Source organism: Pezoporus flaviventris, unplaced genomic scaffold, assembly GCF_033815535.1.
Source record: "Pezoporus flaviventris isolate CSIRO_AGI_PZ_B2104156 unplaced genomic scaffold, CSIRO_AGI_Pfla_v1 ptg000041l, whole genome shotgun sequence".
Taxonomy (NCBI): domain Eukaryota; kingdom Metazoa; phylum Chordata; class Aves; order Psittaciformes; family Psittacidae; genus Pezoporus; species Pezoporus flaviventris.
Window position 1 is genome coordinate 5,497,785 of NW_026892589.1, and position 65,545 is coordinate 5,563,329.

The following is a 65,545-nucleotide window of genomic DNA, read 5'->3' on the forward strand; positions in this document are numbered from 1 at the left end:
CTGACCATGTGAATGGCAGATTGTTCACAGAGTTCTTACTAGGCAAAAGACATTTGGGTTATTGTTTCTGTCTTGGAGCTGGCAATTAAAATGCTTGTACGGGGGTGCCTTGGGTGACATGGTTTAGTCTTGGGTGGCATGGTTTAGTGTGAGGTGTCCATGCCCATGGCAGCGGGGTTGGAACTGGATGATCTTAAGGTCCTTTCTAACCTGAACGATTCTATGATTCTATGAACGTATGACCAAGACAGGACAGCACAGCAGCAAATAGTCTCAAACCCGCTCAGCCTTTGGAAAATCATGGCAGTTTTTTCCCTTCTGCAGACATTTGCCTGTGCCATCATCCACTTAGGAATTCCACTGTCAAAATTATATACATATAAAAAAACCCCAACCATTTCCCATTTAAAATTTAACTCAGTTGTAGACAATATTTTGTGAATAACACATCCATAAAAACATACGATTTAGCTCAGGAAGAACTGATAGGGTGGGAATAATCATGTGCCTATTTCTAATAGTTTGGAGCATGGAAAGAGAGGACGTTTAGTCAGGGCTCGTCTTTATAGAGAATACTATCACAAGACGAAATTTCCTGCTCATGGCAGCTGCAGTATGTCATGGAATTCTCTTTTCAGACAGGGAATTTAAAGATCTCCGTAGGCTCTGGACTAAATCAGTAATACCTAGAACTGAAACATTAGGGAAAAACATCACCAGAACACATCAGGTTTTATAGAGCTTCCCAGCAGAAACGTCACTAGCCAAGACATGGTGGTACTGGAGGGAAAACGAGTTATTTGATTAGTGAGAGAAGCACTTCCTGGATTATTTACTCATTTTGTCCTGTTCTCTACAGGAAGAGTTCTTAGGCAAGGGTTTCAGGGTAAGCTTCAAGGGCAGCAACTACTTATGAATGGAAATACGCGGAGATACAGATTCCGCCAGTTACTGCATCCTTTACAATTTGCTATTTTCAACTGAAAAAAAATAGGAATGGTTGGAGCCTCTCAGTTTTAGCTCATAAATTGTACTGCAGCACAAAAGGGTTCTGTATTTGCCAAGAAACAGAGCCCCAAAGCTTCAAAACAACTCTCTGTCCTTTTATTGCGAGGCATCGGTTGCTCAATGCCACAAAGCCTCTTATTCGCTAAGCTGCACAGGGTGACTTAGTTGGTAAACTTCCATCCAAAACAGTCTCAGAAGACCATGTCTAGATTTACTCCCCCTCTGCATTTTCTGGCAGAAATGTGGATTGCTATTGCAGCATTACCACAGACAAAACCAATCTGCTTCCTATTATATTATCTTCCAAGCAATCACTGTGAATTCATTCTCTCATTGTATTCCCTACATAATAGCAAGAGTATTTTAGTTAGGCAATTAAAGAAAGGCTGTAGCCACCATCAGCTTTTTCAGGTGGCTTGGTCTTTAGTGCATGGATCTCCCAGAACAGCCCCTATCATGTGTACGGGCAGATCAAGCAGCAAAGAAACCCGGGCTTCCAGAAATGGGGAGCAGTGGCATAACCAGAGCTTTGGGAGGATTCACAGTTGTAGATGAGGAAACTTCTTACAGGAGCTTAAAGGCAAATGGAAGGGTGGGGGGTGTGCATGGAGAGCCAAGCAAGAGGCCTCAACAGTGAGAAACTGAAAAAAAAAATTAAAAAAATAAAAAAATAAAAAAATAAAATGTATTCAATGTGTTTTTTCACTTTGTGACCTCCTGTAGTTTTGCGCTGTGTGTGCTGGGAAGAAAGGTGAGGACCAAACATGCCTGCAGTGCTTGCCACTTGAGAAGGAGCTGTTGAAATCACATGAAAACAATGATCCCCATCCTATGCAGTTCCCCAGTGTAGGCTGGCTCAGTTTTTGTCAGGAAATACCATTTGTGTCACTACCACCTCTGAATAGAGTGACGCTGAAATAAAACCCAGATGCGCACATTAAGTGACCTCAGCCTACTGGATGAATTTAATGTTTCAGGTCTTAAGCCTTCCCCAGCTTCCATGCACAGAGATACAAGAAAGGTCTGGTGGGGGGAGAAACAGTCTGCAGTTTCTGTGTTAGAAGTACAATGCTCTTTCCAGTTACATGTAGAACTGGGGGTCAGAGAAGAAATTAAAACAAAAGGGGCATGAAAAAGGGTAAGATAGGTTAATTCACTTCAATATCTTCATCAACACAGGTGCCAGATGCTCCTTCAGCTGCGGATGAATTTGAATGTTGCTCAGTTCTTGGATACTGAAGATCATCTCATGGGCTTGAAGGAAAAGCTCTTTCCCCACAGCATCCTCCACCCGCCTGCGCCACTCCATCAGCCGAGGTCTGTCTTCAAAGACATCACAACCAACTCCCACAGGCTGCAGAAATGGGGAGAGAGCAACAGTGAAGCCCTGGGCTGTCACTTAATCAAGACCACAGGCATCAAAAGTGTGCCTGCAGGTACAGGTAGGGGAAAAAAATCCAGAGGAGCCTGTAGCAGAGCACTAGGAAGGAGGGAATTCCTTGGCTGGGTGTGTCTATGTGGAGGACAGAGGAGCTAGCCTCTGTTTTAAAGGGCATTTACAATTCCTGAGTTCCAGAACAGCAGTTACGAGCAGCAGAGATGCCTACCACTTGTTGTGAGTGATTTTCAGCTATAGCAGTGGTGGGCTGACAGTCCCAGGGCCAGCTGCACAGTTCGCCTGTATTATAGAGCAAGACCCCATCACAAAACACTAAGTATTTAACTGAACTTAGCTGACATCATCTACCTCTACCTCACTTCTGCTTTCTGCCTGTGCCACCCTCTGAAACACAAAGCTGTAGAGAAGCAGAACTGTCTTTGGGACTTTGTTCAGTCTTTGGGACACAGAAGGAATCAGACCCTGCTGCTCTGGCAGAGAGCACCCACTTTATAACAGACTTGATTGCCTGTGTCTGAGAATCAGTTTTGCATCTTCCAAACTTCGCATGGGCAAGTACCATCTGAAGTAGAATATGGCTAGATCATTTTCTTATTTCATCAGACCTGTTTGCTGTTGTTTCTCACCTCCTCTGTAGGGTGAAAATCAGGATAAAGGATGAAGAAGTATTGTTAGGGGAGAGAAACAGAGGAGATCTGTTGTTACCAGCTTTTTTTTTTCTCTCTCTCTTTTTTTAAACTAGTTTTCTGAACGCACTCCCATGTTCTCCTCATTGTCTTAGCTGTGTTGAGGTACACCATCACTCCTCTGTCCGCATGCTGCATCCCTCCCTGCCTGGAAGCATCTGTTTTCCCTTGCGCTGGGCCTTCCTTACCACACTCCAGCACTCACCTGCATCAGCTCCACCACGGCCACAAGATCAGCCAGAGAGATCTCATTCCCGATGATAAATGCCTTGTCCTGCAGAAACCTCTCCTCAAATTGCTTCAGGGAAGTGGAAAGCCCCTCCATAACCTCCTGGAGTTTCTCAGAGGGCAGTGGCTGCCCTGTGAAGAGGGGAATCAGCACCTGAGGAGAAAAGGGCTTGAAGAGTACAGCCAGCCATTTTCTGATGGATCTGGTGGTGGCCACTTAAGTTACACCCCATGAACTCACCATGGTCAGTGATCTGCAGGATGGGATGATGTTAGAGCTTCATGGACTGCTGCACGTGTGAGTAGCTCATGGACAGAAAGCACACAAGCAGTCCTGAGCAGCTGATCTGCTGTGACCGTAACCTCAGCTAACGGGCAGCAATACGCAGAACAAAACCAGTTTTGTTCCTGGCAGTTGTGCCCTCCCACCCCACCCGGATGGGTGACAGCAGAGCAACAGCTCCAGGGAAGACACATCTCCACCATAGCCAGCTCTGCTGTGACCTGTGATTCAGCAAGCTGCCTGCACCCCAGCCCACCCTGTATCCACCCTGTTGTGTGGCCGGGTGCTGGAGGCAGGGTGATGGGAAGGAGGGCACGGTGGTGGCTGCGGTGGGGAGCGTAGGAAGCACTGGAGTGCATCAGCACTGGCTGGCGATGCAGGAAATAGCTTCCCCTGCGTGACAGCAGCCAGCGAGGCTGGGAATGGGTAAGCACCATTTCTACACCAGCCCTTCTGTGGCCTCCCAGGCATCGTTCTTTAAACCACTCCCAAGTTTTTCCAGAGCAGTTATGGAAAGGGTGGTCATTGTCTCCACAGGTTTGCTAGCACTAGGGGTGGTTGCCTTGCCATGAGATTTTCCACCCTTCGCAGAGGTGCACACACCATCGGAGCCTGCAGTGTGTAACAGCAATGTGCCCCCACCTACCACATCTAAAGAAACATAGCTTATTTAGAGAAGAAGAATGAATACAGATTTCCACTGGTGGGAGTGGACTCTATTTCTACTTACTGCTGGTATTTTCAACAACTCAAGTTGGGATTGCTTAATCCAAGCCAGGATTTTTGCCAAATACATGTGCAATCTATTTCACCAGAAAATTCATGGCCAGCTCTCTTCCTGAGTGATTCCAATTAGGCACGATGGGATCTCCAGATATAATCACTTGAAACAGCATCTTCTTCCTTTTCTGTACCTCAGAGCAGTCCATCTTCTCCCATGTCTACCTAATATGCCTTCTGTTACATGGTGGCTTTGTATGTTTCATTATTCTGAGGATCTTTTCTGTATCTGGGTTATCTAATCAGCAACAGCAGCTTGTTGGATTTATGTCTGTTTCCTAATAACAGCCTGCAAAGACTGGAAGAAACTGCTTCTTGTATGAATCTGACTCATATTTGAATTGCTTCTCTGTGCTCTCTAGCCAAAAATTCAAGTGTCAATAAATCAAGAGGCTGGTCCTGATACACTTTGTTAGGCACAAACAAGGGCAAACTTCACACAGGAAGAGTGAAGTTCTTACCTGCTTACTGACAACCCTGCTTTCACCTGAAATTCCATGCCACAGCTGCACTGGACGGGCTGTATTTGCACCCGGGTCTCTCCAAGGATATCTGCAGTAACTGTCTGGTGAGGTGGCTGGAAATAAGTGCCCAGCAACATGAGCTGACACCGAGTGATTTTCTGCCTCAGGGTGATTCTTCTAACTTTGCCTAAGTGTGGATTCATCTGGCCACACCGAATAAAGAGGTGTTGCCGTTCTCTCTGTGTCTCTGTTCTATTTCTATCTCAGAGCAGTACCCAAGTGTGCTGGAAGAAGAAGGCTCCTTCTGGATTTCCACCCAGATGGGGCTGCAGGGACTTCTATGAAGAACGCAACCCTGGCTGCTTCCAGCAGCTGAGCACATGCTCGCCAAAGAAGCAAAACTTCTGCCTATGTGCACGCTCTGCACAGCTGTGCAGGGAGGGAGAGGCCCTTGGAGGCAATATCCAATCTGTTACACATTTGTTCACAAATCCAGGCGATGGAAGTCTGTTGGGCTTTGAGACCTTCTGTACCAGACCTGTCACAGAACGGCTGAAGCTGCTTTTGCCAGATCCTGATGTTGAGCAATTGGGCACAGCTCCCTCTCTGACAGCCCCTCTCAGCTAGGAATGGCCTAGGTTTGCTATTTCAGCATAATGAACTCTCTCCGAATTGGGACTGTCCTAATGCTCAGTATTCTGCCAGGAAAGCGTGGCTTTACTCACATTTTAACATTCCCTCTCTTTACCTTGATCCACATGGTCTTGGGAGCGCTAGCCCGGATGTTAGCGTGATGCCATGAGAGGTATTCGTCTACCTGGGCTCGTTTCTGTATGTCTGATGGGTACCAGTGGTCAGGTGTGTTGTACTTTCGACTCAGATACAGCAGAATGGCGGTGCTGCTCAGACAGTAACAAGAGACAAGAAAGGGGCAGGGAGTTACAACGCAGAATGCTTTCACCTAAGCTCCCTCTCCCGCCCCTTCTGAACTTGCTTCTTCCACTAAAAAGCATTCAGATCAGGGTTTCTGATGGGGTCTAGGGACCACAGATAAGCATCTAATTCACATGGTTATCAGGCAGCACTTTGTTCCCATGAATGCCCTTAATCACCTTAACTCACCACCTTAGTTCCCATGAAAACTTTAACCTGCTGGAAAATCACAGCCCTGGTCCATGGTGCAGAGTACTGCCAGGTAGTACTGGGGTGAGCAAACAATAAACCTCGATAATCACCCATCCCCACTGCCGATCCCACTTGTTCTCCGACTGTTCTGACCCATCTCTGTGAGACCTGTGCGTGTTTATATGCCTGTGTATGAAATGAAACTCTCTAATGGGTTATGATGCCTTTTCATCAGATCTGTCTCTAGCCTGCAGCTTCCAGTGAAATCAGTGGAAGTCCCAGCAAGGAAAGCCTACAGGACCCTTGCTTGTGTATCCAGATGTTTGTGCTTTCCTCCATTGGCAGGAGAAATCACACGGAAAAACACTCCGGTCCCCTGCAGCAATATGTAGGCTGTTACTACAAGAGGGATGCCACAGAAAATCTTGTGCTGACAAAATGGAAGATGCAGATCCTGCTGCTATGCTGATACTGCTGCAGTTCCATTTCAGTATTATGATACCACTAGGCAGTCTCCATATGAACCTTACAATGTAAACCCTAGGTTTTGTCTCTGTAGGTGTTTACTTGGCCATTGTGACTAATGCAGATAAACAGGATTTTTCCTAGGGTAAAAGGCATTTTTATAAGCTGTAAACATTTCCCAGGCATGTTTATAATCCCATTTTGACAGTGTAAGACCAAGAAGTGATTTGTTTGCAGCTGGTTTGTTTGCCTTCTGAAACATAACTCAAATGGGGAGTGGAAACAGAGCAAATGAGGTTATCCTATTGAAAATAACCAACGTGTTCATCAGTTCTGGGATCCTTAATCATTCAGCAGGAATAATGTCTCCTAAATGCTGCACAGGTTACTGGTAACCAAAGAGGTCTAAGGACTGAGTTCTTACCATTCTGCTAGGGTAAAGTCTCCATCCTTTAGTGCTGGTACCTTCTTCAAGAGGCTGACTTTGCCAGCTCCTTCACTATTTGATGGCCCTATGAGCACAAAGTCAGAGGTTAGAAGCGTATCTGCTAGTGAATGATAAAGGAAATGCGTGCAGCCAACTCTCAGCCAGTGAACTGTGTGAAGTTTTCCGATATGGAAAACTTAAGTTTTCTGATATGGTCAAATTTCACAATTAAAAGGTAATGCGATTGGGCAGTCAGTGTAAAAGCTGTCTGCAGAGGGCAGTCGGCTCAGGCCAGGCACGTGGCATGGAGTAGTTCACATTCCCGTACAGGAATGCTATTGCTTGACTCAGTCATACTTACAAAGCTTCCTGAAAAATATCACTCCCTGAGAGGCATTAAGATACCAGAATGAAGGTACTGACGTGGAAAACACTATTGCAGATAACCGGGAACAGCTGACTTGAACAGTACCCTACAGCTTTAGAGACAGGGAGGAGAAAGACAGAAGTTAGGATGGAGACTGCTGAGCACCTACAAAACACGTAGTTTTTGCCAAGGAAGCCAGGTCTGGAAAAGCTGGGTTTGCATGCAGAGCATCCTAACAAGGGCAGATGATTGCTGCTCCTGTTCCTATTCACACAGGCAGCACCAAGACAAAGTAATTTTCCTGTAGTTTGTGATTGACTCCAGCTGTGATGGAGTCTGGATGGAGAGTGACTGAAAAACCCTTGTGCCCACAGAGATCACTGCAGTGGCTCATTAATCAGACAATTCAGCACAGGAGCAAAATCTTCCTGTTTGTTTGCCTCTAAAGAGCAGAGGGAATTGAGTATCTGCAAAGAAAGCAAATGCTGTCAGCAGAGCTGATCCCTCAGCAGACACGGTTAGGGATATTCCCAGAGTTTTTGCTGGGATGGGGAAAAACATGAATACAACTCGTGAAGTAACTCTGCCACAGTGGACACTGGCTAGGGGCAGGGAAGCTCAGACACCTCTGCCCTGCATTACTCCTGGCTCTGTGTTACTCCTCTCTCTGCAGGTCAACCTGCCTCCATCAGGAAAACACAGGAGGAAGACACCATCCAGCCCCTTGGAGGCATTAACAGCTGACTGCCTTGTCAGGTTTTCAGCTTCCTGCTGTAGACACTGGACTTGACAGTCAGCAGTTAAATGCCAGGGAATTGTACGAAAGTCCAGGAACACCTAAGAAAAGGTGTGAGGAGTTTGTTTGTTTTGCTTGTTTGAAGCGCTCCCTAGAAGGAGACATCACATCTACAGTGCAAATCCTGAAGGAATCAGCCTGGGCAGCAGGAGGGCTTCTACAAAAATCTTTGTTCAGAATGAAACTAAGGGCCATCAACTGACAGGCAGTGATCTGCAGCCCCAAGAACACTCTGCCCCCATTCAGGAGGCGGCATCAGCATCTGCTTTACTGGACAAACGTGCAGCAGAGAATAGTCTCCATAAAACAAAACCAGCCTTTGGACTATCAAGTTTATTTGCAGCCAGCTTTGGGAAGGGGTGGAAGAAAGGAAGGTCGCTGCATTGCAAATTACAGACTACTTTCCCAATATTGATTTCACATAATGAGACAACTCAAGCCCAGCCAACGTTACCACCCTGTCCTCCTTTCTAGCTGACTACCCTCTACTTGTTTCTTCTTTGGGAAATGCCTTTTATCATTCCAGTGTAAGTGGCTTCATTGGAGACCCAGGTTCACATCCGTCTGCTGCCTGAAGGGATTCAAGCCCATGTGCCCCATCTCACTGGGAAATGTTTCTGGCTACCTGCAGTGATGGTGGCCTCCATCCAGCTTAGCTGGGTAAGAGGTTCCATGTGCGCAGCAGAGCCAGGCAGAGCTGGCAGGAGAGGTGGGAAGAAATGGTTTCTTAAGAATAGGAGCCAGACAGAAAGTTCAAGTTAAGCCTAATAACTGAGAAACTCAAATATCAAAACCAGATATATAAAACAACCCCCCAGAATCAAGCCAGTAGGCAAAGAAGGACAAGGTGCCTTGCACCCGTGGTTTACATGATAAAAACAGTGAGGCAGATTCATGTAATTCTACTATCAAGCAAGGAGCTGCTCTGGGAGGGTGCTTGGCCCTGTGCTTGGACCTCTGCTTTTAGCAGGCCAGTGGCCATCACACACCCAGCCCTGGTGAGGTCTGCAAGTTCAAGCGGTCCTTCGAAACAGGCAGCAGAATGTGGCAGGTCACTGATGCCCACAGCTAATGAGCAGTCAGCTCTCAGACCCTGCTGGCTGGTTGTTCTGCTGTGTTTATTACCCAAGGTAGCCAAGAGACACGGATGAGATGTAAGCAGTGGGTGAAGGCAGCCTGAATCAGATTTCAGTCTGGTTTCATCGTGCAGCAGTCCTAGCAATAATACTGAACATATCAGTCCCCTGATGGGCCTCATGTCGTTACAGCAGGTTGGGCAGTAGGTCAGTGTCTGTTAGACTGGACCACAGCCCAGCAATGGCACCTTGTTTGCTTTGTCTCATACAGGGTCTTTGCATAGAGACATAAAAGACCTGTGCGTGACTGAGCTGCAAACTGATAAAAGCCTTGGTTTGAACAATAACTCCAGGTTGCTTCATTTGACCGACTGAGACCAATTTGTATTTGCCATTTAACAGAGTTTAAGCTTTTACCTCTCTTCCAGCATCCAGAGCCAGCCCTTTTGTTTAGTTGTATGAAGTGACTGACCAGTGTTTGTCATTCCTGTGATGTTGACCCCACTTAGGATGCTCTTTAACATCACTTGGATCTGGTGTAATTTCCTGATGTCCCTCAAGGAGATACACATATATATATATATATATATATATATATATATATATATATACACACTGTGTGTATTGCTGGGCTTTGAGGAGCAACTTTAATAAGCATACACTGTCAGAAAGCAGGGCAGGCTGCACACAAGAGGAATTCTTAAGTGTAAGTCATAGTGCAGGGAAGGAGATGGGTAAAAAAGAGCAATGGACAAGGTTTTACAAAAGTAGAAAGGGAAAAAAGGTACAACCAAAACAAGCTATTTGCCAATCATGTCCTTGGCTAATCATCTCCTCCGCCAGGGTTTTCCAAGTACTATGCTTTGCCTTGGGCAAAAGAGTAGCAATTGACAAGGAAAGTGCAGTGGGTAAGTGTGCAATAGTCACACAGTTGGACAAGTCCGAACAGCTGAGTGTTCCTCTCGAGGACACCATTCCCAGAGCACTCCTCCTTGGCTGCCACTGTGACTAATTTGCTAGAAATGGCTGGAGGAACATTCCTTGGGGATCCACAAAAATAGACGCAGCACAGCCATGAGGCTGCTCTGGGAATGAGCTGCGTGCTCAGACCCTTCAATTCAAGCCCCTCCGGAGAGCGTGTGTTTAGAACCCCTCAGCTAACCTGAGGAGCCGGACCGTGCCTCCCTCCCAGCCGGCCTAGCAGAGCTCCCAGCTCTGACTGAGTCTGGACCGGCTTGGTCTGTTTCACCCTCCCCAGGCAAGATAGGTCCCTGTCTTGAGAGGCCACCAGGGTGAGACCGCAGAGTTATCCCCTGAGCTCTGCACATCTGCATCCCTCTCATTCGTGGCTGATCTCTGGCTTCCACGAGCTCCAGCACTTTGCTGCCTCCCAGGGCTCCAGCGCTTCCTCCTTTGGCTCAGACCGAGCCTCCCAAACCAGGCTGACATCTCCTCAGCAGGGACAGGGCCCCCGCATCGCTGCTTATCGGGACCCGACCGAGCCGAACCGAGCTTCCCCATGGAGCAGTCCCAGGCTCCACATCTCCTCAGCTCCCCGAGGAGCCGCAGCAGGGGCCGAGATGCTTTTCAAGAGCTTCTGCTCCTCACCCGGAGGGGCGACGGGGCCGTGGGGGCAAAACATAACACACACCCCCCCCACACACACACACACACCGGCGGTCTGCGCGATCCGGGACCGCAGCGATGGGCGCTTCTGACCGAGGGGTGGGAGCCCAGAGCCCCGGGGCTCAGCCCGGACGATCGCGCCCGGCGATCGCGGTACGGCGCCGGCTGCCGGCTCTCCCCCCGGGCCGGCAACAGGACGGACCCCCAGGCGGAGCCCGGTTCTTCCCTCCCTCCACTCCCCGCACCTGCATGGGGCTGCTCCGCGCCGCTCCCCGCCGCCGGCTTCTTCCCCAGCACCGAGTCTGCCAAGAGCCAAGAGAGGGGCCCTGAGCTGCGGCCCCCGGCGCGCTGCAGCCAGCCCCGGCCCCGTGCCCGGCCCACCTTTGAAGAGCTCCACCTGCTTGAACTCGAAGGGGATGTTGTTGCTGCGGGCGAAGATGTAGATGGAGCGGCAGGGCTGCGAGAGCAGGTCCAGGTACAGCTCCAGCCCCATCCTGCCGCCCGGCCCGGCCCGGCCCGCGGGGAAGCGGCAGCGGCTCTGTCACCGCCGCCCGGGGCCGCCCCGCATGGGCAGGCGGGGGGAGGCGCCCTCGGGGGCTGCGGCCGGGGGGCCGCGGGTGCGAGGCTGCAGGGTGAGAGGCTGGAGGGGGCCAGGAGAGTGCTCCCGGCTGGGGCAGCATCAGCGAGGCACGGCAGGAGTGGGGGGCACACGCAGGGTCCCCCGTGGCGCAGCGCTGGGCAGCCCTGGCCACCCTAGAGCTGCGGCTGTGTGCTTCAGGGGCAGGTAACCGGAGTAAGGGTAACTTACAAGTGACGGGAGGTTAGCAGCCTCAAAGGACAGGCTGGTGCTAAGCACTGATGGAGAGGAGCTGTCATTCCGCCCCCCAGCCTTGGCGTCAGGAGCCCATTCTCACCCACAGCATCCCACCACGGCTCTCTCGGGGTAAATGCTTGTTTTCTAACGCGGTCCTGTGGGGATGTGTCACGCTGCAAACAGGGCCCTTGCGCAGCACCCTCTAAGCCAGCATTCATCTCACTCCCTAGGATCTCAGCATGGTTTTCAGTCCAGAAGATAATTCCTTGAGCACGTAGTCTCTGCCCAGTGCTGCAAAGCGATGCCTGAAGGACGTCTGTGGGCATCACGCTGCGCGCTGGCAGTGAAGTGACTTTCCTCTCCCCCACGTATTTACCATCTCGGATTTCCGCACGAACGGATGAGAACTGAAGCAGCGCAGACTGAATTCAACCCCTTCCACAGAGCCCACGGCGCTTCAGAGCTGCGTGACCTGCAGAAGTGGTTGAGCAGCGCAGGGACGCCGGGGGCTCTGGGAGATAGAGTGGCTGAACCACTCAGAGCAAAGTCACCCCCAGTCAAACCCGCCTGGGCTCAGCTGACACCTCGTTATCAGCGCTGTGCCTGAGAGCTGGTGCGGCAGGCACAGAGCCTTGGAGAGAGCCCCAGGAACCTCCGGGAGAGGGAGGCTCTTTTAGAGGATCATTAGAAAGGGTGGTGAAAAGGCTTGGATACTGATACATTACAAACAAACACTTTCAGGTGCTTCTTTTTATGCCACTGGGCCAAGACTTCAGCTCCGAGATCTCCTCAGGAATGGAGTTCACTGTGTTAGTGTTCAGTCAGGCAGAGCCTGGGGAACAAGCTGTGTCTCGACATGAAGCATTGGACCTGCTGCACCACACACCCGTTTTCAGGGTCATTGCTCAGATTCAGAACTGTGTGATAAGAGTCCCTCAGCCAGAACCGGAGCGGGGCTGTGTACCCCTCAGTTCCCTCTGCAGTTCACCCTCCAGAGCTCCCACACAAGCGCCAACACGCTGGCAGTGAAGGCTTGCACTGTGGCATGTGCTCCTTCAGTGCAGAGAGATCTCAGATGGTAAGGGAATGGAGAAAAGGAGCGGGGATGGGGCTCTGCACAGGTAACAGCCCGAGAAGCCTTTGTGCTTCAGAATGGCCACGAGTCCCTATTCATCACTGGGAAGAGTCTGTTGAGCTCAGGTGGTAGCAAGATTGGCAGCTGTGGGTTCGCTTTGCTGCTGTATTTATGGTTCAGTTGATCCACCAGTCCTGTCTGCACTTTAAGATCTCCTCATGTCCCTCTTGGAAATGCTCCTTCCTCAAGTTTTCCTCCAGTTTGGCGACTGTATTGCACAGCCCAACACAACCAAAGAGGTGTTTTCATCCGGTCATGCTACACAGCTTTTTACTGCATTATTCCTGGCTCTAGGCTAGTGCTTCTAGCCCTCTATTTTCATCCGGCTCCATCACCTCAAAGGTTGTTTCTCCAGCCTTTGCTTTCTTTATCAGCTTTTTGGAAACAGGAACAACACAGGAGACAATACAATAAGTTTTGCAGTTTATTTTAATCATTTAGAAAAGGTCACAGACTTCATAGCTGTTTTTTTAAACATTCCTCCCATTTTGTGTATCCCAGCTTCATTTTATTCTAGGAAGCGCAGACTCTCACCTATTTCCAAAGAGCTCCTGCCCAGAACTGAAGCACTTGAATCAGAACAGCACATTAAGCAGGTGACTCTCCATACTCAAGTGAAAGGGAGTGGACACCAAACAAACATTGCACTGAGGCAAGGCAAACCTCTTGCACAGCTCATTGGGGTTTGGCAGGGAGCTCTTGGGGCTTCCGGTCTATGGGAGCTGGAAACAGCCAAGATCAAATGGCACAAATGAATACAGTGAAGGAGATGGAGGGTTGGCAAAAGGAAAAGGACAAGGATAAGATGCTTTAGCTTCATGATTTAGGGTGAAAAAGGCAGCAAGGCAGATTTGTGTACAATTCTATTGTCATCCACAGAGTTAATCTGGGGATGCTTTGTTCTGCGTGCACAGCAGGGCCCAGAATGGCACCAGTCACCGCACACAGCTTCATCAGGATGGTGAACCTACAGCTCAGGTGGGCTTGGAGCAGACGGGGAACACTAGGGGAAAAGCAGTTTAAAATCTCCTCCTGTCACCATGACCGCGCTGGAGCGAGGTGTGTTCATCCTCTGGGACACTGCCAGCAGAGAAGCACCAGACAGTGAGTTCAGAATGTGGTTCCAGCTTGGTGTTCATGGCAGCTGTCCTTGCAGGAGCAGACAGTGGGTGATGTTTAAAGAGTTTGTGCCTTATTAATCAAGCAGAAAATTGGCTCAGCCTTCTCTTACATGGAGCTCCTGTGCTACAGGGATCATAGAGAAGAAAAAAGGCATTTTATGTGCTTTGGCTCATGCAGTGCTTTTGCACGCACAGCAGCTCTCTCAAGATTCTGGAGGGAGATGTGTATCGAGAAAGGCCCTGCTACCAAGGCCAGTTTGAGGTTTGCCAAGATGGGCACTCAGTGAATTGGGCTCAGATTATTTCTCTGCTTCTACTCGCACAGCTGTACGAGGCATTCATTCTGCTGGCAGGAAGTTTGCTCTCAACAAGAATGGGAAGAGCTGGAGGTCAGGAATCTGGTTCGGCAAAGCACAGATGTGCCAAGGGCAGAGTGCAGCAGGGCTCGGCAGCTTGGCTGAGGCAGAGAGGAAGGACCGCTGCGATTCCAGTGGTGCAGCAGCCCAGCTGGGGACTGCGGTAAGCTGCAGTTACAGAGGAAGCGGTGGTTGAAAGTACAACGTAAACAGGCACCATGAGCCCCAGCTTGTAATGCCTGCCTACAGCTGCTAAAGCAGCCACACAGGCTTGCATTAAGATGACTGACATCTCGCACCCAGCGTACTGTGCAGCCACCTCTGTGGATGGTGTAACCAGCCAGCAGAGACAAAGGGAATTCCAGGGACAACCAGTGCTTAACAAGGAGGAAAACCAACCCCAACTCTGCAAGCTGGAACCCTCATGGCTTGTACCTGGAAATGGAAGGTCACAGGGACAGCAGGACAGGAAGGCAGAAGGGTACAAAGGGACACACAAGGGCGAGAGGCTGCCCAGGTGTGGAGGATGACTCAGTGGATGCTTCCTCCCCATTCCTGATCACAATCCAGCTACAATGTGTGGAGAGTGTAACCATCAACTTCACTGAGAATCTGACTTGACAGGAGAGTAACTCAGCTCCTGTACTGGGCACCCTGCTCACCCTGGGGCTGGCCAGCACAGCTCCCTCTGCCACCAGTGCTGGCACAGCCTCGGCAGCGCTCATCAGTGGAGAGAGCCTGGCTTAGATGGCATCTATCGGGATGACAACGCCGCTGTGGGGAAAGGACAGAGCACTTGATATGGTTTGCAGAGGGAGACTGTGCTCGGCAGCAGCTTCTCTCAGCTGTGCAGGCTGCTCTTTGTAAGGTACTGCAGGAGTCTGTGGTTAAGCACCTCTATTTACAGGTCTAACCCCATCATTCCCGGAAGCTGGAGGCCTCACTTGGGTACCTGCACAGCTGAGGTGCTGAGTCCCTTTGCTGCCATGGGTGACACAGCAATCTCTGGTGGCTCCAGGACCTCTGGCAGGGTCCCCATCAAAGGTCAGGTCCTGACCTGCCTCTTTAAAAGAGCAAACATCTTGCAGCTGAGCGTGTGGCAAAGTGAAAGCCATTTTCTATGGTTATTTTTCTTGTTTCAGACAGATCTGTTCTGCCATAGCCCCAGGAAACCTTTGCCCTTTCTATGGTGCTGTGGCCTGGAAAACTCAAAGCAGGAATGGAAAGGGCAGTTCTGACTGGCCCCAGCTCCCAGCAGACTGAATCGCCTCTGTCCTCAAGCAGATCCAGTGGTGCTGGAGCCTGAAAGAAAAGCCCGCAGCGGTCAAGAGGAGAAAGCTCGCTGCAGCCTGAGCTCTTTGAAGCTGCAGGAAGGCTGTGACTGGAATGCATTGTGTGAATGGTGTTTCTGTAGGATTGTTTAGAAATGCTGAAACACTACACTAAGTCTGCACTGAACAATCCGGTTTACTGAGAGCATAACCCCCCGATTCAGGCTGCCTGCTTTAGGAGCTGCTGCTTGAAATTCTCCATCAGTTCAGGTGCAATCTTATCAGCGGTCAAGTTCTTGGCGTTCAAGATCCCTTCGTGTGCTTCCTGGAAGAGCTGCTTCCCCACCGCCTCTTCCACCCGCCTGCGCCACGCTGCCAACTTCGGCCTCTCCTCAAAGAGGTCGTAGCCAGCACACACGGGCTGCGGAGAGACAGCAAGAGAACCCGGGAGTGAGTCAAACAGCCACTGACAGGGATGGGACCGGGATGAAGCAAGATGCTTTTGGCTCAAGGCAGCAGCGGGTGGAACTCGGCTCTGGTTCTTAGCTCATAGGAAGCAAGAGGTGTCATCCGCAGCAGCTGCTGTCTCCTGGGACATGCAGTCAAAGAGCTAACCCAGGAACTGGCTAATGTGGAACAGAGATCAAGAGGTCTCTTTCAAATACCTGTACTTCTCCTGGTTAGTTTGTGATCTCTCTTTCTGGGGAATCCTGACCATACTTCCACAGAGAGCACTGCCCTGGCAAAGTAGGTGCTCCCTGGCAAATTATCCTCCAAGTTAGAAAGGAACAAGGTTTAACTCCACTAAAGAGTTAACTGCAGAGAGAAAGATCTGCCCTTAAGGAGGTGGTGGTGCCTGGCCTGCCCACAGCCCATTGTGCACAGCCAACAGTGCTCACCTGCATGAGCTCCACCAGTGCTACGAGGTCCGCCAGGGAGATCTCGCTGCCTGCGATGAAGGGCTTGTCCTGCAAGAACTTGTCCTCAAACTGCTTCAGGACAACGTTCAGCTCCTCAGTGGCACCTTCCAGTTTCTCTGGAGGAAGGGGCTGGCCTGTGAGGAGGGGCAGCAGCACCTGGCAGAGAGGAGAAATGAGCTGCTCTTCACAGGTTTCCCTGCAAACTTCACCCACACCCTCTCACTGCCACTTCCGAGGACCCCTCACCAGCCACGCACTAGGATAACTGGTACCCCTGATCTCCTCTGGCAGGTTAACATTGATGCCTGCCATCACTTCCTGCCTGTCCTGGTCCCCTCCCTAGGAAGTCTGGAATCTCAGCCACAAGAGTCTCCTCTCAAGGGAAGGCTGCATCATCTGCAAGCAACTGCCTCTTCTTTTCCAGTATGAGCTTTGTTCTTTTCATGGTGGTGGGCAGTGAGCTGTGCCTGGGGACAGCTGCTCACCCAGCACAGGTTTGCTCTGCACCTCACAGAGCTGTGGCTACACCAAGAGGGATTTGAGCCACTTCAGTTGGGCTCAGCCAAGCAGCCAAGTCAATTCGAGATCTGGTTTTGTTCCTGCCTTGTGTATTTGCTCCAAAGGGCCCTGCGCACAGAAGGGCCGTTGCACTCACAGCCCTTAGGTTTCGGTATATAACGTCTTACCTTCATTAAGAACAGCTTGCTCCCCTTCCCACGGATGTTGACGTGCTGCCATGACAGGTACTCATCAACCCTAGCCCTTTTCTGCAGGTCAGATGGGTACCAGTGATCAGGAGTCTTGAATTTCCGGACCATGTACAGGAGGATTGCGATGCTGCGCAGTGAGCGAGACACAGCCATGAGCTGATAATGCAAGTTTAAAGCACTTCCTCCTTTCTTCCCCCCCCCAAGTTGTGTACTGCTGGACCAGCAGCAATGCAAACCTGATCTGAGTCAGGAACAAGTGCAGGACACACAAATGTTAGTGGGGCACAGCACATGAGCTTGTGCGGGCTTGACCAGTGAACGCACAGCACGCTGGCAGAACCTAAGCATTAGGGTAAACAGCAGTGCAGCAGGGGTTTGAGCTTATTTGAACCTCACCTCTCTGCTAAGGTGAAAGAACCATCCCTCATGGCAGGCACCTTCATCAGCAGGTTCACCTTCTGGAACTCCTCTGTCTTGTGCTCCCCTGAGGAGGGAAATGAGATCTTACTTGACAGTGATGCTCAAGACCTGTCTGCAAACACCTGAGGAGTCCATGGGCGCCATCGGGCCTCAAGTTCCTGGGTTTGATTGCACAAACACAATCTTGTGTAAGTTTAAAAGCAATCAGAAAGTGCTGCAGGGTGAATAGGGAGTGGGCCCTGTGATGCCAGCTTACGTGCTTATTGCCTGTGCCCCAGAACCACCTCTCAACAAGGTCAGAATGGTTAAAAGTCCTTTCATACCAACAGCACTTGTCAGCTCTGGGCTCTATCAGCTCTGCATTTGTGCCTGGAGGTACCTGTCCCATGCAAACACAGTGCAAACACCGAGCACCTTGGAGGAAAGGGAACCTGGCGTCAGGAATGTGAACCCCAAGGACAGTGAGAAAGCAGCTGGTTTTGTTCTTTGGGTAGAGGTTTTTTTCCAATAAGTGTGATTTATAAAAGAATGTATAAATGTAATTTATATTCAAGTCGATTTTTAGTCCTCAGATGAGAATAAATGTCTATGATTCCATACAAAGCCATGGGTACTTCATTACCGATCTATCAATCAGCTCTGACTTTTGCATATCCTTTATCAGAGCACATATGGATTTGAGTTTGCTTTTAAGTGATCTTGTAGGTGCCTCCCAAAAGGTAGGCAGAGTGAACCTGGCAGGAGGAGGTGCTTTGTTCAACAGAGGTCTCAGTGTGCTCCGTTACATTTATACCCCTTCCCAGGAGCCTTGTTTTATGTGACTCGTTCATGCCAGCCTTTTCCAGCTGCTGGCTTCAGTCACACGTGTGTACCTCTGTATTCAAGCTTCTCTAACATCTGACCCTGTGCCATGTCCTGCTGTGTGAGTCACCCGAGGATCTGTGCCAGGAGAGGTGCTCCCAAAACTGTTTTAGTTTTCCGAGTACTGGGAAATCAGATCAGTGACTATTCCCCTTCACTTGGCTCACAGCCTGTCTCCACCGCCCCCTTTCACAAAGCCGCTTCCTCCATGAGGTGCGCCCATTCCAGCTCCTCAGGTGTCCCTCCAGTGTCACGATGTCTCTCTCTTCTTGCTCTTGCTACCTATTTCCTTGAGACCTACTGGGGGGGGGACACATTTAACCCACTGGCTCAAAGCTGGGTGTATGTTCCCTCACCTGGTCCTTACATACAGTGTAGTGAGGCCATGCATTCGGGGCTGGTGTGCCCATAGCTGTGTGCCCAGCAGCTGGGTGCAGGAGTGCTTCCCCACAGCTGCAGGAACGGGATGTGCCTTTAGCATTCCTGTAATCCAAATTACCCACCTCACATCCATTGACCAAAAGCAAGCACTGATGCCATGGGACACAGAGCATTCAATTTTCCTTCCTTTCAGTCCCAGCCTCAGTATTTCAGTTGTTCCATTCTCCTTGCTTGCCTGCCAGTCTCATCTCCTCTGCACCCGTGTCCCACAAGTTCATGTATTGGGGAAGAAGGGGAAGGACACCAAATGAGCCTGCCCCCAGCTACAAACAGGAACAATGTCTTTTCTGGCAGGACGGGTGGGAGGAAAGCTGCAGTTAACGTGCAGTCAATGCACAGGGGATCAGGAGCGCGGGGGAACGCCCAGAGACTGAACCACAGCAGGCCTGAGGTTTCTTTGAGTCACAAACTGGAGGTTCTTTTGTTCTTATATCAACTTCTGCCAGAGCCTTCTCATCTTTCGCTGGGTTTAAGCATTACTTACCAAGGTATTTTTACACCCAATACATTACCTTCTTTTCAACTCCAGGAGCTCTGGAAAGGCTGAGAGATTGCATTTACTGGCTTCAGTTACAAAGAAGATACTGATCTTTGGGCATCCTTTGGTGAAAATACTTGATATCTCTTGCGCAGGCTCCTACCAATGATCAGTTGGTTTTCATACAAACTAAACCACCTTCTCCTCTCCATTGTTCAGCATTCAGGCTGCTGGCAGCTGCCAGGTCTTGCTCTGCTGCCTTCACTGTCTCTGCAAGCCTGACCTCAACCCTCTCAAAACAAGATGACCACAAACAGCTTGACCGGATGAACACCCAGAGGGGTGTCAGCCTGTCCTGCCCTACAGCACATGGGGAGCCACCTGTGAGCTCTGAGCGTGAGGACCTTTCCCAAGGGGCTGCCAACCCCTGCCAAGGGGACAAAAGCAGCTCAGGAGCAACCGCTGCTGCTCACCAGAGTGTGAAGTTTTCTGAGGCAGCTGAATCAGTGAGCACTGCCCACCTCGGCTGTGCTCGCCCGCACATGGACATCCCATCTCTGCTGCTTTTGCTTTGCTTCCCACCTGAATGGGGAATGGCCTCACATCCAGAGAACCATTTTCTGATGGGGTGGGGCTGATTTCAGATACCACAACACCACAAACCTCTGCAGGGTTGTACTTGTTGCAGAGGCTCCCTCCCATAGCACCAAGGGGCAGGACTGAGCCCCCACGTCCCATCCACACCGCAGCTCTGTCCAGGGAGCCGGGTCCCGCAACCCCGGAGCTGGGACCCCCCCCAGCCCCGCTCACCCTTCATCAGCTCCACCTGCTTGAACTCGAAGGGGATGTTGTTGCTGCGGGCGAAGATGTAGAGCGCTCGGCAGGGCTGCGAGAGCAGGTCCAGGTACAGCTCCAGCCCCATCCTGCGCCTGACGCTGGTGCTTGCGCTGGTGCCGCCGCTGCTACTGCTGCCGCCCGTCCCGTCCCGTCCCGTCCCGTCGGGCCAGCCCTGTGCTCCCGGCCGGGGCGGAGCAGCCCGGTCCCTCCCGCAGGGGCGGAGCGCAGCCCCCACCGGGGCTCCCGCCCTCCGCGGTACCGGCTGCGGCCCAGGACCCGGGTCTTCAACCTCGGAGCGTGACCGCCCGTGGCGGGCAGGACTGTGCCCGTAGTGCCGAAGGGCAGTGGCGATGGCACTGCCTCAAGGCAAAGCTCCGACCAGGCTCTGCTGAGTCACCCTTGAACAGGGCTTGTTCTAACAAACTGCCCTGAACCGCTTCGATAAGGAAGCTGAGCTGAGCTGGGCTGATGTAAGGGCACGAGAGGTGCTACAACCTTGTTTTGGTCATGGGAACTCACAGCTCTTGCCTAAGAGGCCCTTACGCTTCTGCTACTCTGACACTTGCCTGGGACCCCAGTGCTGTGCAGAAACCACTCGAGAAAGCAGCCACACAGCACAGACACACAACTTCACTGCTACAAAACAGCCTCACATTGCTCCGTTAGAGGATACAACCACCCTTTCTGACACCCATCCCCAAGATTCCCAGCCCTCCATTTCAGTCCAATGCCATACATCAGCCAATGCAGGCATACATTCATTTTGTCTCACAAAATAGTAAGTCAGAGCCTCGGCGTTTCCTACTGAAGGCCTTGCAGGGTAGTTGCAGGCTGTAGCTATGTGGTAGCTCTAAGCCTTCTGCCAGGAGCAGCTAAAAATACCAGTGGCATGTGTCAAATACAGTTAGGGCTTGTGGTGATACCAGCTGACTCCAGTATGCATATTCATTTTAGACATCAGACATTTCAGTCTGCATTAACACCAATCCAACACTCACTACTGCTGCTACCGCTAGTACTGAATGGTGGAAGAAAGAATGCAGGCAAGAGAACTGCAAGAAAGGCACAAAAACCCCTTCCACCACTGCCTCCATCCTTGCACTCAGGAAATGTTATCAGACAGTTTTAAATATAAATTGTATTTATTTAAAATTAATTATTACAGTCACTTCAGCCTAGAGCAGCTCTTCAAACACGTTTCTGCTCCAGGCACCATGCAGGTGTTTGTGTGGTGGCAGCTGCACGTGCAGTAAGCCAGAACCACTTGCTGTCCCAGGTCAGAGCCAAGGCACAGGCCTCGGTTCAGTTCCATCAGGCCCACATTCAAGAGCTGTGTAATGGCTCCTCTTTACTGGTGGCAGTTTCATACACACCGTAGGATATGATGAAGTCCTCTCCGAGATAACTGTACCTCAAAATCACTTTTTTTTTTTTAAACCAGAAGCTGAACTTTATTCACAGCGACCCTGAAAGGGGAACCAGGCCTGTGGTTGACTTCAGCGATGATAAGGTTGAGGAGCCAACCATTCAGAGACAGTGTTTAATTTCTACTGTGCTGAGTAATAGTCCATGACCTGCCCCATTCAGCAGCTCCCGTGCCACGAAACAGCCTCCTCAGCATCTACTCACTCAGGCTCGCTTCTGTGCGCGCTCATTCTGTTCAAAATTAAAGTTGAGAAGGTGACTGAAGATGCCCCTGGCTCAGAGCCACACAGAAGGGACTTTGGGGAGCAATGGGACATTTTAATAATACTTTTTGCCCTAATTCTCACTTCTACACCTCAAAATCATCATTTTTCAAGGACAGATGTTAATCAGGAGCCCTCAGATTGGAGCACAGAACACTAGTCCAAATCACACAGCAAAGAAAGTCCATTATGGATCCCCAGTTTACCCATCTGGCAAGTTAAATGCTACTCTGCTTTTATCTGAGAGCTTGTTTATAAACCTTCCCACTTGTTTATAAAGCAGGGCCTGCACAAAATACTTCCCTGGTTTGGAATACCCAGCCTCTAGTCAGCATGGATGTAATTTGCAGTCTTAAAACTCTGTATGACAAAAGGGTTAACCTCTGCCTTTTGTTTGCCTTCCTCTCGGTAGTTGCTAAAATCCCAGCTCCAGAGGTAAAGAGAAAGGCAGAACAGAAACACCAAGAATCATAGAATCATTTAGGTTGGAAGAGACCTTTAAGATAGAGTTAACTATACACTTAACATTGCAAAATCTAGCACTAAACCATGTCCCTAAAGTGCCACATTTTAAATACCTCCCTGGATGTTGCCTATCTTTCCTTTAACATTTCCTCTTTCTTGCTCCACTCACCCTTTCACAGAGTATTTCTTAATGATGCAGCCACAAATGCTGACTTTGCAATGAAATGGAAATGTCCCGGTTAAAGGAGGCTGGACACTGACACTTGTCCTAGTTATGATTTGCAATTTCCTTCCCCGTTTCCATTACCTTGACTGTCTTCTGAAGGCTACACAGAGCTTCCTCATATCGCTGCACCAATGGCTTTAATGAATTGCCCTTCACTGGGTGCTTCTTGATATCTTGGATGCCAGCATCCTTCAACATCCGCAGAAACCTACGTTCCTACATAACAAAACAGACACAGGAGATGAGATACCGCGCTGCCCATCACCTAGAATACAAGCACATTCTGCAATATGCTGCCTAGTTAGGAAAGAATTGAAGTTTCCATGCACAATGCTCAGCTGACTGGAAAAGGGAGGAAGTAGAATGAATCTTTATCTTCCTTATGCCCCTACACGCGTCCTTATCAAATGAAATCCCACACCATCAACCTACCTGAATTCTAAGGACCAAGCTGAAAGCAACACCCGCTTTCCCTGCACGAGCTGTTCTTCCAACTCTGCAAATGGAAAAGGTAGTATCAAGTCAGTTTAGCCATACAGTTACTGCCATTATCAGCTCCAAGAGTCTGATTCTGAAATTCTCCAGAATCACTTACTTAAATCTGACAGTTTTTTGAGGTTAACACAGCAGGAGTAGCCCTATGTTACAAAGGATGATCATTTCCAGTGGTTGTTCACAGCTGCTGAGCCACTGCAGTTTTCTGATCATCTAGAAACCCAATACTCAGTGCTGCCCAGGACAGGATTTCTAGCTCCTGTAAAATACATTTTCTGTAATAGGGTGCTAGTTCTCTGCCTTACTCTGGTGATGCTACAGGCTTAATTTTCATTACAAAGCTATTTGCTTATTAAAGTAAAAATAAAAAATCCAAAGCTAAAACCCCTTTTCAGTGCATGTCACCTTGCCAAGTATTTCAAAGTAAACCAAGTTCAGACATCTGCCTTTTGTTCCTGGTTATCTTACCGGTGAATATATGTCCTGATGAACTGTGGCGCATCGTAGTTTATGACATAATTCACTGCTTTAACGTCAATCCCTCTTGCAGTGGCATCTGTGCTGATTAACCTGTTTTTAAATGTATAAAAAGTCATTTTCAAGTCACATCTCTTGCACTGCACACACAAGAGTAACACAGGTGAACACAGCACAACTCTTGCTAATCTCCGTTCAAAGTGGGCAGCCAGCCCCTGACCTCTGAGCAGAAGATCTGAATGGAAAGTCATTCATTAGTGTCACTGGCACTATTAGCTGCCTGCAGACACCCAAGCATCACTGCAGGCTTATCACCTGCTCCTGTGCATTAGAAGTTACTGGGTGTTTCCAGGTTCTCCAAGCATGTCACACTAAGCCAGGTGACTCCCATCACATTAGAAGTCACAAACCTGCAAGCTATCTGAACGATCCATAAAGGCACTGAACTCAGACAGTGGGGTGCTAAATTCCAGCAGCCAAGAAGGAATTTAAGCACCAGGTTTTGATAAACAGAAAAATCAAGAAAATAAATATTTACCCTTCTTCTCGGAGACATTCCACAGATTCAATCCCATACAGCTACCAAAATCACAAAGCAAGTCAAAAACACAGAGAGAAGTAAATCTGTATGCCAGTCTTATCAGGCATTTCTTTGGTAGGAAGTACCAACAACATTCATACTCTTCCAACAAGTGCCAGGTGCCAAGCACACAATAACTTAAGATTTTCAGCACTGTGTGTGTTCTGGGCAACTACATGAATAAGCAGTTGCATTTACTGCTTGTTGCAAAACAACAGAGAGAAATTCAGATTGAGGCCAGATTAGAACAGGCCAAGTTACATGCAGGGCAAACAATTCAGAAGTCACAAGTTCAAATCTCACACCCATGTCATAAACTGGTTCCTGCAGGCTTTGAGTACAGAGGACCCCATTTAATTGGGCTCTTGGTTCTACTTAGCTTTCCATACCAGAAGTAGCATATGTCATAAGATGTGCAAAACCCCCCTCATTTAAGATGCTCACAGTTGTATTTTTCCTTGTTCAAACTCCTTTATGGTTCTTTGTCTCTCATTTGGAGGTAGCAGAGAAGAAAATTCAGCTACAGGGACTCCACCAAAGGCTCGAACCAGCAGGAATAATCTGTAGGTAACCGGGATCAAACAGTCACTTCTTTACCTCTGTAACACTACTTGACAAATACCCACTATAGTGATCTCAATATATTCACCTGTGAGAAGCTTCTCTGGAGTTGGTAAAGCACAACACACGGGTAAATTTCATTGTCAGCATGAAATGCAAGAGGAGCAAAGGCTTGGAATTCAGGTCACATGGCACATAACATTGCTGCAGTCAAGAAGGAAGAAGTTAAATTACTTCTTGTCAAGGCAATCTTCTCTGAAACCCACTACCTGTCTGTGACCTATGTAGGCCTGGCTGTTTTACAACTGACTAGCAGCAGCAAAACAAGCCCCCACAATACCATCCCCTTTAGAGTAAGTCATAGTTACAGGATACAACACAAGGTGGAAATGGGAGATCTGTGCTGTTCTAATGTTCTCACCTCTCACAGCAAGTAACAACATGCACTGCCTTTCTGCCTACAAGGTGACCTGTATCTACATGCTTTGAAATACGTGTTATAGACAGCTGATAAGTGCTACTACATTATTATTACTTCATCTCTCCACTCTCTGTTGCTGGTAAACTTAATTCTGCATGAAAAAAGTTAAAAAAAAAAAATAAATACACCAATCAATCCAGTCTTCACACAAACTAATGAGAAAACAAATGTGCAAAGGCAGAGCTCTCTGGGTCAGAAATATTCCAAACTACTTCAGCCAGCACTTCTGTTAAGACAAGGAACCATAGAGTAAAAACATAACTATATACTCCAGAGCTAAACAAATCTTGGAGTATAATTTATTCAAGAGAATTAATGTCATACCGAGAGCCCTTCAGGGAGTGTGTATTTCTTATTAGTATTTTCATCAGTCTCTGTTCCATCTCCAAGTGTTTTTTTCTCAGAATAGACAGATGTGAAGAGGCGAGGCTGGAATAAGTCCAACTGCTGCAGTTTCTCTGGGTCCTGGGTCAGCGTGGCTGAAAACAGCAGTTTCTGTAAGGGTATCTGAGGATAGCAGGAGCTGAAATAAATGGCACATGGAAACTGAGCTTTGAGGATGGGACAAAGGAGTTCCTCCACAATTGCCTTCAGATGATGTTCTGAAGAAAGCAATTAACCTTTTCCTGCCCTAGGCCTTTCCTGTACATCTTTTACACCCTTGTTTTATGGTGCAGTTCACAGACAGAACTGATCAGCACTGTCAACCAACTGCACAACCTGTTGCCCCTGGACGCATCCTCGCATTCTAGCTATCCATGTCCTTGTTCTAGTTGCCTCCTTCCTTGGTCACCGATCGCAGTTTCTGACACATTCCTACCATGCTGTATGAAAACAGCAGCTGCAGATAAAGAATTTTCTTCCAAAGCCATTACTCAGCCTGCCAGAAGGCATCATTACAGTTACTGTGCAAATGAATCACACACTTCAAGTATTGGCGCATTCTTTTGATGTTCTTTTAGCCTAGTTAAGGAAAGCTTGGAGAACACAATACTTAGGCTTCAGTCTAAAACATCCTCTAACATCAGCTGTTCAATGCCTGCTTTTCCAAAGCTGCTTTGAAAAAGCAGCTGCCTTACTTTGGCAGACGTTTCTCAGAGTACGGAAGCTTTGGGAATGTCTGTGAGAAAGTATTGTGAAGCAGACAGTAACATATAAGTGCTGGTGTCCATGCTATCAGTTCAAAGAAATGCATTCTGCAACTCACCTGGCTGCTGTTATAGGCCCTGGTTTGGTCCTCTGAAAAAGCATGTTGGAGCCAGAGTCATTTTCTACTCGGAATGCAGCTTTGACAATTTGGTTCAGACAGTTCTGGTGCATGTCATCGATCATACGGTCAGCTTCATCTATGATCTGAATTCACGAGGATGAAAAGCACTACTTGTTAAATATTGTCTAGCACTAGGGAGCTTTTGCTTTCCTTTTGTATCTATAACAAGTGAGCCAGAATGCAAGATAATGCAAGCTCCTAGTCAGCCTGACACTGAAAAATAAACACAAGTTCATTTGTGCATAAATCCATGTCTCTGAGTAATAGAGAAAAATCTCCATCTCCTAAATAATACTGTAACTATGCTTCTGCACAGACTTCCATACAGTGGATGCTACAAAAGGCTGATAATTTACCTTGACTTTGACCACCAGTTAAGTCTTTACTCCGAGTTTGTGTTTGCAAGAGGCTAAGAGAGAAAGGGAAGCGGGCAAACGCTTCAGTCTCATGAGTTGGAATAAAACATTTCATCTTAAAACTGCTTCCTGAGCAATCAAGTGCAGACCAGACCCACTCAACAGTTCCAACAGAGAAGTACTTATGTATCATGCAAGAACAAAGCAGGAATTACAGCTGTAACAGACACCGCACTAAGATGGGAGATCTGTGGAGCTGACTCACCAGGAAGCGAAGCTGTGTGAGGTTGAACCCTGGGGTCTGGTTGATGTGATCTGTGAGCCGCCCTGGTGTAGCCACAATAATATCAGCCAGGCTGCAGTAGCTTGTCACTCTGAAAGAACAAACAGCCATTAGTAAGTCTCTCCCTACACCACAGAGTATGTAATAGAGATCCCTGGTCAACAGGCTATAAAGTTTTCCTACTATTTAATTAACAGAGAAATAATAACATTCCAATATGCACTTTACTTCAGAGAGTACACACAGTCTGTGCTGGACACTAAACCCTGTTTTCCATTGTACTGCCTCATTTCAAACAGAAAGCACTGCTCTTTAAAAAAACCTTAATTGCAACAAAATCCCATAACAATCATTTGTACCTGTGGGTACAAGGTTAATGTTTGCATTCTACACAGCTGGCAGAGAACTTCAAAAATCTAGTACAGTATCATTGCAGAAAAGGGGCAGTATCAGGCACTTTGACAAAGACAGAACAACCAGTTTACCTTATAAACCCACTATCCAAAATCATTATTGCATGATGGTGTGATGCAATAGCCTGTATTTTGACCTCTGCTTATTAAGTAGTTTACAGTCTCTATAAACCTTATCAAAAACCTTTTAACCTACTTTTTCTGGACAAGCATCTCCTGCTCCTTGGCAAACGATTTCTGGCCAGTAATCAAAACAACCTTCAGACCTGTCCCATCAGTGTAAATGTTGAACACTTTACTCACCTGCAAAGAGATGAGTTTTGTTAGCCACAACAAAAATCAGTCAAAGTAATACTTCCCCTTATACTAACAACACTAAACCCACTGACAGGTCTTCAACCTGCTTCACAGAACAGCAAAGGCAAGTATTGACTGCACCAGCCTTTCCCTCACCCAATTCTGCTCAGAGAGAAGGTGAAGAGCGCCACATACCTGTTGTGCCAGCTCTTTGGTGGGCAGAACCACCAAAGCTCGTACTTGACAAACTACTCGATCTAGCAGAACCTGCCAGAACAAAGGCCAAGTAAGTCTGTGAAAGCAATGGGGAGTTTTGTATCTAACCTAGTGGGAAGAAATGGGCTTGAGACATTCACATGAAGTTTCATATTTCCGTTTTACTCCCACCCTCCCAACTCCTCATTCTTTGTCTGCTATCTGAGGAGTGAGTTACTAAGACAAAGCAAACTTACACAGTTCCCTCAAACAGCTCCGAGCTAAATATCTGTTGCTTTGCATCCCCAAATTCCTTGGCTTTCTGACCTACTCCCAAGTTTAGATTTCACTTGAACAAAAGCAACCCCATTATTTTTCCCTGCAGACATTTTGCTAGGGGTAAACTCACCTGGACTATGGGTATGACGAAGGCCAGGGTTTTACCACTGCCAGTAGGTGCAGAGACACAGATGTCTCTGGGGCGGTATCCTCCCTGCCCCAGCAAATACCCATTGGATGCACTCTGTAGAATAGCAGGAATCACCTCTGCCTGAACTGAACAAAAAAGGAAACAAGCAAACTACAGAGTTAAGGTATCCAGAAAAGCAATTAGATACAATGAATCTGTTTCCACATGCTGTTGTTGCTACAGATATAAGAGGCAAAGAAACGAAAACCAGCTCTTCCCAGAGATGCTATCTGGGGTTACCTAGCCCTTTTTCACTCATGGCAGCTCAGTACTGAATAGAGATATCTCCCTCCAAGGATTCAACTATTTCTAGTGCTCATCTAGGACGCTACTGTGTTAAGTATTGTTTTTAACTCGTATCTGTCATCTTGTTCTCACGTTAGGGTGGCACTGGGCAGATTTAAAACCTGTGAATATTTGTGCGTAAGCATCCTTTCACTGTAGTACAAAGTACTCTTTACATAAACACAAAATAAGCAACAAGGCTATGCAGCCTCATCTGCCAAGCAGCAAAATGCATAACTACTGTAGCCTTTGGAGTAAGTCTGCTGCAAAACATACAGCTTTGGCTGTCATGCATGAATTCCTTCCCTTCCCTGCCCCATGACAAGCCCTGACAAATTGGCCAACTTTGGTTTATCTATGAAATTTAGCAGTGGATCTAGGTCTGTGACAAGAGCATACTCCACGATGCATATGACTTCAGTGGACACCATCTTTACCAGACGGCGTGACACTGCTTGATTCATCTACTACGAAGTGACAGAAGCTGGACTTGAGTTATGAGAAAACACAAGCTGCTGCTATTAGCAACCTGTTAAGAACTCCCAGGACAAAATAAGCAATAGCATTTACATTAAAACGCTATGCGACAGCATACTCTAAAAGAGAAGATACATGCTGGCTTTCCAATATAACACTAATGGGTCTCTGATAGAGTCCAAGCCTCCAGGCTCAGACAGACCCAGTAACTGCCTGAAAGTCAGAGATCCCACCTTCTCTCCTCTCTCACTGCCTCCTCTCCTTGTCACTGCTTCCAGCTGTGCCTTCTACTTAGGAGCTGACACTTAACTGCACTTACTTGCAAAACTGGTAAAATAATGGAAAATGTATTTTTTTGTTTTTCTTGAGTTGTTTTCTGCTGCTTTAATGAGTTGTTTGGGGTCTCAGAGAGGACCACTAGCAGCAGAGATGGTAGAAGGTAAGGAACTAAAAGCACATGCCTTGTAACAAGGAGATAAAAATAGGAAGACACAAGTAACACCTCCCCTCTTTTGGCAGCTGTGAGCCATTACTTCAAACCACCATATTTTGTTGAGCTGCACTTATGACTTGATAACAGACTTCAATTACTTAGCCTATAGAAGCTTTGAACATGAAGGGTTAAAACTAGTGCAATCACTTGAATTTGTTTTGTATTTTACTTCACTGACTAAACAAAACAGACAGCAACAGACTGCATGAACTACATAAGTCAGTTTAGAAAGAAACAAAGCAGTATCAAGGTACCTGGAAAGAAGGACTCTATCCCATTCACTTGCAGCTTTTTCAATAGTCGAGGATGAAGTCCTGGGATATCTCCGATTGGAAACAGATTATCTTTGATACATTTTTGCACTAATTTGGGTTGAGCAAGCCAGTGTGGTAAGAAGGGCTGAACCTAAGGTGGGGGAAAGGAGAATTAAAAAGCATTTTTATCATAAACCTGCAATACCATATGTAAAATAAGCTGCTAAGATGCATGTTCCTTCCTGACCATCCTCAAAATTCAGTCAGGCTGCTTACCTTCTGCACTGGCTTTCTGTCATAGTCTCCAAGAACCATCAAACTGGAGGGTGGAGGTTTTGCCTCTTCCTCTGAGGCTGCTAAGGACAGCTCCTCCTTTGGGCTTTGATTTCCTTCAGCTCCTTCACTGTTCTCCTCCTCCCTTGTTTCAACTCCCTCTGTTTCCTCATCCCTCTTCGTCTTTTTAGAAGACTTACTTTTAAAGTTGCTTCTGTTTTCATGTTGTTTGATGTCTGCTTCAGAATCTGGAATTTGGGTAACAGGAATGCACAGCTACAGGTCAGAACATGCTACAGAAAAGGGATGTAGGAAACATTTTACAATGCAGGACTCCGGCAACAACTTGCAAGCTCCTCTTTCTTCCTAAATTCAAGTGCAAAAGCCAAACATTTCTTCCTTAGTCTGGAGACAACTGAAGACTGAGGTGACATGCTTCCCTCCTTCCCCTATGCTAAACTCACCCTCAAAGGCTGCAATATGGGTCTTTCCCCTAAAAAAGGAATTATTTGGGGAACATATTAAGCAGAAGGAAGCAAAATTCACCATCAGGTAAATTGCTCAAAAGGCAAATTATGTCTACTCTTCTGTTGAGAGCTGTCAACCGCAATAAACCGAGATCCTACACAGCCTCAATTTATCCTTACCTGATTCAGGCCTCTCTTGCAGCACTTTCGATTTCCGTCTGTTTTCTTTCTTCTTCTTCGAGGGAGTGCTGCCATCTGCTGACCCCTCACTGCCCGCGCGGTCCTCAGACGGGCCGCGAGGCCGTTTCTTCTTTACCTGCGTCTGCCCTGCCGCACAGGGCTGCTCTTCACTCTCACTTTTCCTTTTTCCTCGCCCGGCTTCACCCCCGGGGCTCAGCCCCGCTCCCCCCGGGCACAACTCGCCTTCCCCTCCTTCGGCCTGCGCTTCCTTCTGCTTCCTCAGCTGCCGGGCCCTTGCCTGCTGCTGCAGCCGCTCCAGCAGGACCCGAGCCCGGTCCGGCGCCTCAGGCTCCTGCTCCTCTTCCCCGCTGTACCTGAAACAGCCCAGACAAAACCCCCTCAGGCTCAGGCTCCGGCACGGCCCCACCGCCCCCTCCAGCCCCACAGCACGGCCGCAGGCAGGCCGGGCCCAGCCTCACCTGTTGATGCAGAAGAGCGCCATGGCCGCGCCGCGCGGGCGCACGGAGATGACGTCAGCGGAGCCCACATGGCGGCGACGGAAAGCGCCAGAAGGCGGGGAGGGGGGGGGGCGGGAGAGGAGGGGGCAGCACGGCTGAGGAGAAAAGGCGGGAAGGGAAACGGGCCTCATCATGGCGGGAGGCCGGCCCGGTAGCACGGCACTGCGGGGAAGGGCTGGCAGCACAGAGCCGCGCTACAGGCCCCAGCACGCCTTCCTTGCACCAGCACAGGCGGCTGATACAACACTGAAGGGAAGTTCCTTAAGGAGCAAGCAAAGGGCTGGCCCAAAGACTGCTTCTGCTGTGGCAATGGAGGCCACCGCAAAACGCCTCAAGAGCGACAAGAAGCACTGAAGGGACTCTGAAGCCCAGCAAGGTAAAAAGTCACTTTGGAGTGTTGCCAGGCACCTGCCCTCTGTCAAACCCTACTGAGAAATACCGTCTGAGAAACAAGCAAACCTGAAGCATTTCTTTGCTTTAACAGAGTGAAACAGATGTTACCAATTGCCCAAGTCCATCCCCAACCTGCCACAGCCGACACCAGACAGCTTACTTCTAAATCTTTATTTGTTTTCTACACGGAGAAAACAGAGGAATGTTGAAGCAGCAATATTTAAACACACTAACAAGGAGCCATCGATCTCAAGAGTGCACAAAACGCAACAGAGGGCCATTTGTGTGGTGGTCTCTGCTAAAGGGGCAGGGTGAGAGCAGGTCCAGGAGCAGCCTCTTCAGGTGTCAGGAGTGCTCTATGCAAAGGTGGAGCCATTCCAGCCTACATTGGCAGCGTTCATGTCAAAGTAGTTGATGTACACCCTGCAGAAGAGGCACAGGAAGACACAAACAACCGTATTACCTCATTTATCTAAGTAACAAGGGAGACAGGACAACGGGACAGGAGCAAAGCTTCCTATTCCTCAGAAAAATGCCAAGCTTTGTTTTTAGCTAGCTAGCTTCTCTGGTAAAGCCTCCAAACTCGCACTATTCCTCACAGTCCCTGGAACTGTATTACTGCTTTTAGAATAAAACTTATTCTTCAGTCAAGGCCTATCCAGACACTCCCCAGCTTTTGGCTAGCAGCCTGTCAAGAATTTCTAGAGATCAAAACCTTCTGGCCCAAACGCTGCAGTCCTTCATACGTGTCAAAGAGGCAGCCTTACAAAAGCCAAGCAGGCCCTCAGAGCCATCTCTGCACTTCTCCCTTCTGACCCCACTTCCCATCCTTTGTCACTGCACACACACAGTCTGAAGGCTCCACAGCCTGTGAGGGAGCTGTCACAGCCTTCTGGTTTCTACTGTGTCTTTCAGACCCAGCCTGTTACTGCTCCTGCTTTGTGCTTTCAGCCATCCATCACCAGAGGACAAGACGCAACACCTCAGAGGCAAAAGACAACGCTGTACAACTTGTCAGTTCTCTGGCATTTTTCCCTGCTCTGAGAACAGGATGCTATTTAACAGGGGACTCTAAAGGGAAAGGCGTCAAAGTCACTGGACATGAAAACATTGTAAATGATAATTTGGTATTTTCTCAACCACATGGACTTATTCTTGGCTTTCTGTATTTTGAAATAAAATTGTCAAAGCAACTTCAGAAAGCCAGATAACTAAGGCTAAAACCATGTCCCAGCCTTACCGGTCTGCAGATACATGCAAGTGCTTGGAGATCAGATCACACAGGAGCTTGGTGTAAGTCTTGTTCTGCTGCCCTCCTATCTTGCCGATGCTGTAAAGGCTGCAGAGCGCGCAGGGATCGGTGGAGCCCCCAAAGGACATCATCTGATCAGGTATGATGTGCACAGCTATGTACTGCAGGCACAGAACAAACGGTTACAGCCGGTCTGACCTCCGTATTGCAATACGAACTTGCTTTGTGTACCAACGTTAGACACCACAGTTATGTTCTGTGTTACAGCCCGGGCAGCTCACCAGCGCTGCCCTCTGGGCCCTTCCTGGCCTTGCAGGAAGCAATAAGGGCTCAGGCACTGCAGCCCACTAGGGTGGCACGGTAGTGGCCCCCCGGCTGCGGGGATCCCCTCGGCCTGGCTCTCAGCTTTGGGAGTGAAGGTTGTGTTTGGGGAGAGCCGCAGACGAGAAGGCTAGTCCCGCCTGCCGCTACACGGGGCAAAGCGTATACGGCTGGAGATGAAGGCCTTAAAACTGTGTGTCCATGCCAGAACTCACACCCTCAATCACAGCCTGAGCCACAGCGCTGCCTGCAGCTCCGCTTTGATTTCTCAGGCTGCAGTGGTCTGGCCCAAGAGGGGCCGTGTCCGATCCCGAGATAACCGGGAGAAGACGGACCGGAGCTTGGTATCGGTTACTTCGTTTTGCCCGAGTCTCGCCAGCCTGGCGGATACTAGCGCCTTCCCCCAGCCATGTGGCTGAAATCCCGACTCCCATCACGGCGCAGCCGAGCCTCCAGCGCTGTAGCCATGCGAGCACCGAATTCCCTCGGGTCAGGCTGGCGCTCCGGTTGGCCAGGCCACCGGCCTTCAGGAGCCGCTGGGCCTAGGCCCAGGCAACCAGCGCAGCGGGAAGTCCACTGCTGCAGCGCGGCTGCCTCGGCCCCGCGGAAGGCCTCCGGGGCAGGTACAAGCCCTCTCCCCTGCGCAGCGGGGACCAGAACCATGTCCTGCCCGTAGACGCACCCGCGGCGGCCGCAGCCCCTCCGTCTCAGTGAGCGAGGGAGCGGGTGCAGCCCCGCGGCTCTCTGCCTCCAGCAGCATCGGCCCCACCACCCGCCCTCACCTGCGCGGGCTTGCCGGTGGCCTTGGCCAGCTGCTGAGTGAGGTCACCCAGCAGGCTCTCGGGTACGGCGTCCTTGCAGACATTGGTCTGGATGGCGAACATCGGCATGGTGGCAGAGGTGGCGGGCAGCGAGACCGGTAGCGGAACGGTACGGTACGGTACGGTACGGTACGGTACGGTACGGTACGGTACGGTACGGTACACCGGCAGCAGCACAGTGGCGGGAGGCGAAGGCGGCGGAGCTTTTAGCGTGCACGCGGCTGCGTCGGCCTTAAAGGGGACGCGCCGGCCTTAAAGGGGCCACGCCCGGTGGGGAGAGGACGAAATTGGGGGGGGGGGGCAGGGGGACACGACGAACAACTGCCTCCCTAGTCTGCTGCCCTTGATGCGGCTTACGGCTTCCCGCCCGCGGCAGCGTCACGGCCAGAATTCTCCCCGCTTTCCGCCGTTGTTCGTTCCCTCGGTTACTACCATGTAGCATCTTTTGAGGCTATGTTGTAGGCTCCTTGCCTGGCACCGAGTCCCGCCGCACTCGATAGTTCATACATAGCCTGGTATCGGCGCATGTGGTACTCCTGCTGTAGCATTCCCGCGGGCTTCTGCAGGATCGGGGCCAAAAAGGGCCAGAGGCTTTAGCCTGGCAGTTGCAAAGGGGATGCTTGCCCTGGCTCAGGTGGGATTTTTATTTTTTTTTTATTTTGCAAAATAAAGGCACATCAGTACTTTTTTTTTGTTTTAACTGTGTGTATAGCTTTAACACGATGTAAGCAGAAATGTCTGACTTTATTGGCACGTTAATTATTTTCTAACTTTTTGCAGTCAAATTCGAAGTGATCTATTACTCCTCGGTATCCTCATTTTCCCATCATATTATTTGTACTGGAAAAAGGCAGAAGTGACTTACTTCTGCTTAGAAAGGGTGCGTGTCTATTCGGAGGTGAGAGGCAGCCCGAGAGATGAGTCCTGCCTGGGCTGTGTGATGTGATGCACGTAGGCTGCGGAGGACCCGACTTCCCACCCAGCCTCTTACACTGCAGCACAGATCCGCTGTATTGCTTGAAATGACTCATAGGAAGGCTAAAGAGGATCAGTCCCAGAGCTCTCTCCACAAAGGCATTTTACACACAGGAATAGAGCACGTGTTAATTTGTGAAACAGTTCCTACACTGCTGCTGCCAGAAAATTTGACCATACATACATGTTACACATGTGAACGCACATAGCCCTGAACAATTAGACTGGGTATTAGATGTGAGTGCTTTGGAGTGGCACAGGCTATAACGCTGGGTACTGGAGAACTTTTCTTTTGGTGATTAACAGAGATATTAAGAACTGAAGCTACGCTTCTTCCCTTTGATACCTCAGTTCCCTGCCATTGCATAGTGCCACTTATTCCTCCCAGTTTCGTTGCATAGAAGTGCAGTGGGAATTCTATCAGTGCAGGGAAAAAAACTTTGAGAGCAGCATCACCAACAGCGTACTTGCTCTGTGGACACCCAGGCCCAAAGTGGCAGACCCTGGTCATGCTGGCACACAATGGAGACACATCCACAGTTTCATTCTCCTTTGCCTCCTTGACTAAGGAAGAAGCTATTTTCATAGCTTCTAAAGATGCATTTTTAGAAGTTAACCAAATACTATTGTACTTGGTGCTCACTCCTTCCTCAAATGATTGCTCCACTCATGCATTCATAATACATTTTCGGATGCCCAGCATCTGTTTTAAAACACAATTGCCTGTGATTAAAACAAGAATTGTGAATAAATGCATCTAAAGCCAAAAAAAACCCCTTAAAAGTAAAATGTTTCACAGAAATATACCAAAGAGCATTCTAATAATGTGCCAGAGACACAGGCAAAGGTAGCTCTTATGGTCTGTATTACAGAATATGAGAATTGTTAGCAAGTAGAGATGGTCTTAATTATACTTGCACCATGAGGTACCTTAGGAACCCATGTTTCAGTGTCTGAATGCTCCAAGAATAACTCTGAAAACATGTAACACAGAAAGGCTTCAGAAGATACATGGGTCAGGCTGGCTGCAAATAGCAGGGCTGGGGCATTCATGGGTGGCAGTTGTACATACCCAGCTGCATCCGAGCACAGAGCAATTGGATGGGGGAGGAGGCACCAGGAGAACATCAGGAATACCGGTGCTGTGGCTCCAAGATCAGGCAGAATGAGTGCCTCTATGAAGAAGGCAGATTGATTTTTGGAGAAGGAAACTGCTCCCCACAGAAGGTCCTGCTGTTTAGGGGCTTCATAGCTTTTACGCCAAAAAAATAGCTACCTCATGTCATGTCTTCCTCCCTCAACAAGCAGTGCTGCAAGGCAGAGATATAATAAGATATATTGTGTTTAGATGCTAAGTAGCACATTGCTATATTGGCTGTGCTGCTTTGATTCACCAAGGCAGCTTTCAAAATGCTTGTTATCCCAACTTTGGAAGCAAATGATCATATATGATCCAGAGTTTGAATAATAAATAATTTATATCACAGTATCACAGTATGCTAGAGATTGGAAGGGACCTCGAAAGATCATCTAGTCCAATCCCCCTGCCGGAGCAGGAACACCTAGATAGTGTTACACAGGAATGTGTCCAGGTGGGTTTTGAATGTCTCCAGGGAAGGAGACTCCACAACCTCCCTGGGCAGCCTGTTCCAGTGTTCCGTCACCCTCACTGAGAAGAAGTTTCTTCTCAAGTTTAAGTGGAACCTCTTGTGTTCCAGTTTGTACCCATTACCCCTTGTCCTATCATTGTTTGCCACTGAGTAGAGCCTGGCTCCGTCCTCGTGACACTCCCCCTTTATATATTTATAGACACTAATAAGGTCACCCCTCAGTCTCCTCTTCTCCAAACTACAGAGACCCAGCTCCCTCAGTCTTTCCTCATAAGGGAGATTCTCCACTCCCCTAATCATCTTTGTTGCCCTTCGCTGGACTCTCTCAGCAGCTCCCTGTCCTTCTTGAACTGAGGGGCCCAGAACTGGACACAATATTCCAGATGGGGTCTCACCAGGGCAGAGTAGAGGGGAAGGAGGACCTCTCTCGACCTACTAACCACCCCCCTTCTAATACACCCCAGGATGCCACTGGCCTTCTTAGCCACAAGGGCACAGTGTTGGCTCATGGTCATCCTGTCGTCCACTAGGACCCCCAGGTCCCTCTCCCCTACACTGCTCTCTAACAGGTCGTTTCCCAGCCTATACTGGAACCTGGGGTTGTTCCTGCCCAGATGCAGGACTCTAACTTTCCCTTGTTATATTTCATCAAGTTATTCCCTGCCCAACTCTCCAGCCTGTCCAGGTCTCGCTGGATGGCAGCACACCCTTCTGGTGTGTCAGCCACTCCTCCCAGCTTAGTGTCATCAGCAAACTTGCTGATAGTACACTCAATTCCCTCATCTAAATCGTTGATGAATATATTAAATAATACCGGTCCCAGTACTGACCCTTGAGGCACTCCACTAGTTACAGGCCTCCAACTAGACTCAGCCCCATAGACTACAACTCTCTGGCTTCTCTCCTTCAGCCAGTTCGCAGTCCACCTCACTACCTGATCATCCAGTCCACACTTCCTCAATTTAGCTGTGAGGATGCTGTGGGAATATCTAAAGCTTCCTTTCATAATTCATTTATCACTTTGGCCTCTGGGAATGGCTAACTGTGCCTCTGCTCCTTTTTGAGCTGTGCTCTAATCTTCACTGTCACTGGAAATTGTTCAGTGGCTGAAAAGGGGAGGGCAGAACAGTGAACAGTGGGTTTTTCCACTTACTCCCTCTGCCTGTGCTGAGCCCTGGGAGACTCGCAGCACAAGTTTATCTGCTGAGCAGCTATGTCCATGGAGTAAGAGAACTAAGGAGGACCTTGCCTGCAACCCATCCCTTTTAAATAAGAAGGAATCTTATGTGCCTGAGCCTCCACTGTTTAACTAAAATTCTACAGCTTCTGGGCATTGGCACTGCAGCTCATGCAATTGCTCCTTTCCTCTTTTTAATCAGAGAGTTGCTTTACTGACATCACATTTAAGCTCTTCAAGCAGCATATAAGAACACCAAAGGACAAGTTTGGGATTAATAGTTTTAACAGTTTGTGGAAAGTCATGTCAGACAAGTTGCTGTACAAGCTCACCTGTCAGATGGTATTTTCAGCTGTTTGTTCAGCAGGTCACAAAGCAATTTGGAGTAGACCTTGTCCTCTTGCTCCCCTATCTTGCCAATGATGTAGAGAAAGCACATAGCACAGGGGTATGTGGAGCCACCAAAGGACATCACCTGATCAGGAGGTATCTGTATTGCTAGATAGTGTTGGAAGAAGAAAAGGAGTATTATTTTCCTTTGCCACATTAAGAAAAGTTTTGAAAAGCCAGAAATTTATTTGTGTACCTAAACTGCAGTGAAATTGGCTGCATGCCAATCAGTTATACTTTCGAAATTCTCCTGCATGTTAGAATCATAGAATCAGAGAATCGTTAGGGTTGGAAAGGACCTTAAGATCATCTAGTTCCAACCCCCCTGCCATGGGCAGGGACACCTTATGCTAAATCATATCACCCAAGGCCTCGTCCAACCTGGCCTTGAACACTGCCAGGGATGGAGCATTCACAACCTCCCTGGGCAACCCATTCCAGTGCCTCACCACTCTAACAGGAAAGAATTTCCTTCTTATATCCAACCTAAACTTCCCCTGTTTAAGTTTTAACCCGTTACCCCTTGTCCTGTCACTACAGTCCCTAATAAAGATCCCCTCTCCAGCATCCCTATAGGCCCCCTTCAGACACTGGAAGGCTGCTATGCGGTCTCCACGCAGCCTTCTCTTCTCCAGGCCGAACAGCCCCAACTTCCTCAGCCTGTCTTCATATGGGAGGTGCTCCAGTCCCTAATCATCCTCGTGGCCCTTCTCTGGACTTGTTCCAACAGTTCCATGTCCTTTTTATGTTGAGGACACCAGAACTGCACACAATGCTCCAGGTGAGGTCTCACAAGAGCAGAGTACAGGAGCAGGATCACCTCCTTCGACCTGCTGGTCACGCTCCTTTTGATGCAGCCCAGGGTACGGTTGGCTTTCTGGGCTGCAAGCGCACACTGAAGCCGGCTCATGTTCTTCATTTCACTTCCAGGCTTCCTAAATATTTTCCTGCAGGTCACAAAAATGAGAAGGTATGAAATACAACCCCTGTTCTCATGACACACCATTTGGGAGCAGGCAGTGCCATCACAGTGCTTTCATCTACTGCAGAATGGCTGTATTCTTAACTAATAGCAGTAGCAGCACAAAATAAGAAACCAGTCTCAGGCACTCAGAGATACTTTTCACTAACACATGAATAGTTTCACTCTTGTCAAGTTGCCCTGCAGCACAGATTCTTCCTTGCCTGCTGTCTTCTTAGAGACTTTCCTCCACACATTGCTTGCCACATGCAAGGCTTTCATGTGTTGACATCTTGCTGTAGATTTGTGTTTTACTCCAAGACATTCACAGCTGTGTCAAGGGCAGTACAGTCATAATACTAGTTAGGCTTGGTAATCTTGGTTCCTCATAATTGCTCTGGCTGGGCAAGGGCAGTTTCTTCAGAGATGAACACAACTGCACCGTGTGTGCTGGGCTGCTCACCTCCAGGCTTGAGCAGCTGCCTCTGGCTAGCCAGCAGCAATACTCTCCTTTTGTACCCAAATGTGCATGAAGCCTAAGGCAAGAGCAGATGGCAGTCTGGAGTCCACTGTGTGGACAGACTCTGGTGAAACATTCAGAACGGACCAAGAGGCATGCATGGGTGTTGCTCTAAAGGAAGGAATGACAGAAATGCTCAGTGTCTGAAATGCTGGTCTTGCAGAGAATGCCATGCACTAGAGAATTGCAACCTTCAACCCCAGTGTGCCCAATTACCTACTGAAAGATGAGCCCTGAATGCTCAGCCCAGGTGCAGTGTTGGAAGGTGAATCCTGCAGTAACATCTTTACCAACTTTGAATTTTAGATAGAAAGTTCAGGTGCTCCAGGAGCTCAAGGGCCTGCAACACCTCCAGAGCTTCCTCTGAGCTACTGGGCTCTCCCTGCCTGTGCAGGGAGGTCAGCATGAGTGAGGGGTGTGCAATTGCATTGCTGCCGCCCTACGTTCCAGGGGGATTTTGCACCTCACTGGCTCATGCTGCAGTCTTGCCTGCTGAGGTAAATGTGAACTGACATAGTGGAGGTTTAGATCAACATCCCTCTCATTAAACAAAATACAGCCTAATCCTACTATTGTTCTTGATAGCAGGAAAAACAGAAGAAAGTATCTATGTTAATATTAATGACCAGCGTGCAATTTTCCTTGCTGCTAATGCACTGTGTCAGATTCACACACTGGGGAATCCAGGGATCAGTTCCTTTGGCATCCATTTGGCTTCTGTTCTGATCTTACCCACGTTTATTAGCAGCGCATCATTGGAACTCGGCAGCAATTAACCCTCTTGGTAGAGCAAGTGAGCCTGAGTACCAGGAGTTGTCTGGGTAATGGGTCTTGGCCATCATTTGCACCTTGTTTGGGTGCAAGATGCATCAGACCACAGCAGTACGGGATAAGCTAAGGAGATCCTGATGAAATATCACTTGCTTGGCCCTGTTCTTCCTTGCCTGGACACCCTGTGCTCTCAACTTTATGCCAAATGTTAGAGACATGTGTATCCACATCTACCCCAGAAGCAGATTGTTATTTAAAAAAAAAAACCAACAAGTTGAAGTGTTAATTGGCATTATTTTCCTAGAATCATTTGAAAGTGTTTGAAATGGGTTTTTCCAGTAGAAAAACCCCTATTTGATCAAAAATGAGTATTTTTTTTTCCAAATGGTACCATTTCCTGCGAGAGGAAAGCTCTGCATTCCAGCCCATCCTAATCCTTTCCATCTTTCTGTGTTATAACTAAGAGACTGTCCCTTTCCTATTACCTCCTTTGTCACGAAGAGTTTGAATGTCCTCTTCAAAAAAATCTCTTTGTTGTTCCCTGTATATTTCTCAGTCACATTACATATTCCTTCCACACAGCTGCACAAACCTGTTCCAGCTGCATCCCAGCCCTGGTCTCTAGCTTTATATTCAGGAGCTGTTATGCAAGAGCCACCAGCTTGACACCACCACCCCCCACCCCGTCACCCCCCCCCCCCCCCCCGACAGCAAGTACTTGCTAGGCTGATAAAAAGTGGGATGTTGGTTTTTGAAGGGGAACAGAACACATCAGTTTTACATTGAATTTAATTATATTACTGCAGGTGTTGGAAAAAATAAACTTTACTCCCATTTACACTTAAGCCTGCTTTTTGTGAGACAAGGCTTATACGAACCTGAAACATGCTTCTGACTATTCCCAAGATAACTAATTATGGTCAAATATGGCAGAGATTGATTTCCTGTTTAATGAGACTAGTGATTGCATAAAGCTCCATTGCTGTTCCTGGAGGAAGAGGGACTTCCATCAGACAATCTGCCTGTAAGAAACACAGTAGAACCAGACTTCTCCTGGTCAATGGGATTTTTAACTTGACATCAAATCAATTTGATGAGAACATCTAACCATGTACAGCTGTCTTTTAAAGTCTGTAGCCATACAACAACTATAAATATTCTAATTATTAGTGCAGAACCAAGAATTTCTAATTGGTTGAAGAAATGTCAGTGCTATTAACCTCTCACCACTGGTGGGATCTCTGCAGAACCTTATTGGAAGCTCCAAGAACTTTTAACATTTTCCTCCGAGAACTAGATGTAATCTTGCTGCAGGTTAAGATGCTGCTTCCTGCCTTATGCCACTGAGGAGGGAAAGAAATAAAAATCCCATCTCTTCCATAGCAGCCTCCCTCTTCAGCCTTCTCTTCTAGAAGGGGCATAATGTCTGTTAGTTCTTACAGTCTCTTATTTCTTTTAGCCTTTTTCATTTGGTGCATCTCTAATCTGCCTCTTTCTCAAAGTAAAGGGTCTGAGGCTGGATGGAGTACTCCTGCTGAGGCTTACTTCTTTCTTGTACACAACACAAGTGAAATTCCCCTACTCCCAAGCATTGTCTTAACTCTTACTTGTGTTGTAACCCATAACGGCTCCTAAAATTCTTTGCTCTTTAATGAAATATTCTTTGTCTTTTCTGCAGTTTGACTTACGAATCAGCTATTGCAAGTGTTTCAGAGGCTGAGAGTTATAATGTACCTCCTTATGCAAGTCTTATTTAAAAAATTTAGATGGATGCCTCAACTGTGAGGTCTGGAATTCTTTCTGTGGAATAAACCATAACCCCAGTAGCACATGTTGTGGAGATCTTTCCTGAACTGTGACTAAGTTATGACAAAGATGCCTTAAAATTAGCATCTTGATTTTCCACTGTGTTGAGCACTGGATTCCAAAAAGTCAGAGGAGACTTGTTTTCAACTTGCTCCTTTGTTGTGCAAATAGTCCCATAACAGTCAACAGGATCTCCTGGGAAATAGGAAATCCACAGGCTTTCTAAAATGAGCAGTTTTTATTCAGAGCAGAAGATGTGGCAGAGCTGGGTAAAGTCTTACATGAGAGAAGTGATTTAGGGGGGTCATATGGTGTTTGGTGGAGGGGTGTTTGCAGTGTGATGTGTGTGGGGAAGCAGGTTGAAAATGATGATGGGGATAAAATAAATGTTTGTTAATCTCTCCACCATGAAGGCTGCTGTGATTTAAGGGCTTTTCTATTCACTCCATTCCCCAGACTGAGGAAAAGAGGGAGAGCTTTCTATAACTTGTGCTAAATGCTTGTACTGCAATGGTGTAATTTAAACAAATACTTTTAAATGGTGAAAACCTCTGTGTGGACATGTTTAAGTTGATTGTGTGGTTTATGTTGATTTTAAGTCAGTTTCTTCATTGTAGAGCCCTTGCTGTAAAAACCAGCAAATAAAATTCAGATTAATTACTGTGTGCCAGGATTCAAATATAACCCATGTTAGTGGATTGCATCTCCTGTATCCAAAGCATTCTGAAAATAATGAAAATCCTGAAAATATCCTGAAATAAAATCTGTACAAACAGCCTTTCCAGGGCATGTTTCCTATGTCAAAGCATTACAAACAAACTCAAGGGATAGCTCCATCTGTAAGGAGAGGAACTCCTGTTTGCAATATTGATGAACCTTTTCTTTAGTGATCAGCTGAAAGCAGGTGGCATGATCCAAAGCATTTAGTCACAGACCTTACTATACTTGCTAGTGGTAACTTGGAAAAACTTAGACTGTATTTCCAATGAACTTCACAACCTATTTTTTCTGCTGGGTACAAATAATCACTGGTTATTCGCAGCTTGCTTACATAACAAGAAAAACATTTCCAAACCAAACTCTTTCTTCTTTCAAAACATCTGATGTAATTCCCAGAAGCTGATGTACCACGTTGGAAATCAGATCCTGAGACACCACAGATGCTCTTACGAGTGTGCTTTATTTTATGGCAGCCATTTTGCTTCTTTTGCACAGAATAATATCTCTATCTGGGAGGTTGTTTTCCCTGCCTAGAGTTACTAGGATGTTCTCCACTGAGATTTCCATTACATCTCCAAAAGGATTGTTGCACTGTACAATTTCACTTTCAGTATTTTTCTTTTATTGTGGCTGGAACCGTTTTTCCTAATTTACTGTGCTAAGTTTTGAATCCATATCTGCTCAGGTCACCAGAAACCACATATCTAACTTTTCTTCTATCAGTCTGCGACTCCATGTTTCCCCAGCCTCACGGCTGATGATCGTGTAACCTTCTTAATCCTGCTTTCCCCTGGTTTGTCTTCTTAAATTATTTTACTTGATCCTTGTATTTCTGATATTCTCCTCTGAGCTATTTTCCAGCAGTTTCCTGATTGCGAGGTGATTAGAGCCAGACAAGTCTCATTCAGAAAAGCTCAATACAAACTGTTCTATCTGTGGCATTGGGCAGTATTCATGTATGAGACCAACGTGGGTGCAGGACTGTGAGCAGAGCCCATATGTATGTTCTTCTGGCAGGATTTGGGCCCTATGGACTGTTAGCAAAATGTTTTTAAACTTTGCAAGGTAGACTATCAGAAAAGTTTGGGGGGGTTTTTGGATTTTTTTTTTTTGGGGGGGGGGGAGGAGTTGTGTGCTTGTTTTTTGGTTTTGGTTGGTTTTTTTGTGTTTTTTTTAATAGAAAAAAAATCTTTTATCTTGTAGGTCTTAAAACTGAGTGTTGAAATTTCCTGTGAAAATGCTTAGATATTATCAAGAAATAAAACTCTAGCAAAATGAATTTCATGAAAAGAAACAGAGAAAAAGGAGTAAAACCCAGAAGAGTTGCAGGCTGGTTTTAATGTTTCTTTTTTAGTTCTATTGCAAGTGTTTCCTGTCTTTTCTAACTGATGCGAATTTCTCCTCTGAACATTCAGAGCTTGGTGCTGGACCACTGTTCCTTAGGAAGGCCGTTATCAGTGACTGAGATTTCTTTTTTCCCAAAGTTCAGCTTGTTGAACTCTGCTTTTATTTCCATGATGGATTTCCCCTTGGTCTCAGGGAGATACAGGTAGATGAAAATTGCTGAGAAAGCAAGGATTCCCAAAAAGATAAGGAAGGAGAAGGGTCCAAGGTTATCCTGAAAGCAGAAATGGGACACACTGTAAGGAAAATAAGAATCTCATTTCTGTTTCCCTGCCCTTGAGTGCAAGTCTATGTCCAACTAATTAAAATTCAAAGGTGTGCTTAATACAAAGTTCAGGGTGGGTGTCAAACCAGGAGTTTCCGCAGGCCACCTCTGACCTGAGTCCAATTTCTGCTCCTCTGACAGGTCTGGGGGATTCCTCAGCAGCTTTGGTATTTGGACAGAGCTCTAAGCTTTGCATGTCATTGCAATTTATTGCTATTAATTTGCTCTCTGTCAGCACTCAGAAGTGGATTAGCTGGGAGGGAGGGAGGGATCCAGTTAGAGCACTTACAACAATCAGTGGAAAAATCATCCCAAGTACAAACAATCCCATCCAGTTGATGCAGCCAACAATCAGGAAGGCTGATGGTCTGAAGGACTGGCTGAAGATTTCAACCATGACAGACACAGTAGCTCCAGCTGAAAAAGAAAAGCAAAACACAAACCAGGTATACTTGTTTCCTTGTTGCTGCCAAAGCCCCTCACAATGGCAGTGATAGAAAGTGACAGGCAGAATCGGTGGCCTGGTGGCAAGTGGCCTTTGCTATGAGGGTGAAACACCTTGATTCTGGAGAGGGACTACAGCTGCTTATTTAATTTTCTCTTGTACATACTGGAATCCTTTTTCTGATGCCAGTGGATCTGTGCAGTTCTGTATTGCACTGGTAGCAATTATTGGTGTAGTAATTTGCAAAATGAGCTTCCCTTTTGGCTCCCGTGGTCAGTTGCACCTGAAGCATGTTGGTAGGCATAAAGCTCAACTTACTAAGTTAATGAGGATGATTACTATAATGCACATGGCAATGCCTAGAATCCTGGGTTTGGATGAGTATTTTAAAAAATGGTCAGAAATTTCTCAAACTCTCTGGAGAACATGATACTGTATTTTAAATTATTTAATCCTGTGATCAATAATAACATTCGAGGTGTCTGTATCCATTTCCTGTCCCCCACTTTTACAGGTCTGCCCTTTCTTCCTTAATTTCCAGAACTTCTTACTGTGGGACTAACCTGTTCTTCATCTGCCAGTTGTGTCACTAACCAATAGGATACAAAATTTCCTCCCAGTGTTGCTGTTGATATACTCACATGGTCCACTTCCATAGAAGGTAACAAATAGGAAGATCAAGACAACACTGAAGTAATGCATCCAGAAAAAGTGGTGCTAAAAGTGAGAAACCAGTGATATCAAACCATTAGATAAATGTCAGAAAAACAGAACTCTGTATTTTCTGCCACTTACTCAAGTTTTTCTACATATCCTGTGAAGCAAGACCAGAAAGGGGGGCTGATGCTGAGTAAGTAGGCAGAAGGCTGTTGCCTCTTTACCTGCAGTGACAGGGTCATGGTGAGGAGTGCTAGCACAGAGCACATCAGTGTGTATCCTCCCCATAGCAGCACCTTCCTGCCAAATCGGTCTATGAGGGTGCTCTGAAAAGAAGAAAGCACAGGTCATAAATCCCAGTGCTCAAATGAAGTCATTCCTGCACAGATCTAGTCCAGAATATCAGAAAATTATTTTACAGAATAAAAATGAATCTAAAGACATACAGTCATGCAATAACATGGGGAAAGAGCTCCCTCTTATCCTGCATGTGGTTTTACAGAAGCAGGAAGATGTGTGTTAGGTTATGCAAATCTGCCCTGAGCACATTATAAGTAAGGAAAGTACAATTGTTGACTAAGTGAAATTTTTCCATCAAACTCAAGTCTGAAAAAACTTACACACAGTATAGAGGATAAGCATTCACACAATCCCACTCCCAGGGACACATATGGGATAAGGTATTCTTCAAATTTGGCTGTGTGAAATACTTCAAAAGAATAGAAGTATATCTGAAAAACGCAGAGAAGAAATGCACCTGTGAAAAAAGTGTTGCAATTGTGATGCAGTTCTAAGCTGGCATAATAACATGGATTTGGAGGGGTTTGTAACACTGCCTAGTGTTGTCGCTTGCTCTGGGGATAAAGAGAGCACTCAACTGCATTGATTCCACAGAGCTGCAAGGTCGTCATGACAATAATCAAAATGTAGAGTTGCCAGCGCAAAGACCGCTCTTTTATTAATTCGAGGACGCGCAAGGTTTTTGTGCTTGTCATTGCAACCTTCTCCTTCATAATGTCATCAATTTCTGCTTGATGGTCTCCTTCCCCCCAGAGCTTCCTGATGGCTGTTGGGGAGAAAAAGGGGAGTGAATTATTCTACCAGTATAGCTCCATCACAAGTGGTTACATTAAACACTTTAATCTGCCTGTCCCTTGACATAGGTGATGGGTTGGTACTGTCTGCTCCTGGGGAAGTAGGCAAAAGGAAGAATTTTGTTTCACTGGGTTTTGGTATAACATAATCTTTCTAATTTGAGTTGACTTCATGTTGTGGTTTAACCCCAGCTGCAACAAAGTACCATCTATCTGCTCACTTACTTCCTGCTCTCCAGTGGGATGGGAAGGAGAATCAGAGAAAGGTAAAACCCATGGGTTGAGAAAAGAACAGATTAATATTTGAAGTAAAGTAAAATATAATGATGAGGATAATAATGTGGGGTGGTTTGTTTTTTTTTTTAATAAGTAGAGGAATAAACCACAAGAAACACAAATTACACACAATACAATTGTTCACCACCCACTGACTGATGCCCAGCCCATCCTCAAGCAGTGATCTGTGGCTCCCAGGCAGCTCCCACCCAGTTTATATACTAAGTATGATGTTCTATGGTATAGAATATACCTTTGACTAACTTGGGTCAGCTGTCCTGGCTGTGCTCACTCCCAGCTTCTTGTGCATCTGCTCACTGGCAGAGCATGGGAAACTGAAAAGATCTTGACTTAGAGTAAACACTGCTCAGCAATGGCTAAAACGTCAGTGTTATCAACATTATTCTCAGACTACATACAAAACACCATTATACCAGCTACTAAGAAAAAAATTAAATCTATCCCAGCCAAAATCAGGAGACATAATTATAAACTAAGTAAACATTTAAGTACATTTTATTTAAAAGAGCTGTCGAAACCTTTTCCTTCAAAAAAAAACAAAGTAGTGCCCGCTAAAGTGTGACATGTTAAACATGCCAGTACAATCCTATTTTTCCTGTCTTAACTGATTCGATCAGCCTGAATGAGGCCCCAGGTTAATACAGAGTATTGCCATAGGCGTCTCAGCTGTTTTATTTAGAGCTGTCTCTACTATTACTCCATGGCACTGCACTGTGCTGTACATCTGTGCCCTTCTTTCTTGTCTGCTGCAGAGGGTGTCATTCTAACATATCAAATGAAGTGAAGTAAGCGTGGAAAGTAGACACTCTACCTTTCCTGCAGGCTTCCTCATTACCCTTCTGTATCAGGAGGTAGGATGGTGAATCAGGGAAAAATGGGAGGGTAGCCAGTTGAACCAATGCTGAAATTCCACTAGATGCTAACAACCATGGCCACAAAGCTTCACTTCCTAAAATCTCCCTGAAAAGTGTATGTGAAACAAAATTATGCTGATATAATGGAATAAATGTTCAGGAAGTCTTTCTGAGTGATGAAGATGGCTTAGATTCCATTTGAGGGTGCAGTGGAGCAAAACTAGAAATTGATAATTTGTCAAATTTCACAAATTTAGCTATTTTTATTTCTGACAATCTTAAAGGAATTATCTGGCATTTAAAAAAACTTACTAAATATCATTAAGATCCAATGGAACATCTAGAGAGCTTCTGAGACATTTTTGACCCCTGTTTGAGCGCAAGACTAGAACATCTTGATAAGACTTTTAATGTAAATGTAGTACATTTTGAAGGAAAAGTCCCCTAGTTGAAAGGATGTGGAGATAAGAAGAAATCAGATTCTGAGTAATTAATTTTCTGTCTCCTGTATGTAAAACTTTATGGTTGCATTAAATATGATGAAAACTTATCCTCTGACGTAAGCTAAGGCCTGTTTTGGGGAAGGTGAGAGGGTTTCTTAGGCACAGATTAAGTTAGAGGGTGGGGTTACAGAAAGATTTCTATTACTTTTAGTTCAACCTGAGAGAAAGATTGGAGAATTTACCGTAGTCCAATAACCTGTCCCATGAATTTTCCCAGTGTCAGAAAAACAGCAACTGTGGAGTTGGTAAATCCACGCAGCTTCTTGGGTGAAATCTCTCCTACATACTGAGGATGTATATTGAGAGAAAAACCTTAAACACAGAAAAGGATAAATGACTGTTAAAAGATTTAGAAAAGTATACCTTTCTGACTCCATCCTCTCTTACACTGTTCCCATTCACTCTGACATTTGGATTACAATTTCTTGCAAAAAGAATGATGCCATTAATTTCTATTAGGTGTCTAGTGTGTTTGCTTTAAAAATAATTCTCCAAGAATGGTAACATCTGTAGAGACAATCCTGGGACAGCAAGGATGCTTGCAGTCCAAAGTAGCACGAGCACATACCTGTCCCAATGCCATAAAGAAAACGTCCAACCAGAATCATCTCAAAGGATTTGGCTGTTTTACTGAAGGCCATGAAAAGTGCAGCTATCAGCATGATTAGGTTGGTGCACATTTGGCACTTTTTTCTGGGGAAAAAAGCAAAGAAAAGAAGCCCATGAGAAATTAGTTTGAAATGAGAACCCCTTGTTCTCTTTTGACTGATCTTGCTGTGAGAGGAAGCATAGTACAGCCATTGCTGGTTTGAGGAATGGCTGAAATAGTTTTGACTTTGAATAGTCAAAATGGTTCTTTAAAATTTCTAGGTCATTTAGATTTGAATTCATTCATATTTTTTTTAGCTTAGAATTTAAACATTTGGAACACTTCATCAGCATTTCCACAGTACGAGTGGGGAAAGAGATCAAAGAATTGGCCCGGCCTGTCACCAAGATTTTTAAATGGCTGGAACTCCTTATAAAATGCCAGGTTGTTGTCCAGAAATAACCTGAGTCAGTGGCTCCCATTCTGGAATGGCTCATATTAAAGACACTCTTGTCTAAATGGAAGTGATAGAACGTGTTTTTAGAGACGTATTTCAAAAGGCACTCTGTGTGAACTGTGGGCTGGATGTTCACAGCACTGATGTATCAGACTCAAAGACTTTTGCTCTCATTTGTTTTGTTATGATGCTTGCTAGGCAAGAGTCCTCTTTCACACATTAAGGATTCACAGAGATCCTGTGTTTGGAAGACTGTGATTCAGCAATTAGGTTACCAGGTGTTATATAACCTATGGTAGAAGTGCATGATTTTGTTTCCAGTCTTGGGAGACCCTCTGAGTGTGGGATGAGGCAGTGTCCCACAAGAAATTTCTTGGGGGCACTTACCTGATAGGAAAGAACACAATTGCAGGCAGGCTAAGATGGTTTGTTGAGACCCATGAGGGGCCTCTGGATCAGTGGGTTGTGGAGCACATCTTTAAGTGAGTCACAGCAAGTAGATATGTTTGCCAATTTCTCTGCAAATGAAATTAGTGGTGTTACACACAAAGCACTGAGAACAGAGTATACTGGTAGGAATCCTTTCTCCATCCGGTGGGAAAGATAGTTTGGAACTGACTTTCAACAAAATAGACTGCCAAGAGCAGAGAGAAATTCTCTTGGAGAATTTATGTTGGCGCCAATTGTATCTTTACAGCATGGTTACAGGCAATTTATTTTTTCCTATTCTTTTCACATTTTCATAAGATTAGATCTCAATATTTAATATAATTCCATCACCCCAAAATGAGTGTATTTAAATGGAAATCTGGCTTTTCTTCGACACTTAAGGATATCTTCCACACAGTGATTTCCAGGTGGCTAGAGTAACTGTGCATTATGTGTTGCAGAACAAGACACACAGCTCTTTCTTGGGGGGTTGTAAAGCTTGGGAGATCTTGAGTCATAGGGATCTTGAAGAGAACATGAGGCAGGTACACTATTCTGCTACTCCCAGAGGCACCGATCAGTGATATGGTGATGAATGCAGCCTTTACAGAAACACAGTTCACTGGGGAGGCAGATGCAGAAGAAAGACTGCTTGCTACTTGAAAGAGGTGGGTGTGCTAACAAACCCAAACAGTTACCTTCCATCAGGCTGCTTCAACCAAAAAGTTTTATGTGTTTACCTTGGTATTTCCCTGTACTTTCTGTCTATTGAGCTGTACAAGAAGCACTTACTTCCTGTATCTTGTAGTCAGGTAGCCACAGCAGAGGCTCCCCAGGAGTCCTCCGATCCCATAAACAGACACAATGAAGGACCACAACAGCATGATTGTCTCAGGATGGAGAGGAGAGCCATGTCGCTCTATCCAGGTTTCATTAATAAACTTCCTGATGTGCTGAAAAAGAAAATGAGATTTGACTGGATAATGGGTATAGAATTCCATTATTAATCTTATTTAGCTGTTGTACTTCAGGTATAGCCCATGCTTCTAATATTGAACTTATTTTGAGACTAACTTTGTTAGTAAAACAAGTTAGCTGAGATCACAGCGCAAACCCTCAAGTTTGTATCAGTAAGGAAGCTTCCTGGGAAGCATGATAAAAGCACATTTGCTGCCTTCATTTGGAGGCTTGTATGCTACGTGGTAAGACGGTATTTAAAACAGAAAATGCTTTAAGGAGAAAAAGTTCTCTACACGTTTGATGTTGCTGTTAGCCAAAGAAAAGGCATCGATATCAATGCATCAGCTGAATGCTCAGTAAATTTGTGAGAGCCTGAAGAGCTCAGGCGTTTCATTTTGTGTTTTCGAATGTAGGGAGATGGCTACTTACCACAGAAGGATAGTTGATGACAGAAATGTGAAATCCGTATGGGAAGCTACCACCAATTCCTAGCACTAAGATCATTTGAACTAGTCCCTGGAACTGAACCTGTAAAGCAAAAATGAAACGCTCTGTCAGCTTCTCATTAGTTTTCTTGAGGTATCTGATACCACTGGTCATCCATCCTGTTTCCAAGTGCCTACCAGGCTAGATGTAGTTATCCTCGAACAGTTAAGAATGTACCTAGCAAACCAAACCCAGGACAATTGTGATTTTAGCCCCATCAGGATCTGTGCAGGGTTCTTTGAGGTTTAACTGTCTCTTCGTTTTTATTCAGCACATCACAGGCCAGGACAGTAACATCATCTCTGTAGAGAGGAGAGTGTGTTCTGTGTTCTTTTCATATCACATACTAACTTCATGAGCTCACAGCTCTTTGGAGATCAGTGCCTGGATGAAGAAGAGCTGGTAAAAAATGCAATCAGTCAGGAATAAAGTAATGCAAATGTGAATAGTGCTGGACTGGGAGATACTTAGGAAAACACTCTCTGGTTGTTCTTAGGTCCGTATTTCAAGAGCCTGTGACTTAATTAGTCCACAGCTGGATTCCAAAAGTTATCACATGACAAGAATCAAGAAGCTGTGGCCAGAAGACTCTGAATTTCCTTACAGGTGCTGTCCCAAATGCAATGGATTTCCTAATTGGCAAAAGCATCAAGCAAATGAAGAACTCACCCTCTTACTCTTCATTTTCTATTTTTTATAATAGACTTACAAATTAACAATTTTGATATTTAAAAAGGAAAGTAAAATAGTTTCTTGCTGGCAGTTGTGAAATAGAGCAAGAAATACTTGTCACTTCTTCCCTTTTTAAGACTTTGTGGATGATATTAAGTATCTTTGTATGAAATGAGGGAAGTCAATTATGTTAATGCATATATCATGATTTCTTAGTCTTTTGAAGTACAGTTAATCTATTCCTTACTTTGGAAAGTTATCAGAGCGCTTAATAATTAATATTGTTCTCAGTAATTCACAAGACAACAGATACAAAAGTATCATTGTGAGTGCTGCAACTGCCAGCTTTTCTTTTCTTTTCTTTTCTTTTCTTTTCTTTTCTTTTCTTTTCTTTTCTTTTCTTTTCTTTTCTTTTCTTTTCTTTTCTTTTCTTTTCTTTTCTTTTCTTTTCTTTTCTTTTCTTTTCTTTTCTTTTCTTTTTTCTTTTCTTTTTTCTTTTTTTCTTTTCTCTTTTCTTTTCTTTTCTTTTCTTTTTTTCTTTTTCTCTTCTCTTCTCTTCTCTTCTCTTCTCTTCTCTTCTCTTCTCTTCTCTTTTCTTTTCTTTTCTTTATGTTGTTGCATGAAACAGACCATGCAACATGATTTTCATGGCCCCAAGCCGCATTGTTCTTGTTGATGTTTAAATGCAGAGAAGAGAAAGATATTCTCTGTACCAAAAGAGCTTACAATCTTTAGGTAATCTGGATTTTTAGTATGATGTTAGTTTTGTCCTTTATAAGTCAGAGCACTGAGAAAAAGTGAGCAGATACTCACCAGCTCAGAGAAAAAGGTGGCCATCTCCTATGAAAAAGCTGATTCGTGCTGCTTACTACGACCTGCTAAAAGAACCGAATGTTCACATTATGCAATAGCAGTGTCCGTGAACTAGTCCCATGTCATTGAAGTTAAATTTTACTTCAGAGGTTTTTGAGTTAATGATACATATTTCAGCTGTTGTACAAAGTTTAGAATTGTTGGATTAAATATTTCAACCAATGGTTATGTCCAGCCCAGTAAACAGAATGGTTTCCTTTGTGGGGAACCTGTATATTTCATGAACTCTCTTGTGCTAGGGGCCAGGGAACTGAAACACCAATTCTAAACAGAATTCCAATGATCATGATCATAACTTGCTTAGTTTTCAGTATAAGCTGAGAAGCATAAAGGCAAAGTTATCTGTTGGGAATTTAGATGGGGCTTGAACAGTGAACTATAGGACTTTGACATACAATAGGAAAGAGCTATTCTCCCTTCATGTGACAGCAGCTGGAGCACATGGTAACTTAATCATTACTTAAAGGAATTTAAATGCTCCATCATTTTGGAATGAGACTCAATATGAAAAATTACACAATGGCACTCCAGGCTTGAGCAGCTACATATTTAACAGTAGCTGATTTTCGTTTGCTAGGAGAGAAAGATTCAGCCTCATGCAGTTTTGTCTGGCATTTCTGTTAGCCAGTGTCTGTGAAGAAAAAAAGAAATGCATTGAAACTCTCCTTCGACCTACATAGCTGAATTGATGTCTCTCCCTTCAGACAGAAAATTCCCAAGCTTTAACTTCATTTATTGCAGAATTAGGAGGGATTTGTATGTATGAAGTTGGTAAATGGCTTATTGATCATTTGCCATTTACACTTCAGTTAAAGAAAAGGATAAAGAAATCATAAAGAGCTTATTGGATGCCAGCACTTGTATTTGACAGAAAATACATGACATGCAAAGTATTCTGTAGCTAATGTCTGGAGTGTAGCAGGTAGCACCACCTGACCACTTGTCCCATCATTATGTGGTCCTTACCATGAAGCTGACTTTGTTAGTGTGTGCTGAGAGTTCATAGCATTTTCTTTTTCCAGATTTGGTTCTTCAGCAGATAAGATGTTAGAGCACAAACAAGACTGTAGACTGTCCCTTTGATGCTAAGAATTAATTTCCTTTTCTGTAAAGTCATACAAAATTGAAACAACCAAATGTGCATCTGACAAAGGAAGGAAATGCCATGTTAGCTGCTAGTATCTGCCTTGCTTGGATGATACTGGGGAAAGACAGAAGCAAGCAATAATATGTAGGTACAAGTGTGGGTCATTCCTTCAAAAAATGCTACCTCTTGCACTTATTTCCTTATGTTCTGCTTAACCTACTTCTATTTAGTATACTTTATGCATATAGTTACTTCTATTCTTTGCTCTTGTACCTTAACTTAGGATTCCTATTTTGATCAGTTAAGGGTCTTCCTCCTGTAATGCTCTTCATGCCTAATGTCTTTTGCATTTGCGTTGATTGGTTACTGTGCTGCTTCTGTGCTCTTATTACTTGCACTGTGCTGAGACCACCTTCATTAGATATGCAATTTCATAGTTAGTGCTAACAAGTTGTTAACAGGTACCTTATAGATACCCTTTAGTTATAATTGTGATGAGGATAGGAAATCTCACAACATCAGGTAATTTACCTTGCAGTTTCATGGGCACATGTAACACACGTGCAAAGCTGTGCTAATCCTTCCTTAATACAGGCTGGCTAGACCAGGTGTATAGTTTTTGTGTGTAGCTGACAGCAGATCCAGTTTGTAAGTGTTTATATTTGCCCCAGTTAGAGCCAGTATTTGAGACATATCTTACCTATCAGCTAATATGTCTGGAAGAAAATGTCCATGTAGTGTTCCCGAAGATCCTGTATGGCTGTACTCTTTGTCACCTCCCATGTATAGTTGAACTGTACCTTTTTGCTGTTTCATTCCTTGATCTGGCAGTTACCAGAATACAGTTCTTGCTCCACTGAGCACAGGCGAAGGCTGACCTGTGCTCCAAATAGCTGTTCCGCTTTGTTGTCACATTAATGTTCGATAGGGCATCTGCTCACTTCTGTGAAGATCTTATGGGAAAGGCTTTCCTAATAACGTCTAATGAATAACTGAGATCAGAGAAGTGGCTCAGTAGAGAGTCACTCCATCAATGCTATACAATAGCACTCTGCTTACATTTCCAAAGAATTCAGCTGCTGTTGTAATGGAATGAAGGATGTTTTCAGCCTGACTGGTTAGGAAAAGAGAATTCTGTTCTGCAACTGTTGAGATTTCCTTTTGATATTAGCAATTGTCTCCAAATGACTGTCATGTCTTTATCATGTTATACATATATGGAACACTACAAAATTATTGAGCTTTTCTGACTTTAAGGACACTTTGTGTTTTGTAGGTTATCTTGTAGTGAGAAGTCTTAAGTGCCCCTCAATCCTAAAGTCAAAGGAATAATGAAAACCCCTGATCATGGGAGGGTAAGCACACCAATAACTTAGTAGTAGTTGGATGTCCCTAAGGGAAATTCTGATGTTAGGAAGGAAATATTTATGGAGGCCAGAAGTTTTATCACAAGGCAATGTGCCATCTTTATTATGCTTAACATTTCCAGTTAAAAATAAGCAACATTTATGATGAATAATTGAATTCATATTTTGAATTACTTTATTGGAGTTGAAGTATATATGCCAGTCAAAGCAATACCAGAGATTTAAAATTGTTTAGTGCGCTCCACTGTGAGCCTTTGTTTTGTTCATGTTCTTCCAAATAGTATTGCTTTGCTACTAGGACTGTGTGAAGGAAATACGTGCAATATTAGACACTTTATAAAGAAAAGAAAAGTCCCATGAGTTTGAATACTTAAAAAAAGAAATCTGGTGAAATGAATCCATGTGGTACTTTACAACGTCATACTATCCTGTAAGGCCTGCAAACTCTTTTGCCTTGAACTATGTATAGCAGGAAGAAGAATTAGGAGCTCACTATCAGAGAGCATTGCAGATTATTCACAGTTTGAAAGCCTGCAGTATGTGAACTCAAGCACAGATATTGATTATAGATCAGTGTAGAAAATTATATTGCATCCATTCCTACGACAGAGATCACTGGGAGTGGTATATCACACTAAACTCTGAAGTCAGAAAACTTGCATATGATATGTTGTAATATTTTCTCATTTATCTTTGTGCACACTATGTGCTTCTAAAAATTGTCAAAACTCCCATGAGAGACTGTAAATTGAACCATAAATTGTTGGAAATGCTTAAATGAACGCCTTAGAAGTTCATACGTTAGAACATTTTCCACTTTTACTGTAAATCTTGTAAAGCCACGAGTACAACAAAATATTCAAGGCATAAAATGTTTAGAGTCATCTCTACAGCTGCCAGTCAGCACCTACACTTGCAGTGAGAATAACTGAAGAGTCTGTCCTGATTACACATCCCTGAAAGAGGAGTATGTGTAATCACTTCTTAGTCATGATAGAGAAATACACCCTTAACAGGAGCCCTGCATGGATCCAAGAGCTGGAGGACATGACTGAGCTTTTGCCGACAGTTTGCTATATGTACATTACAGCCATTGTATAGGTGTTTTTAGGAAAAACTGTAAAGCAACAGGTATTCTGTTACATCCAGGAGTTTCAGTCTGAGGCAGTTCTGGGAGAATTTGGGCTCAGCTAGCTGGAAGTCACACGAAGCAAAGTAGTGGGTAATTGCTCTGGGATTCTCAGCTCATGAGGTATCTGTGGGAACTCTTATCCTGGAAGAGGAGCTACAGGTTCAAGATGATGGTGGTGATGGGCAAGATAGCACAGAGTATCTGTGAGAAAACCTAAATTTAAGTTGAAGAAGGGGTGGCTGTTGATATGGAAAACTTCAGTCAAAAAGGGCTGAAGTTTGTGAGGCTATGTACAAAACAAAGACAGCATGGCAGTATGCATGGAAACCTGACACAGTTTGATTACTCAGTGGAGTGTAGAGAAACAAGGAATTTCTCTCCTATTTCACTGAGCTTTTTCTTGAATCTGTACCTTAGACAGAGATGGCAAGCCAAGAACATCACTATTCTGATTTCAGGGTTGTAAAAACACAGAAATCAGAGGGAGAGACTGGGGATCACAGGTATTCCCTTTCTCTGTGGTCAACAGAGTGTTTATCAATTCTACATGTACTTTCAGTGTGTATGAGTTGCTGTCTTAGAAAGAGATGTACATATCAGCATGTTAAGCCAAAATGCTTGTGATTCATGTGAACCTATCCTGTTAATATCAGCCATCATAGTTTTTCTAAGCTGCCCAGGATGGAGTGCTTGAGAAAGGTGCTGGTTGGGCAAAATGGGAGCCTTACAAGTGACAGATGCAAAAGGTGACAGTCCATTTAGACCAACTTAGAATCATAGAATCATAGAATACTTAGGGTTGGAAAGGACTTTAAGATCATCTAGTTCCAACCCCCCTGCCATGGGCAGGGACAACTTCTAGTCAGGAAACAATTATCTGTTTTTTCCCTTCCTTTTAAGATAGCCTGACTGCCTATAACAGCTGGTCAGAGCCTGGTGCAGAAGGTGTAGTCCTCTGTGACATGGTTCGGAGTTGTTGGAATATACTTCTTTCTAAAGTTTAACTTATTGAATTCTTCTGTGATTTCCACGATTGATTTCCCTTTTGTTTCTGGAAGGAACAGGTGAATAATTGTCCCTGAAGTGAAAATTACTACCATAAAGATGAGGAAGCAGAAGTGCTTGAGTTTTTCCTGCAGGGAAAAGCAAAGTAAGAAAGAGAGCAATATCAGCATGTCTTTTCTTTTGCACTTTCTTTGCACAGTGTTCGTATTGGGTACCAAAGTACTTTGAATTGGACAAGGAGCTCTTTGCATTTTGACCTTTGACAAATATTTCAGTCTGAATAAGTATCTTGGGCAAATCAGAGCCCTTCCATTGCAGAAGTGGGCTTGGGAGAGCAGATGCCAAGACCACTGTAGACTGACATGGCACTGGCATTTCGTGCTGCTCTTCTTGCTCCAGGGGCCAACTCAAGCTTAGTGCCTATTGGAAGTGTCCCAGGGAAGGTGACTCACCACAATGAAGGGGAAGGTCGTTCCGATCACAAAGACGCCCAACCAGTTGAGAGTGGCGCCGATCACAAAGGCAGATGGTCTGCATGAGAACTTGGAAATTTCAACCCTAACAGAAACTGTGGCACCAGCTGAAAGTCAAAGCACAATAAGAATGTATGTTGCTCTGTTTTAGAAAAGAAAATGTTTGTGTCATCTTATAAACTGCTACACATCAGGTTTGTAAAGTGGTCCAGTGTTCAAATACATTTCTTGTGGAGTTTCAAGAATGATGTACTTAACTCTTGAGAAAGTCTGACATATTCTCATGAAAGAAACTGTGTAAGGGTGGAATTACTATTATTTCTAACAAGAATTCCCAGGATGATACTGCTAGATCACTAATGAGTGATCTTCCCAGATTCACTTCCTGCCTATTTCAGTCATGTTTTGGAGTCACAGGACTTTGGCAGCTTTCAGTTAAGAAAAGAATTCAACCCTGCCGTACGGGAAGGAAAATGTTTTGAAAATGAATAGGCTTTTAATAATATTTTTAAAGAGGAGCAGGTACTGCACTGCTGAATATGTGGGACAAGTTGTGATATTGTAGAACACTGGATTTTAAAGAACTCTTGCTTTTCTTTTTCTCTTTCTTTTTTTCTGAGTATTAAAAAACCCCAAACAAACACATCTGCTTTTGCTCTATTTTCGCCGTATTTTTCCAGTGAGTACATTCTGCTGTGTTCTTTTCCTCTTGTTAGCAAAACCCGAATCTGATGGCGTTGAAATTTATGGCCAATGATTGGACCCATAATGTTTAAATGACTATAAGATGAGGTTAAATTAATTTACTTATGCTAAACATTATGCAATATTATGCAGGATTTTCCTAGCCTCCCATGACTCTATTCCTTAATTTCTTCTGAATGAGCACTTACCTGGCCCAACTCCAAAGACAATTGCGAACAAGATAATCAGACAAAGGCTGCAGTATGGCATCCAGAAATACCAGTCCTAGGGAAAAAATCCAATACATAACAAACTTCTGAGTGAAATCTGTTAATAGGCGAGAAATGCTGCTTGTTTTCCAACACTGTAACCACGAGAGAAAACATACAATGTGTGGGAACTGGCAGAGAAATGTGATTGCTTTTTCCTGTGGTTGGAGCAGTGGGGTTTTTGTTAGGTGAGCAGAGAAGCAGGTTTGCTAGTGCAGAGCAGCTTGGAAGCTTTCAGTTAAGTCTGGATAGTACTTTTCTCCCTGTCTTCCTTTCTTCTTGAGCCCACAGTGCTTTTCCCAAGCCTTTGAGATATGAGAAGGCCAAATCATATCTTTCTTCACTTTTGTTAATGATAGCTCCAATAACTGGTACTGAAAAGGAACTTTTCTGGATCTTAGGCTTCAATATGTGAAATCTCAGTGCTTCAGGAAAAAAGATTTCGCTCTCCTATGTTTGAGATCCGTCATGAGCGAAACAAAAATGGAAGTCTGCTGCCACCTTGCTTCAAGGCTAGTTTTACAGTACTAGCTATAGAGTAGCTCTTGGATGAATACTTGGTAACCCGGGAGATTTACTTACGAAGAAGCTACAGCAATGACAGTGTTACAGAAGTGAACCATTTTCAAGTCTGTGAACAGATATGTGCATCCTTATATATTCTGCAGCAAAGTTAAATTTCAAATTAACTGATGCAAAGAGCTTGGGTTTTTGTTGTTACTCATTAGAAACTGTGCTACTAGAAAGGGCCATTTTCCTAGGACTGTCTTTGGCCAGTGTTTGATGCTTGCAGTCCAATGAATTCTGTAATGAGTGCTAGTTTCCCAGTGTTTTATGTGCTCCTTGCTGCACTTGTGAGATCACACTGGAAGGCAGGACTACAAGAGAGTACTTGCTGAGAGATGGTTTGACCCTATAGACAAGCTTGATTTTTAGGATATTCCCCTCCCAGAGGGTAAGCTGTTAATACAAAAGTACAAAAGTTATTTTGGCACTTCTAAGCCTCACTTTACTTTCTCAGTAGCATAGTCCTGCCTGTGAGCAGAAGTTAGAATAATCTGCCCTGAGAAGAATTTCCTTACCTGTAGTGAGAGAGTCACAGTGATAGCAGCTAGCAATGAGCCCATGATAAAATAACCTCCTCTTAGAAGCACTTTCCTGCCCAGTCGCTCAATGATGGAGCTCTGAAGGACAGAATCACACTGGTATCAGTACCAGAAGAGCAACTTGAGACCCATTCCCAAAGTCATGCGACTTACACAGACTGCAGTAGCTACGAGTTCAGAGAGTCCAACAGAGAGGGTCATATAGGAGATCATTCTTTCATCAAAGCCAGCTGCCTGGAGGACTTCAAAAGTATAAAAATAAATCTGGAAGAAAACCCCATAAAACAGTAAGAGAAGAAATTAATTGATTTCTTACCTGTACCTGTGTGACACTGCCCTGGACAGGAGCTGCTAGCCAAGCAGCATGCAGCTCCAGTTTGGAATCTAGATGTCTGCACTCTGGATCTAGAATTCTGCAGTCTTTTTGATAGTATTCACTTTATTGTGGACAAAGCCATTAAAAATTAAATTAATTAATTCATTTAATAAAGATGAAATGCTGGGCTAGAAAGACCTGCAGCTGCTGCAAAGTGCTTAGGTTTGCAGAGTCCTCCTTTAGGAGCTTTCAGAAGCAGCCAGGTATATTGTCTCTTCTGGAGCCCAGCCAAAACCATAACTGTAGGTTATTCCCAAGAAGAAGAGTGTGGGTTATGCAGTCGTGAGGAGTCTGATGTTTCCTTTAGGTCAATAGGTGTTTTGGGACTTTAAGGGGGAAATACACTCAACTGCATTGATGCCACATAGCTGAACTGTGGCGGTCAGAACAACTATCATGTACAGCTGCCAACGGAAAGCTGGTTCTTTCATTAGCTCCAGGACACTCAAGATCTTGGTGTTTTTCATTGTTGCCTTCTCTTTCATGAAGTCATCAATCTCTGCTTGGTGATGGCCTTCACCCCAAAGCTGCCTTATGGCTGTGGAGGAGAAGGAGAGCGAGATATGCCATGTTAATTTGTCTCTGTTGTTTGCTGCCTAAGGAGTTTGGTGAATAGGTGATTCAAGTGTCTGGCTGTGGCTGTGGTGTGAAGCAGAGATGTCCTATAGGGTCTTCCAGAGCCCTGATCCCCTTCTGCAGAGGGACCTGTTGTGACAGAGGGGCCTAGTGAGGTGCACAATGACTCCCCCCCTGCCCAGGGGTCCAGTTTTCTCCTTTCCTCTTTCTCTCAGGATATGAACAGGGTACACAGCAAACAACCAGAGCTAAGGGGTGCTCTGTGGAGGCCTTCAGTGCAAACAGCCATGTATCATCTATCATTTATCATTTATCATAATTTGTCATCAGACTGACAGTACAGGTGGTTTCAGCTGAATGCCAAAGGTTTTGTAATACAGAACTGTAGAAGGAAGTAGTTTCATGTTCTGTGTGGGGACTATAACAAAAATACACTTAGTAGGTGTCCACGGAGTTGTCTTGGAAATGAGCAGGGAGAATCTTTGTCCTGTATATTTTTTCCATATGGGGAGATCAAGCATCACAAAACAATTGAAAGTCAAGTGGTGAACTGGAGCCCTTGGTTACCTTTTTTGCAGCCTTCCTGGTCTCCTTTATGCATGAGGAGATATGCTGGGGACTCAGGGAAGAAAGGCAGAGTGACCAGCTGGACCAGTGCTGGAAATCCACAGGAGGCCATCAGCAAGGGCCATAGGTACTGGCTGCCTAGTAGCTCCCTGGTGGGAATGTAAGTTCATTGCATTGGTTTTGAGGAAAGGAATGGATGGAAAAGCAGAGGAAGAAGCAAAAGGTAGAAGGGATCCAGAAATTAAGTGGGTGCAAAATCAATTGTATTCTACCTTTGTCCTGAAATCTGCCCTATGGCTTTTCCCAGAGACCAAAAGAAAGAGGAAGTAGAGTTTGCAAATCCACGTAGCTTCTTAGGGGAAATTTCTCCAACATATTGATGATGTAGAGGAGCACAAAGACCTTGGGGTGAGGAGAGAATTGTGGGAGAGAAGAAAGAAGACATTCACAGCCACTGGAAACAAAATTGCATGTAAATAATGAAGCAGGACAGAATACCGCTGCCTCATGCACTGAAGCATTTCTTATACCTCAACCCACATAGGAGATTTTCAGTACTAGATTTTCTAACCCCTTCTGCAAAAGTATTTGGTCCTCTTTGCATAGAGTAGATTTCTGATCTGAAGAAATAGACAGTTTTCTTTTTAGGGTAAACTATCAGCATAGTATCTCTTGTAACAGTATATTTTAGAGAGGGCAGAATATGCAAGTGCTAAATAGCTAAACACCCTGTAGTAATATTTAATATGCTTGTTGTTAACCTACATCATCTCAACCTTTTCTGACATAATGCTGTAGAATAGTTGTAAGGTAGATCCACAGCAGATTAAAATGCACAGTGCTATACTCAACATTGATTTGTACATGATTTAGGGGAGACTCAAGCATTCCTTTCCTACTGTCCAGCAATAATTTTGATGATTTCAGGCAGAGTTGGTGTTTCCAGCTATATGTGAAGTACTTAATAACTCAGACATGCTGAAAACTAGTCTGGGAACAAGAGCTTTTTCCTAATATGGTGGTCACAGCCCCTTTTATCTGTTTTGAAAGCAACATGTTCTCTTGGCTTTATTTCATGGTAAAGCAATGCAGATGTCCAATCTCTAACAAAAATAAGGTTTTTTGCATGAAGCACCATACATATTCTAGACCATAGCAGGGCCCCTGTGGGTAAGTAGCTCTCAAAATACAACTGTAGTCCTTCAATACAATTCTATGTCAGAGAAACAATATACAAAATATGGTTATGGTTTGAAAAATAGACATTAATTTCTACTGAAATAGGTTAAAATAGGCACCTCTGTGAATATCCAAACTGAATGGGAAAGTATTTTTTTGTGTAGGAGACAAATACAAGGCATACTGACACCAGCAGAGGGTGGTTTTGCTGTATGTGGAATGAATTACTGGCAGGAGTTACTTTGCTTGATTATGCCCAGCTTTTTGTACTAACCCCAAGGAATTACTGCTTTGAAGCAGGTTGAATACCCTTGACGAACATTCCTGATATATGTTAGACTCAAAATTGAATGGCTGTAGCCTTGAACAGACTTATTCTCTGGAGTCTTATGGGAATACCAGATTTAAACCATATACCATGTAATTCAGGACTGTTAATTAAAATTCAGATAATATTATACATATTTCTCCATCAGTAAAAAAAACCCTTTGTTTCATATTGTACCAAAACATTCCTGATAGCTCTGAATATTTATACACTTGGCAAAGCTGAATTTCATTTTAGTGAAATTAGTAGTAATCACGCTATTCGTTGCTGGATGTTATAGAAGATCTTACTGCCAAGGGGTCACTGCCTTTAATATTTTATTTTCTTAGTGCAAGGTTATTATTTACTTTGAATAAAGATGTAAAATGTGGTGAGATCCTGCTGACCTGTGGAAGAAATCACTTACCTGCACTTACTCCACACAGGAAGCGTCCAATCAGAATCATCTCAAAGGACTGGGCTATTTTACTGCAGCCCATGATAGATGCTGACGTTATCATGAGTACATTGGTGCACAGGAGACATTTCTTTCTGTAAGTGCAAGAAAGAAAAAAGAGTTTTCATAAGTCAGAAGGGAAATGGTACTTAAACTCCTGGCATATGGGATGTCTTGGGTGAATTTGGCTTGCTACTTTTGTGGCATGTGTGGTCCAGGACAAAATAATCCCATCCACACTATTGGCACTAGATACTGCAGACTCACTGTGTGCCTTGGCACATGTCTAGACCTGGGAGTCTGTGAATGCTGAGAAAAGTCACAGAAAATGCTGAGTCTGTTTCATAACTGAGAAAAGTCTTAAAGCTTTTCTGCACGTGAAAATCCATCATGGAACACATTTATATAGCGCTTAGGAGCATCTCAGTGCTGCTGTACGTTCTATCTTCAGCCAAGGGGCTGCCTTTCCTCTGTGCAGAGACTAACCCAACCTGAATAACTGCGTCTGGTGTGAGAGGCTGGCAGCACAGTTGATTAGCCCGTGCCACAGGACAAGGGCGAGAAACATCGAAGTCTGTTGACACCACTGCTAAAGCTGCTGCATGTCTACAGGCATGTCTAAGCCCAACAGTCTGTCTCATGTTTAAAACCTCAGCTGTCATTTCCTTAAGCAAGATTCAATTGACAGATTGTCTTTAAACATACATACTTGCCATATTTGACCGTCAGGTATCTAGTTCCTGAAGAGCCCAAGAGACCTCCTATACCATAGATGGACACGGTGATAGACCACAGGAACAAGAGGTTATCTTGATGGATGGGGTAGCCATATCGCTCCAGCCAAGTTTCATTAATGAAAGCCTTAACATGCTGAGGCACAAAGAAGAATTTTCACTAACAATACCTGTGACTCCAGTGCATGGATTATATTTAGAACACAATTTTGTTGCTTCAACTTCAGTAACTTTTTCATATAGACTCTAAAAACATAGCTAATAGACATAGCCTAATGGAGTATGCTGTGTTAATTTTGCCGTGAAAAGAAGTTAATTCTTTGGGCATTTTTGTCTTTGAAATCTGACAAGCTGAGGCACAGACTCGTACTAAAGAACAGTGTGAACAGCCCTGTAAATTCTGCAGATGTATGATGGGCTTGCTCTCACATACGTGCCAATAATACCAGGTTACACAGTGACTGTTCAGTGCAGTTTCTAAATACTTTCTCAGTCTGAACTTAGTGTTCTGGAGCCTGAAAATAGCACTTTTCCCATAAGGTGATCTCTACAACATAATAATGTCTTCCCTCTAGACCCCAGTATCTCAAAAGGAAGTTCTACCTGTGTTCAGTGGAGAGAAGCAGACACTTTCCTAGAACGTGGTTCACTTGATCTGTTCTATTTGTCTGTGAAGATGGGTAACTATAACATTATCAAGTGGAACCACTGAAGTAGGTTTATACCTACATGTAAAATACAGATGTGCTGTAGGTTTATAGGGAAGGCAGATGACACCTCAGTCAGTATGTGTCTTCTGAGGAATAGTTGTATTAACAGCAACTTGCAGATGTCTCTCTTTTTTCCTATCTTCAGCAGTTTGATATGTTCTGCTTTACACAATAGCATAGCAATGGGAATGAAGCATGAGAGAAGAATACTATGATTAAACCCTTGCTGACTGCCAGAGAGAAGCATCCTCAAACAGAAATGTAGACTCAGAGCTGCTGTTAACCAGCGTGCCATGTGCTTTTTTGCCTACCTGAGACACATAGGTGATTGTAGAAATTTGAAAGCCAATTTGGAATGTCCCCCCAATCCCAAGGATGGTGACCATCTGAAAGAACCCCTGGTACTGTACCTGCAGAGGTAGAACAAAATTTTAAGCTTGTAGCTACGTCAGACTGTTCTTGCAATGTGTCTTTCACTCTCCAGCAGCATCTCATTTGCTCAAGGGGCTTGCAGGTA

General features: G+C 45.4%; 6 protein-coding genes across 9 annotated transcripts in view; all 6 read right to left on the bottom strand.

The window, feature by feature from the left end:
* Positions 1 to 1,679: 1,679 nt before the first annotated feature.
* LOC133275803 (glutathione S-transferase theta-1) lies at positions 1,680 to 11,297 on the bottom strand. Its single transcript, XM_061465994.1, has 6 exons — positions 11,112 to 11,297; positions 10,976 to 11,032; positions 6,863 to 6,950; positions 5,597 to 5,747; positions 3,299 to 3,475; positions 1,680 to 2,362 (listed from the first exon to the last, which is right to left on the bottom strand). Exons 1-6 carry the CDS (start codon positions 11,221 to 11,223, stop codon positions 2,162 to 2,164), a joined length of 786 nt encoding a protein of 261 aa, XP_061321978.1. The 5' UTR covers positions 11,224 to 11,297; the 3' UTR covers positions 1,680 to 2,161.
* Positions 11,298 to 13,090: 1,793 nt separating this feature from the next.
* Positions 13,091 to 20,239, bottom strand: GSTT2B (glutathione S-transferase theta 2B). The gene is made up of 5 exons (XM_061465995.1): positions 20,068 to 20,239; positions 17,454 to 17,541; positions 17,034 to 17,184; positions 16,327 to 16,503; positions 13,091 to 15,848 (listed from the first exon to the last, which is right to left on the bottom strand). The coding sequence occupies exons 1-5, from the start codon at positions 20,177 to 20,179 to the stop codon at positions 15,648 to 15,650; spliced, it is 729 nt and encodes a 242-aa protein (XP_061321979.1). The 5' UTR covers positions 20,180 to 20,239; the 3' UTR covers positions 13,091 to 15,647.
* A 978-nt stretch (positions 20,240 to 21,217) lies between these two features.
* DDX51 (DEAD-box helicase 51) lies at positions 21,218 to 31,352 on the bottom strand. Its single transcript, XM_061465996.1, has 16 exons — positions 31,259 to 31,352; positions 30,780 to 31,153; positions 30,136 to 30,380; positions 29,860 to 30,010; positions 28,291 to 28,436; positions 27,882 to 27,953; positions 27,586 to 27,692; positions 26,959 to 27,067; positions 26,275 to 26,420; positions 25,392 to 25,590; positions 24,675 to 24,790; positions 24,470 to 24,586; positions 23,437 to 23,538; positions 22,906 to 22,969; positions 22,555 to 22,689; positions 21,218 to 21,750 (listed from the first exon to the last, which is right to left on the bottom strand). The coding sequence occupies exons 1-16, from the start codon at positions 31,279 to 31,281 to the stop codon at positions 21,724 to 21,726; spliced, it is 2,133 nt and encodes a 710-aa protein (XP_061321980.1). The 5' UTR covers positions 31,282 to 31,352; the 3' UTR covers positions 21,218 to 21,723.
* A 494-nt stretch (positions 31,353 to 31,846) lies between these two features.
* On the bottom strand, positions 31,847 to 34,193 carry MIF (macrophage migration inhibitory factor). The gene is made up of 3 exons (XM_061465997.1): positions 34,046 to 34,193; positions 32,931 to 33,103; positions 31,847 to 32,113 (listed from the first exon to the last, which is right to left on the bottom strand). The coding sequence occupies exons 1-3, from the start codon at positions 34,151 to 34,153 to the stop codon at positions 32,047 to 32,049; spliced, it is 348 nt and encodes a 115-aa protein (XP_061321981.1). The 5' UTR covers positions 34,154 to 34,193; the 3' UTR covers positions 31,847 to 32,046.
* Positions 34,194 to 44,322: 10,129 nt separating this feature from the next.
* Positions 44,323 to 57,365, bottom strand: LOC133275813 (solute carrier family 2, facilitated glucose transporter member 11-like). Of its 3 annotated transcripts, XM_061466017.1 has the most exons (13): positions 53,966 to 57,365; positions 52,940 to 53,004; positions 51,398 to 51,496; positions 50,801 to 50,961; positions 49,102 to 49,226; positions 48,716 to 48,845; positions 47,988 to 48,136; positions 46,664 to 46,851; positions 46,406 to 46,516; positions 46,010 to 46,111; positions 45,770 to 45,845; positions 44,973 to 45,100; positions 44,323 to 44,632 (listed from the first exon to the last, which is right to left on the bottom strand). In XM_061466017.1, exons 2-13 carry the CDS (start codon positions 52,961 to 52,963, stop codon positions 44,426 to 44,428), a joined length of 1,500 nt encoding a protein of 499 aa, XP_061322001.1. In that variant the 5' UTR covers positions 52,964 to 53,004; positions 53,966 to 57,365; the 3' UTR covers positions 44,323 to 44,425. The 3 variants fall into 3 exon arrangements, with proteins under 3 accessions (XP_061322001.1, XP_061322002.1, XP_061322003.1); XM_061466018.1 differs by lacking the exon at positions 46,406 to 46,516; XM_061466019.1 differs by lacking the exons at positions 51,398 to 51,496; positions 52,940 to 53,004; positions 53,966 to 57,365 and adding an exon at positions 49,967 to 50,097 and having other exon boundaries at positions 50,801 to 50,940.
* Positions 57,366 to 57,442: 77 nt separating this feature from the next.
* The window catches only part of LOC133275812 (solute carrier family 2, facilitated glucose transporter member 11-like), a 9,428-nt gene continuing 1,325 nt past the window's right edge, over positions 57,443 to 65,545 (bottom strand). The window contains exons 2-12 of one of the 2 annotated variants that reach the window (XM_061466015.1): positions 65,340 to 65,438; positions 64,294 to 64,454; positions 63,555 to 63,679; positions 61,914 to 62,043; positions 61,642 to 61,790; positions 60,849 to 61,036; positions 60,276 to 60,386; positions 60,099 to 60,200; positions 58,957 to 59,032; positions 58,043 to 58,170; positions 57,443 to 57,718 (exon numbers count right to left, since the gene is read on the bottom strand). In XM_061466015.1, coding sequence (XP_061321999.1) covers positions 57,512 to 57,718; positions 58,043 to 58,170; positions 58,957 to 59,032; positions 60,099 to 60,200; positions 60,276 to 60,386; positions 60,849 to 61,036; positions 61,642 to 61,790; positions 61,914 to 62,043; positions 63,555 to 63,679; positions 64,294 to 64,454; positions 65,340 to 65,438 — 1,476 coding nt within the window. In that variant the 3' untranslated portion in view covers positions 57,443 to 57,511. The remainder of the gene's footprint in view (positions 57,719 to 58,042; positions 58,171 to 58,956; positions 59,033 to 60,098; positions 60,201 to 60,275; positions 60,387 to 60,848; positions 61,037 to 61,641; positions 61,791 to 61,913; positions 62,044 to 63,554; positions 63,680 to 64,293; positions 64,455 to 65,339; positions 65,439 to 65,545) is intronic. The other variant, XM_061466016.1, reaches the window with a different exon arrangement.

Bases quoted from the DNA above. Each gene is read 5' to 3' on its own strand.
- LOC133275803 (XM_061465994.1), bottom strand. From the start codon at position 11,223: ATGGGGCTGGAGCTGTACCTGGACCTGCTCTCGCAGCCCTGCCGCTCC. The intron at 6,951-10,975 runs GTGCGGGGAGTG...TTGTGCTCATAG, and splicing joins CGCGGAGCAGCCCCATGCAG to GGCCATCAAATAGTGAAGGA. The intron at 2,363-3,298 runs GTGAGTGCTGGA...CCATTTCTGCAG, and splicing joins CCGTGGTGGAGCTGATGCAG to CCTGTGGGAGTTGGTTGTGA.
- GSTT2B (XM_061465995.1), bottom strand. From the start codon at position 20,179: ATGGGGCTGGAGCTGTACCTGGACCTGCTCTCGCAGCCCTGCCGAGCG. The intron at 17,542-20,067 runs GTGAGCGGGGCT...TTCCCTCCTCAG, and splicing joins GCAGGTGGAGCTGATGAAGG to GGGAGCACAAGACAGAGGAG. The intron at 17,185-17,453 runs GTGAGGTTCAAA...CTCACTGCGCAG, and splicing joins TCTTTCACCTTAGCAGAGAG to CATCGCAATCCTCCTGTACA.
- DDX51 (XM_061465996.1), bottom strand. From the start codon at position 31,281: ATGGCGCTCTTCTGCATCAACAG. The intron at 27,068-27,585 runs GTAGGTTAAAAG...TTGTTCTTTCAG, and splicing joins GAGATGCTTGTCCAGAAAAA to AGTGACAAGCTACTGCAGCC. The intron at 23,539-24,469 runs GTGAGCATCTTA...ATTTAAAAACAG, and splicing joins GAACAAGGAAAAATACAACT to GTTAATCAGCACAGATGCCA.
- MIF (XM_061465997.1), bottom strand. From the start codon at position 34,153: ATGCCGATGTTCGCCATCCAGACCAATGTCTGCAAGGACGCCGTACCC. The intron at 33,104-34,045 runs GTGAGGGCGGGT...CTGTGCCTGCAG, and splicing joins CCACCGGCAAGCCCGCGCAG to TACATAGCTGTGCACATCAT. The intron at 32,114-32,930 runs GTAAGGCTGGGA...CCTCTTCTGCAG, and splicing joins TTGCATGTATCTGCAGACCG to GGTGTACATCAACTACTTTG.
- LOC133275813 (XM_061466017.1), bottom strand. From the start codon at position 52,963: ATGGCCACCTTTTTCTCTGAGCTG. The intron at 49,227-50,800 runs GTAAGTGCTTCT...TTTTTTCCCCAG, and splicing joins CTGACTACAAGATACAGGAA to AAAAAAGTGCCAAATGTGCA. The intron at 44,633-44,972 runs GTAAGTGCTCTA...TTCTGCTTTCAG, and splicing joins TGATTTTTCCACTGATTGTT to GATAACCTTGGACCCTTCTC.